Source organism: Eucalyptus grandis, chromosome 1 (assembly GCF_016545825.1).
Source record: "Eucalyptus grandis isolate ANBG69807.140 chromosome 1, ASM1654582v1, whole genome shotgun sequence".
Classification (NCBI taxonomy): Eukaryota; Viridiplantae; Streptophyta; class Magnoliopsida; order Myrtales; family Myrtaceae; genus Eucalyptus; species Eucalyptus grandis.
The window spans coordinates 5,470,555-5,537,380 of NC_052612.1; the positions used below are offsets into that span (position 1 = coordinate 5,470,555).

The 66,826-nt window shown below is 38.4% G+C and overlaps 3 protein-coding genes across 3 annotated transcripts; all 3 read right to left on the reverse strand.

Annotated features, from left to right (window-relative positions):
- Positions 1-2,942: 2,942 nt before the first annotated feature.
- On the reverse strand, positions 2,943-8,862 carry LOC104452331 (MLO-like protein 1). The gene is made up of 14 exons (XM_039302880.1): positions 8,749-8,862; positions 8,538-8,595; positions 8,170-8,399; positions 7,276-7,392; positions 7,099-7,159; positions 6,902-6,996; positions 6,631-6,705; positions 6,427-6,515; positions 6,206-6,255; positions 6,057-6,097; positions 5,775-5,984; positions 3,569-3,636; positions 3,419-3,479; positions 2,943-3,320 (listed from the first exon to the last, which is right to left on the reverse strand). The coding sequence occupies exons 1-14, from the start codon at positions 8,860-8,862 to the stop codon at positions 3,057-3,059; spliced, it is 1,533 nt and encodes a 510-aa protein (XP_039158814.1). The 3' UTR covers positions 2,943-3,056.
- A 4,646-nt stretch (positions 8,863-13,508) lies between these two features.
- On the reverse strand, positions 13,509-18,679 carry LOC104453259 (MLO-like protein 15). The gene is made up of 15 exons (XM_039316087.1): positions 18,647-18,679; positions 17,878-18,015; positions 17,688-17,745; positions 17,312-17,550; positions 15,840-15,953; positions 15,663-15,723; positions 15,467-15,561; positions 15,187-15,261; positions 14,983-15,071; positions 14,761-14,810; positions 14,620-14,660; positions 14,338-14,547; positions 14,182-14,249; positions 14,032-14,092; positions 13,509-13,931 (listed from the first exon to the last, which is right to left on the reverse strand). The coding sequence occupies exons 1-15, from the start codon at positions 18,677-18,679 to the stop codon at positions 13,647-13,649; spliced, it is 1,617 nt and encodes a 538-aa protein (XP_039172021.1). The 3' UTR covers positions 13,509-13,646.
- A 32,483-nt stretch (positions 18,680-51,162) lies between these two features.
- LOC104429838 (MLO-like protein 15) lies at positions 51,163-55,813 on the reverse strand. Its single transcript, XM_039302876.1, has 14 exons — positions 55,469-55,813; positions 55,279-55,336; positions 54,912-55,141; positions 53,477-53,602; positions 53,300-53,360; positions 53,104-53,198; positions 52,824-52,898; positions 52,620-52,708; positions 52,398-52,447; positions 52,264-52,304; positions 51,982-52,191; positions 51,826-51,893; positions 51,677-51,737; positions 51,163-51,576 (listed from the first exon to the last, which is right to left on the reverse strand). Exons 1-14 carry the CDS (start codon positions 55,589-55,591, stop codon positions 51,301-51,303), a joined length of 1,563 nt encoding a protein of 520 aa, XP_039158810.1. The 5' UTR covers positions 55,592-55,813; the 3' UTR covers positions 51,163-51,300.
- Between the last annotated feature and the right edge of the window lie 11,013 nt (positions 55,814-66,826).

Here is a 66,826-nt window from a genome sequence, read left to right on the forward strand (position 1 = left end):
TGCTAAGATGACCCAGCCTCATATGCCATAAATCAACTGAGGAATCCTCCACTGCATTTACCTCTTCTTTAATCAAGTCAGCTTGCATGGTGTAGAGAGAGCCTGTCTTCTTACCTTTTGCCACTACCATGGAACCTTTAGTCAACTTCCATTTGGCATCAAAGAATGAATTACAATAACCATCATCATCCAAGGCACCCGTAGAGATCAAGTGAAGTCGAATATCCGGGACATGTCTCACATTTTTCAAAAGCAAATTACATCCGACATCGGTTTCCAAATAAACATCTCCCAGGCCAATAACCTTGGAAACATCACTATTTCTCATCCTTATGCAACCAAAGTCGCCGCCGCGATAAGAAGCAAAGTAATCACGCCGTGAGGTGACATGAAAAGAAGCCGCAGAATCAACAACCCACGTAGAGTCTTGGCATGTAAAATTCACATATCCGTCATCACATACAAACACAATATCGCCATCAGATGCAATCGCCGTTGTAGCTTGTTTCTCTTCTTTCTTTTGATCTCCATTTCTATCATGGAATCTATCTCTCTTTGGCAACCAACACTCTTTTGCATAATGTCCCATTTTGCCGCAATTATAACACTTGACACTCCTCCTCGGTCTTGATTTCGACCTTCCTCTTGACTTGCCTCGGGTATCATTTCTTTGAAATTTTCTTGATCGACTTCTCGCCCTGTTTTCTATAACAAGAGCATCCGATGTAGAAGCATAATTCAAGCATTTTCTTCTTGTTTCTTCATTGAACAAGCTTTCTTTAACCATGCTCATAAAAAGCACACCAAAAAGAGCAGAGTTATTTAATGCCACAACCAAGGTGTCCCAACTATCAGGAAGAGTATCAAGTAATAAGCATGACTGCAATTCATCACCAAGATCAATCTCAAGATTTGTCAATTGATTTACAACATCTTGAAATTTACTCAAGTGTTCCGCCATGTTACTCCCCTCCTTGTATTTCAAATTCACAAGTCGCTTAACTAGAAAAGCTTTATTTTGTGGAGTTTTTCTCTCATAAAGATCTTGTAATTTCTTCCACAAAGTGTCCGCCCTCGTTTCTTGAGCAACATGATGAAACACACTATCATCAATCCATTGTCGGATAAACCCAACTGTTTTCCGATTCATTCTCTCCCATTCTTTATCTTCCTTATCTCATTTGGCTTCATCACCCTCAATAGGATCAAATAAGTCTTTGCAATGTAACACATCTTCCATCCGAGGCTTCCAAATGAAATAATTCGAGGCATTTAACTTAAACATGGTGGTGCTGGTTTTTTCCATTTAACACTAAAAATTCAACCGTGCTCTGATACCACTTGTTGGGAAGAACCTGGGTACAACAATTCACCACGGCCAAACGCAATCCAGGATCAATTTCTCCCCCGAAGCTAAATCAACTAAAATTTTTTTAACCCCCAGTAACAACCAGCAATATATAACCTCACAAAATGCAAATATAACGCCGAAATGATAAGTAGACAAAGCAAATAACGACACCAAAGATTTAACATGGAAAACCCGATGCGAGAAAAACCACAGACCGCCCAAAAACATCCACTAATCACCAAGAATAGTAGGATACACAAAGTATTCTTCTCTAGTCACACACTATAGTCTCAACATCAACATTACAATCATCTTCTTCTCACCACATAGGTAGACAAACAAATTTGGAGCAAGAAAACCTTAACCGCAATTGGAGAATTTGGAGACAGTTCTCGACGAACAAAAACCATCAACTCGTAGCCCTCGGTCTCACGAACAACATACTGAAATTTGAGCCGATTCCGACAATATTTGGCCTTCGAATCAAAGCCGCAAAGTTGCAGCGCTCTTCCTCTCTTCTCTTTCTCCTTTGCTGCAGTTTTCTTTTATCGTTTTTCTCTCTCCTCTCTTTGGACGCACACAGCACGACCCCAACTTCCACTTCTTTTATTCTTTTCTTTTCTTTTTTTTATTTAATGCTGGCTGGGCCCCACATGAAGGTGGACCCAGCCAAGAGTTATTGATCTTATATATAAAAACGTTTGTTCGAAAGATATTACCTACTTTTGATATTTTACGCATATGGTACTCTAGCTTTAGGATTGATGAATGGTAATATCGTGTTTTGTAAAGCGTATAGTGAGTGTTCGATTCACTTAGAAGAGATGTATTATTCATCGAACTATGGTTACTCACCTCATTACTTCCAATTTTTTTCAAAATCTTCAGCCAGCGATGAGTAGTACGAAAGCAATATAGACGAGACTTGTGAATTTTGGTAGTTTGAGGCTACATCCTTCATATAAAAAGACAGCTGTATCATCCCTTATACTTGATGGTTTTGGGGTGTGTGACGTAATGTGTTCACTTGCAATATTGGACAAGTGCTTCAGCTTTTTCTATGTTTTGTTTCCTCTTGGAATGTACCCGGTTGGGACACTCCTGTTTACCAGCGAATTTCATCGTCCAGACAAAGGGCGAGAACGGTTTAGAATTAAATCACACCAAACGATACATCACACAATTCACAGGAAGACGTTGAAAGTCGGTCTTGTTTGTGATCGAATTCGGCGGTGCAACACTTATCTCTTGATGCTGAGGGCACCCTTTCGGCACATTCCTCCTCAAACGTCATCCTTGTGTGCTTCTCCAGGTTACCTCAGTTTGCTGGAGTTACTGATGACATCCGGGCTAGTAAATATTCACATTGCAAATTTGTGATGGTTAGGTTGTTCCGCCAAGTGCAGCAACTGATGGTTTCATTAATTGAGACATTTATGGTTCGCTTGCATTTGGGTCATTGAATTCTGATGGTTGTTCTATTCATCACCTCATCCACAGGATGTGTCTATCCAATTATTTTCAAAGATTTGGGTTCTGTGGTCGACTGGCAATCGAATCTTGCTATGTTGACTGATGATGATTTGACACAGAAAAAGAAAATCTATACTCATACGTATGATGAATTATTGTACATTACGGTCTTGCTCTTCTTAATTGATTGTTTGTAAATGTCAAGTATAAAAGAACTGACTTCACGGCTTCATCAGTCTCTGCGTGTCGGAGATTGGGGACATTGGAGATGGAGATTGCTTGATTTCTTGCGCTTCCGCATCCCCCATCTCAGTACCGTTTCCGCCATTTTTGTCAGCTCAACTCCCACTGATCCCTCTATCGAACCCGTTTGAGTACTAGACCCATCGGTGGCTGTTTTTCTTAAATTCTTGTTCTTTTTTGCATGCCGGGCCCAGCCAACGAGCCCCTGGTGTATGTGTTCGTCAAATATCGCCTTCTTGAATGAAGTCCCCATCTTAAACATCAACACAAACAAATTAAAAGCACATCAGTCTCATTGTTTACCCAAATCAAATGTATAATAATGTAACAGCCGTATGATGCGACTCAAACCTGTGTTACAATTGCGTACAGAGGTAGTGTGCTGTAACTACAAAGGAACTGGACAAACACTCTGCAGAACATGAGCAAAATTTTGATGTCAGGAGTTGATGATTAGTCTTTGTACAAAGCATGGATTGAAGAGATTAGTGTAGGCCTCACCCAATGATAAGTCTTGGAATGATATAACCGACCTCACCCATTATGCAGGAGCTGAAATTATATTGGATCTTAGGGAAATCCCTTATGATGTTTTGAAGATGACAAAATAAATCAAAGGCTACTAACATGTTTGATGGTTGAGTAATAGACCATGCAGATAATAGAACATGTAGAGGATATTATCAAAGTCTGAAGACTGCCAGACTCGAGACTCAAAGTCTGAAGACTGCCAGACTCAAGACTCAAAGTCTGAAGACGAGACTCTATGCTGAAGCTGGGCGAACCGGGTACGTACTCAGATTGTAAAGTCTACGAGACTCAGATTGTAAAGTCTAAAGACCCAGGTTGTAAAGTCTCAAGACTCATATCGTAAAGTCTCAAGACTCAGACTTTACATCCAGATTCGATGAATCGTAACTCAAGCCCAATCATACAACGGCTAGTGATCTGGTTTGGATTCCACATCAAGATTGATTTGATTGAAGACAAGATCTTTCTATACGAAGAAGCTTTACTTATGGAAACCAAGATTTCGTTTGTATGGGCGATCGGAATCAATTTGGGATTTTACCTTTGTCACTCAACGGCTACCAAATCTTCTAAGATACGAGCTGTCCAATGGGTATATTGGAAGACGATTCTCCGGGATGCTGTCCAACGGTAGTTTGGAAGTGGAGGAGTATTTAAGAAGATCATGGACCGATGAGCAAGTAAGAGACGGAGCGTAGAATTTATAATTCCAAAGTCTAAGCGACTTTAGATCATATACTTGTCTCTTGAGAGCTTAAACGTTTGTAATCGTGAGAGAAATACCAAGAGAGTGACTTAGTGAGATAGTGTGATCTACTACTAAGTGTTTGCACTCGGAGTTGTAATCTCTTGTTGATTGCATAGTGGAATCCAGCCAAGAAGGCTGTTATCGTGGGAGAGTGGACGTAGGCTTGGATTAGCCGAACCACTATAATTTCTGTGTTCTTATTCTCTTCCCTAACTCCTTTATTTTTGTTCATACTAGCACTCTCAATTGGTATCAGAGCCAAGTGCTCGGTTTATAAAAGTGTTTTTACTTTTGAGCTAAAGATTCTTTATGGCTAGTATGTTGGCACCAGGTCTTATGGAAGGGGAACATAGACTCAGAAACGAGTCTCATTCAGAACAGACTCAGAATCCGATGAGGAAATCAAGGGAGAAATCGAATCCAAAAGAAAAGGAAAAGAATCGTGATCACCTCAAAAAGGCAACAAATTGAGGGGGAGCTTTGATCAATTATGGAAAAATCTTTTTTGATTGATCATGATCTTATTATGGATGGAAGGAAAGGTAATTGTGTCAGAATTTATTCTACAAAATCCGGTTAGTGCATCTCTTATTACCTTTTGTCATTAACAAATCTCATATTGATATTATCATTTTATTATGACAAAAATGGTACGTGAATTTTATGATGCATCCGTGATTTTTATTGGATATTTGCTGATATAATCGAAGTGAGCTATATTGCATATCTTTAATATTCGATAAAAGCTGATTTTTGGAAATTGTGATTCATGCAAGATATTTGTTATCATTCTCTACGTGAATCCATTATCGCTTTTTGATTATGACAAAAAGGGGGAGAAGTTATGAATATGCATATGTGCTAATTGGTTGATATTATCTATGGCATAATATTGAGCTGTGATTATTTTCTAAATATTATTAAGCTCAATTTATTTGCTATCTTCTGATATCCTTTGATTTAAAAGTATGTTTACAAATCTGCATATTCAGAGATTGTTTTGTCATCATCAAAAAGGGGGAGATTGTTAGGGAAATCCCTTATGATGTTTTGAAGATGACAAAATAAATCAAAGGCTACTAACATGTTTGATGGTTGAGTAATAGACCATGCAGATAATAGAACATGTAGAGGATATTATCAAAAAGTCAGGACTCGAGACTCAAAGTCTGAAGACTGCATTCATGCAAGATATTTGACTCAAGACTCAAAGTCGAAGACAGACTCTATGAAATCCTTATGATGTTTTGAAGATGACAAATAAATCAAAGGCTACTAACATGTTTGATGGTTGAGTAATAGACCATGAAGCTGACCGGCTCAAGACTCAAAGTCGAAGACGGTGTTTAACCGGGAATCCATTATCGCATTAGTCCTGTTTTCGGGAATTATCAATTTTAACTGACAATTAGACCGGCTTGTCCTTACCCATATGAAGAAGAAGAAAGCCAGTTCAAAGGAGTTTTGGAACTGAATGATGTGAATCAGGACGAGGACGAGCCGAGGCCGGTGGAACCAGAAATGGTCATCGGACGGCTGAACGACCAAGTCCCCTGCAATTGCTACATGCCTCTGGGCAACCTCCTGCGCCAACTGAGTTATCACATGCTCCAGTTTGGTTCCAACCGCCAGCAAAAGCTGCACAGAAGCGATAAGCCATTTAGATAAGAGAATCCTCTACATATTACCTTGGGATTTCCATTTACTTACAATCAACGGGATGAAAGATATCCAGAAGTACGCGTGCCAACCTGCACAAATTATTCCGAGACTGTTCATCACTTGAAAATAATGTCTCTAGTACAGCTTCTGCACAACCATACGTTCTAACTATGACAGACAGTGCTTAGACAACTTACCAGCAACATTGAGCAGCAAGAAGACCACGACAAATAACCAAAGGTACCAACTGTGACAATGAGACGATCATTTAGTAGATAGCCTGAAGAAGAACGAGCTAAAAACTTCCTATGTTCTATTTTCTGGCCGAAATGTGTACCAAGTTTTCTCTTGGCAAAAATAAACGCACAAGTTCATTCATGAAGTGAAAGGTATATAGCTAAAAGCAAGTCCCTTTTACCTTATACCAACAACTTTCTTGAAATCGGCCTCCAGAGCACGTATCATGTACTTGTGGAAATTGAATTTCGGATTGCCTCTACAGTGAGCCTAAAGAGATGAATGTAACAAATGTCAGTATTGAATTTTACCAGGATTGCCTCGCCATATGTAGGCATCACAGGAGCATATGGACTAAAAGTTTATGTTCAGAGGAATATTGTACCATGATGAAACCCAAACGAAGCGTTGTATAATCCGACTTGGTCACAGAACCATAGAACTGCTTGAAAAACGAATGCTGCACCAACAGGAAAATGGGTCAGGAATGAACCAAGGCCTACGAACATTGCCTGAATATGAGCCTGGACATAGCTAAATGCCATATTGAAAGTTCAATTTGCAATGTTGGATGGCTCCAGATATTAGCTTAAGAGTTTTAGTGAAGATTAAGTTACATGAACTAGGCAAATGAAGAGGAGCCCTTCAAGACTTACCACCCAGCTGAGTACAGATAAGTTCTTGCTAATGCCGAGAAAACGTCCTTTGATGAAGGTGTGATCCTGAACATGTGTGAATTTCGTTCGCAAAGCTGTGCATCAATTTTTAAATGTTTGAGACTAGAAACTCGGAATGATAGTGCAGAAGAATATGCCACGGCAAAATTTTCCACTTTTGAATTGAACGACATTACCCTCTTCGGGGTCGTACTCCTCCTTCTGAATGGCATCCTCCCACCGCTTCCATTGACGTATCTAAAAGCGCATGAGACTAGATCAAGCACTTAGACAACTGATTAATGACACATTTGAGAGACAGGAGACCAAAAAGGACAGATCACAAAAAGTCTCCTGGCATGACATAAAGTTACCTGTGCCCCTCCACATAAGATCGTCAGAGCGCAGAAAACCACATGCACGACGGCCAGCACGAAGATGAAAATGTGCAGATGATGAAGCGCCGTGAGAGACAACAACGGCACCTTCCCCTGAGAACAACAATAACCGCGTTATTCTGCCGCACAATCTTCAACTTTGCTCCATGGCTAAGGCCTCAAGATAAATTATGTTATCTCCTACCAAACGGCTCTCTCACAGGAATGGATCCACAGCATCACTTGTGAGAACGACAAAATATGCATTTCGAGGTATCTAATAACATCTGACAGCTGTTTCTGGGTAATATTTCGTGCATGAGAAATTTTAAACTTCCACGTGGTACTGATTACTCAATCGTTGACTTGGAGAAAGATAATGAAAAAGCATATATATAAGCAATGCCAATATGAAAAGGGAATAAGAAACCACTCACGCAATCTTAAAAATGGAACCTTGAACAAGAAATGAAACGAAAACGGGATTTGAATACTTGGAAAGCCAATTCATGGCTCACTTCATAAGCCATGTCTCAACAATTATAGATCGGATCTCCAAAATGAAAGATTACATAGCCTTCGGAAAAATCTACAAGACGTGTTCAGCATATGCTCACTTTACTCATGATGGAGCAGGCAACTTTCTTCTGTCGTGCCGAATCAAGGCAAGTCGTGCGTATATACACATCAATATATAATAATAAAAAACATTCTCTCTCTCTCTCTCTCTCTCTCTCTCTCTCTCTCTCAATTCAATGAACCTAGTAAAAGAAAACAAAATAAAGAAAGAACAAAGGGAAATGCACTCAACACAGGAACTAGGACATGCGTGTAGCTAGGGCGAGAGAGAGAGAGAGAGATGAAGCTTTTTGATATAGAAAGCTAAGCTACCTTGCTACCGCAGTAGTCACCGGAAGCGGCAGAAGCTTCAGCAAGAAGGCGGCGTCCTCCAGGAGGGAAGAAATTGGTCAGGAAGTGAGCGGTGGTGCTGCCGGCGGCAGCAGAGGCTTCCTTCTTGCAAGGGAGCCACTTGTTGCCAAGCTCTTCCGAAATGCATATCTTGCTTATTCTAACTTGGAACACGGTGAGCAGTAGCGATATGAAACCCAACAGCATCAGCTCTGCCATGAATGATCGTGCACACTTCAGACTTTTAGAAATGAACACATGAAATTGCGATGTCTAGTACATAACGACACATGAATTGGACCATAATAGATCGGAAATCAAACAGAAATTGTTGTGTAGTCAAGGATAACCTTCTTTGATTTTCTGTAAGGCATCGAAAAGCGGTTTCTGGTTCCTCTTCTTGAGATACTGCCATTTGCCAAACCAAAAGAGGAAGGTCACACATTTTCATGGGTCACGAAAGGATTCCGAGGAGAGACGAGCCAAGTTATCATATTAAGCATGCCACAGTTGACGCACAAATGTATCGATTAGGCAAAAAAGAAGGAGAGGAAAGGGCACCTTGCCGGCATAATGGAGAAACCGCTCGACAGCCAGAGAAATGACGACAATCACGGTGCAAACACAGGCGACCACCCACGTCGGCGTGAACTCCAAAGTCGCTCCTTCTGCCATCCTCTTCCTCTCTCTCTCTCTCTCTCTCTCTCTCTCTCTCTCTCTCTCGAGAAAGTCGATATGAATGCGCTGTATATATATACACACACGATAAAACATGGGAGGCTGACAGGGTATACGTTTGACTAAGCAAATGGGAAGGTCCCTCTCGGATTGATCGATAAACTAGCGTTTGGCTAAGTTCTCAAGCGGTGAAGGTAGCATGCATGGATAAACTAGCGTTTGACTAAGTTCACAAGCGGTGAAGGTAGCATGCATGCTTGAAATGGTAAATCTTCTGGATGTTTGTTAGGAGTAGACCCTTTAAAGAAAATGAAAACCATACAGAGACTCTATAATCTTGTATGACTATACTCTCTTCTGGTTGGAAGATATTACAAGACAAAATCAATCTTGGTACTCGGACTTCGTATCGGAACATGTGATTAACTGGGTCTAAAAAGATAGCGGTGGGTGTCCACCATAACTTTCTACGGGGAATGACTATAGTCACCCTCTTAGGCCTTCTCCAGTTTGGAAGTTTCTATGCGCTAATCCGTGCACGATTCAAATGTCTTTCTGATGACATTTCCACACAAGACTGCAACCTTGGATTCGTCCGTGGATAGATTTGAGAACTCACTTACGTCCCCCTTTCAGATAACCCTAATTCATTTGACTCGTGTGGTGATTAGAAATGAAGAAAATAGGGACGTGAATTGTGCTGGGAAAAAAAATGTTAAATAAACTCGAATTATGTGTTTGTGAAGATAAGATGGAAGTTAATGGATCTTGCAATTTAAGTCTAAAGCGAGAAAAAAAAATTACCAAAGAAATCAACGAGAAACTATAAAGATACACTCCACAAGGAGAGCCGACCACCAAGAAATTCATTGTGAATCTGGGCTCAAGCATGTGTGATCGCTCCAATGAACTCATTCAGAATATTCATGAAAAAAAAAAAAAATTAAACTCTCTTGAAAGGTGGTCAGATTAGGAAACCTGATCAAATTATAAGATATACTCTTATCAATATGAATCAAACTCAAGATATATTCTCACAATATAGATGATCTAATGATTATGGCCATCATATGGCCGGCGCGAGAATTTATCTTCTTATTTTTTTGTGGGGCCCAATTGTGTGTCCATTATTATGATATTTCTTACTTTGTGATGGTTTAAGTTTGGGCAATATGTAATGGAGCTAAAAGATGGGGTCAACGTAATCAAGGATTTGTTTATTTCAGTCAAAGATAGGTACTATTGTTTTCTTTAGGAGTTCACACATAAGTTGGGTGAAATACCAAGTCTTTCCCAGAAAAATATGCCGGAAACCTCTGCAATTTTTTCTATTTTATGCTTGGAAATTTGACTGGTTATTTGAAAGGGCTTGGTTGGACTTGTGATGCGTTCACACTGCTGCTAGACTTTCACGATGATGTACTTGTCATGTGATTTTTAAATTCGAAAATAAGCGAAACTGATCATGAAATGTAATTTCGTATTAGGCAATTACTAGAGATGGAGCAACTAAATTGTTCGGTTGACTTATAATTGAATGCGTGGATAATATTTTGAGTGAAGATTGAGTTGACCTAGGTGTGTTAACCTTTTTCTTTTTGTCAAGGAAATGGAGGACAACAGAGGGTTGCCAATCTTTTGAAGGATTAATCTATGATGCGCATAAAAGAATTGATATTAATTTATCTATACTATGGTACAAAGTAAAGAAAGTCTCATATTTTTAAGAAATCGCAATCGCCTTTTTTTTTTTCTTTCTTTAATGTTCTTACTTATAATATACCATTTCTAAAGATATTTTAGGAATCGCAATCCTAGTATGGCATCCTCGTTTGCTCGTTTCAATATTTCATGTTATTTGTTTGTGTGAATATAGAAGTCTTGCTTGGGTCTCGAGTTAGTTCATTTTACGTCATTATTAATGATAATCTAGAGCGTGATTCTGTGCTTTTGTAGTAGTAGAGCCTTGTATGTTTGAATTGTGTTAATAAGTGAACCGGCTCTAAAGACTATAATTTAGAATGTTGCTCAAAGCCATTAATATTGTCATTTGCTTTATCTAATTCCGTATTAGAAAATAATGGCATGTTATAGTCATTGGACAACTGTCACGACCGAACCTCGCTTGCGTGCATCGCCTAAGATTTGGCTTATCGATTACCAAGTCTAAACTTAGTTCAGACTCTATTAAACTCATACAAATTCGTAACTTGAGGTTCAACTTTTTTAACATATAAATAAGTTTTCAATTAGAAATCTCCACTAATATATTCTTTGATGGGTCGATTAGAAATCCAAGTAAAGTGACGGGAGATTTACTAGATTGTGAGTTCAAAACTTGATTACGCTGGATTTCTCTAACACTCTTTTCGTGCTCTCTTTTATTCCAAAAAAAAAAAGTTTTGCGGACAACTTAAATTTATTTTAATTTACTTTCTTAACATGTGAGGTGATCATACAAATACAACTTAGAATTGGAAATCGAATTGGAAAAAGACTGGAGTTCGCAAAGGAATCTGAGGACATGCGAGAAAAAAAAAATTTGAACACGGCGAAGGACCAGTCGATGCGCGGTTGAGCGCTATCTTTGCGCGATGAAGCTGCTAAGCTGAGGGACGCCACTAGAGATTCCTGCAAGTCACCTCGGTAGAGATGTCGAGATCAACGTGGTGTATTCTCGACAATGGATGAAGTCGAGGGAGATGAGCAGATGGAATGGTCATAGGGAACCAAGTGGGGACGTGATCATCTTCGAAGTGTGGATTCTCCTCTGGCAGTACATGAGTCCTTTTTGGCGTATTCTCCACTGTGGTGAACGAGTTTTCTCCTTGTACCTTCAGAACCAGCAGGAAGAACAAAAAAATTTCCTCTCTTTTTTGTGGCCGTGTATTAAAGCGGATAGCCGAGGCAGGGGCTGGGCGCTTCAAGGAAAGAGAATAAATTCGCATATTGCATAATTCAACTCTTTCATGCTCACATACATCAATGAAATATTGCCCTAAATATATGCCTTTACATACAATATTCTCTTTCATTTTTTCAATAAATATTTCATCTGAAATCTTCCAATCTATTCTGAAATATATCTCTCAAATAAATATATATATATATATATATATATATATATATATATATATTGTATGAATATATAAAAATATTTATTGAATATTGGAAGAATAATATGAATTATTTCCGAAAATATCAAATCGTCATTTCTCCTAAGTCAAATTTCGGTCATCATAGAGTAACGGACTTGGCCCAATTTGCTTTCTTTGTGGACTTAGTCAAATTTATCAAATTAAAGCTTAGAACAATTAATTCAAACTCATCCATTATTGGTCCAATGCAAATGCAATAACAAAAAATGCTCCTAAAGTTATATGATACGCAATTTAATTCTATTTTTTTATTAGAGGTTAAAAATTAATCTTTAATTTTCATCGGGTTGCCAAAATTTAGATGTCAACAACGGCAATATTGCATCACATTTGCGCAGCAGAAGCATTCGAAATAGTTTCAGCAGCCTTGGTTCGTTGGAGGACTCCTTGGCTCACCTCCAAGGACTCCTCAACTCACCTCCATCCCTGACGAAACCGTGGTTGGTTCGGTGTGTCGAGGAGCAACTGATGCTTTCTCAGGGCATCCCGAAGCGGGTGGTCCCGAGGATCCGGTGTTCATATGCTCATTCAGATATGTTTATGTGCTGAACAGCAGGTTTCGGATTCTTAATTTGGTTCATTTAGAGGCCTAGGGCGGTCCAGGGGCGTCCCTACTCCCTTTTGCATTAATACATCGTTTCGAAGCGTGAGTGGGTGTTTTGTTTCTTTTTCTCTCTCTAACAATTGAAAGAAATGGCTTTGGCGAAACATGTATTGCTAGATTGGAGAAAATTTAAGCTCCATTTGTTTTACGGAAAACAAACGATTTGGAAAACATTAAAATGACTTTTTATATCGCCAGAAATAATTAGTCAATTGAAAATGACTTATTACCTATAGAGAGCTCCAAAAGGAGAGGCAGGATATTGCACAGACAAATTTAGATGTCAACAATGTGAATTTCAAGATTTGAAGATCTAATAAGCAGTCCTGGACATATTACCTGATACCAAGCAACTTAGCACATCTCTCTGCGACGAGATATGACTACGCTTGTATGCTGTGTCCGCTAGCAAAACCAGACCAGGGCTTCAGCTTTTTCCAAGTTTCTTTTCACCTTGGAATGTTCCGGTTTGTGACACTCCTGTTTACTAGTGAATTTCATTGTTCGATCCCTTGAAAGTTAGTCATGATCGTATTCAGTGTGCAGTACTTATCTTCAATGCCGGGAGCATCTTTTTGGCACATTCCTCCAAATGTTATTCTGGTGTGCTTCTCAAATCCAGATTACCACAGCACGCTGGAGTTGCTGATGACATTCGGGGATGATATCAGTTGTGTTCTACTTGAAATAATGAGTTAGCAAGATATTCACACTGCAAATTTGTAATAGGCAGGTTGTTTTCCCAATGTGAGCAACTGATGGTTTCATTATGGTTCGCTTTTAGGTCATTGAAATCTGATGATCGTTCTATTCATCACCCCATCCGCCGGATGTCTCTTATCCAGTTATTTTTTAAGTTTCAGGTTTTGTGGTCGACCAGCAATAGAATCTCGCTATGCTGACTGATGAGGAATTGACACAGGAAAAGCATAACTGTACTCATGCAGATGATGATGTACTGTTCAGAACAGTCTTGCTCTTCTTAATCGATTGTTTCTGAACGGTATGTTAATTAAGAACTAACTCCATGTCTTCGCCAGTGTCTGCGTCTTGGAGGAGGTTGTGGAGGTTGGAGATGGAGATTGCTTGATTTCCTGCGCTTCCACACCTCCCGTCGCAGTACGATCTCCGCCATTTTTGGTCAGCTCAACTCCAACCAATCCCTGTTTTGAACCCGTTTGAACACTAGACCCATCAGTGGCGCGTTTTCTTAAATTATTGTTCTTTTTCGCCTGCTGGGCCCAGCCAGCGAGCCCCTGTTGTATGTGTTCGTCAAATATCGCCTTCTTGAACGAAGTCCCCATCTTAATTACAGCAACACAAACAAATGACAAGCACATCAGTCTCATTGTTTACCAAAATCACATGTATAATGATGCAATAGTCATATGACGGAACTCTAACCTGTGTTACAATTGCGTATAGAGGTAGTGTGCTGTAACCACAAAGGAGCTGGACAAACACTCTGCAGTACATAAGCAAAATTTTGCTGTCAGGAGTCAAAGACTAGTTTTTGTAAGATGCATGGATCGAAGAGATTAGTTCCAGCCTCACCGAATGACAAGTCTTGGGATGATAAAATGGATCTCGCGCGTCACGCAGGAATTTAATTTATATCGGATCTGCGGAACGGCAGAGCATTAGTCGAAGTCCTGTTTGTGCGTTGGGAATTTCCAATTTTAACTGACAATTAGCCCCACTTATCCTTACCAATACGAAGAGCAAGAAAGCCAGTTCAAAGGAGTTTTGGAACAGAATGATGTGAATCAGGACGAGAATGAGCCGAGGCCGGTGGAACCAGAAATGGTCATCAGAAGGCTGAACAATTAAGTCCCCTGCAATCGCTATATGCCTCTGGGCAACGTCCTGGGCCAACCGAGTTATCACATGCTCCAGTTTGGTTCCGACCACCAGCAAAAGCTGCACAGAAGCAATAAGCCATTTAAATAAGAGAACCTTCTACGTATGAGTTAGGGATTTCCGTTTCCTTACAGTCAACGGGATGAAAGATATCCAGAAGTACGCGTGCCAACCTGCACAAATTATTCCAAGACAGTTTATTAATTGGAAATAATGTCACTAGTACAGCTTCTGCTCAACTATATGCTTTAAGACAGTGCTTAGACAACTTACCGGCAACATTGACCAGCAAGAAGACCACAACAAATAGCCAAAGGTACCAACTGCGATGAGAAGACTATCATTTATTAAATAGCCTGAGGAAGAACGAGCTAAAATAGTCTCCTGTTTTTATTTTCTAGCCGAAACGTTTACAAAGTTTTCTCTTGACAAAAATGTATGCCCAAATTCTTTCTTGAAGTGAAAGGTAAATAGCTAAAAGCAATTTCCTTTTACCTTATTCCAACAACTTTCTTGAAATCGGCCTCCAGAGCGCGTATCATGTACTTGTGGAAATTGAATTTCGGATTGCCTCTACAATGAGCCTATATAGATGAATTTAATAAATCCCAGTATTGAATTCCACTAGGATCGCCCCACCATATAGAGTCATCACAAGAGCTTATGGACTAAAAAATTATGTTTAGAGGAATATCGTACCGTGATAAAACCCAAACGAAGCGTGGTATAATCCGACCTGGTCACAGAACCATAAAACTGCTTGATAAAGGAATGCTGCGCCAACAGGAAAATGGGTCAAGAATGAGCCAAGGCCCATGAAAATTGCCTGAATATGAACTAGGACATAATAGAAGACGGCCAAATGCCACATCGAAATTTCAATACACAATGCTGGACGTCTCCAGTTGTTAGCGAAGAGTTCTAGTGAAGAGTAAGTTACATGAACAAGGCAGATGAAGAGGAGCCCTTCAAGACTTACCACCCAGCTGAGAATAGATAAGTTCTTGCCAATGCCAATTAAACGTCCTCTGATGAAGGTGTGATCCTGAACATTTGTGAACTTTGATGGCAAAGCTGTGCATCAATTTTGAAATTTTTGAGACTAGAAACTCGGAATATAGTGCAGTAGAATATACCACAGCAAAATTTTCCACTTTTGAATTGAATGACATTACCCTCTTCGGGATCAAACTCCTCCTCCTGAATGGCATCCTCCCATCGCTTCCATCGGCGTATCTAAAAGCGCAGGAGATGAGATCAAGCACTTAGACAAATGATTGAAGACACATTTGAGAGATAAAAGACCAACAATGACAGATGACAGAAAGTCTCCTGGCATGACTTTAAGTTACCTGTGCTCCTCCGCATAGGATCGTTAACGCACAGAAAACCACATGCACAGCGGCCAGCACGAAGATGAAAATGTGCAGATGATGAAGCGCCGTTTGAGACAACAACGGCACCTTCTGAAACAATAATCACGGCGTTATTCCGTCACTCAATCTCTGACTTTGCTCCATGGCTTAAGGCTCAAGGTACATTTTTTTATCTCCTTCCAAACAGATGTAAATCTCACTCGAATGGAGTCACAGCATCAGAACCGAGAAAACATCTAACAGCTGTTTCTGTATAATTTTTAGTGGCACAAGAAATTTCTAATTTTCACGTCGAATGAGCTCTTTGACTTGGACAAAAATAATGGAAAGGGATATATAAACGGAAATGTTCATTATAAAAAATGCCAATATGAAAAGGGAATAAAAAGACACCCAAGCAATCTAGAAAAATGAACCTCACCTTAAAAAGAAACGAAAACAGTAACTGAGAATACTTGAAAAGCCAAAGTCATGGCTCACTGTATAAACCATGTCTATGAACAAGGAAAACACAACCATTGTAGATGGGATGTCCAAACCTTACTAGTTTCTAGAAGCTTACTAATCAAACCTTACTCATGAACTCTGCAAAAATCGGGGTTTCTAGAAGCTTGCTGATCACTGTTTTAAACGATGAGGTTGTGTTGTCTTTTGGGCTTTGTGTGGTTTTTCGACTCCTCGGCTAAAATAAGCAGAAGAGAATGAGCAGGAGAGGAGAATGAGCGGAGGCCCCCCAGAAAACATTATACAGCTTATACCGCAGGGTCGTTTTGTTGGTCACCGTGGCGTTTCAGGCGGCCATGAATCCACCTCCCTCCCTCTCCCTCTCATTTTCTCTGCTCACCTCCCTCTCCCTCTCATTTTCTCTCACGATCTCAGGCTAGGAATGGGTTTATCAGTCTCCTCCGCTTATTCTCCTCTCTCCCGTTCATTCTCCTCTCCTCCGCTTATTTTGGCCAAGGAGTCGAAAAACCACACAAACCCCAAAAGACAACTCAACCTCATCATTTAAAATAGTGATTAGCAAGCTTCTAAAAACCCCGATGTTTACAGAGTTTATGAGTAAGGTTTGATTAGTAAGCTTCTGAAAACTAGTAATCGCCACAACTGTTGAAAATCTGCAAAAAGTGGGAGCTCACTTTATTCATGATGAAGCCCGCAACTCTCTTTTTCGTGCCCAATCAAGGCAGGGTGTGCGTACATAAACCATCAACATATATTAAAAACCATCTCTCTCTCTCTGAACTCAAAGAAAAACCAAATGAAAGAGAACAAAATGATGAAAGGACAAAGGAAAATGCACACGACAAAGGAACACATTCGAAGGGATAGAATCTGGCTCTGATACCTTGTTATAAGTACAAACCAAAATTCTAAACTGGGGATATTTCAACAAGGAGAGAGAGGGAGAGAGAGATGAATATTTGGGATATTGAAAGCTTAGTTACTTTGTCACTGCAGTAGTCGGAGGAAGCTGCTGAATTTCCGTTGAGAAGGCGGCGTCCTCCAGGAGGGAAGAAATTAGTCTGGAAATGAGCAGTGGTGCTGCTGTGCTTGTCGGTGGCAATTTTGGCATTCTTCTCGCAAGGTAGCCACTTATCCGCGAGCTCTTCCGAAATGCAAATCTTGCCTATACTGTCTTGGAACACAGCGAGCAGGAGCGATATGAAACCCAACAGCATTAGCTCTGCCATGAATGATCATCCGCACATAAAATTCAACAGCTTTAGAAACATAATTATGATTTTTCAGTTTATAAGGACACGTGAATGAACCATAACATATGGTAAATGAAACAAAAATTGCTGCGTGTTTAAGGATAACCTTCTTTGATTTTCTGTAAGGCGTCAAAGAGCGGTTTCTGGTTCCTCTTCTGGAGATACTGCATTTGCCAAATCAGAGAGAGAGGAAGGTCACATATTCTCATCAGTAGAGACATGCGGAGTTATCAGACATGCCATGGTCGATGCACAAATATATCAATTCGATGGAAAAGAACGAGAAGAAAAGGCACCTTGCCGGCATAATGAAGAAACCGCTCGACAGCCAGAGAAATGACGACTATCACGGTGCAAACAACGGCGAGCACCCACGTCGGCGTGAACTCCAACGTCGGTCCCTCCCTCCTCCTGCCATCTCTCTCTCTCTCTCTCTGTTGAGAAATTTGATATGAATTCGATATTTGCGTGTCTATATGTATGTGTATGTGACTAAACACGATGTGGCATGGGAGGCTGAAAGAGTATACGCTGGACTAAGAAAGTGGGATGGTTGCTCTCAGATTGATCAATAAACTAGCGTTTGACTACGGTCACCAGTGGTGAAGGTAGGATTGCATGCTTGAAATGGTAAATGCCACTGAATGTTTTGTTAGGACGTGTTCACACCTAAATTTTGACAACACGTTTAGTCATTTATCACATTAAAAAATTAATTACATATCATATTTTTTTAACCCCTAAAAATATTTATTAATTAATTAATTACATAGCATATAGTTTTAGGTGCATTTATTTTAATTTATATTTACATTGGGTCAGTGACAGATTGATTTAATTTGGTAATTATGAGCTTTAATTTGATAAGTCGGACTAAGCCCACGAAGAGAGCAATTTGGCCCAAGCCCGCATTTAAAAAAAAATCATATTGCAATTTTTGAAAAAATCAATAGAGAATATTCATTTTTGCAAAGGAAATCGAAAAGAGGTGTGAAAAATAAAAAATGATCTTTGCGGATGTTAATTTGAAAATGAAATTAAAATCCACCTATAAAAAAAAGTTACTCGTGTAGGGTTTCTGGCCAGACATTGATACATATGGCCATTGAGAGAAAAACGTGAGTTTCACAGTTGAGAGACACAATCATATGAGAGAGACAGCTATAAAGTAAGCTTTCTACGAGAACCCCTCGTGGCATTGTCAGTCGTGCCGTCACCATTCACGAGTCACGACACCATTCTTTTTGCTGTCCGGTTCAACAAGGACGGCTTGCTGCAGTTCCTTTCATCGCATAGCTCGGACCAGTCATATTGACGTGACCTGCAAAGGTCCCACACTTGCCGTTTTGAGTTAGCAGCGTTCCTCCACTTTGGTACGTTGTTACTGATCCCAAACGTGGCCAGCATCACTTTAGCCGCGAAGTCGCTCGAAATTTCAACCAGTCTCAAGCCAACGTGAGCCGTGGCGCCTTGCTGCCGTGCCAATTTGCCATCGTTTTTTTTTTAGCAACGTCCAGCCATGGCACCGCCTCACCACGTTCGTAGCAAGCTGAGCGACGGCCGCAGCTTGATATCCCATCACATCCGAACGAGATTCCTATTGAAGCTGTTAATTCTCACTATCATGCTGGGGGACGTACCTGTCCAGATTGCACTAATCAAGACCATTGTTGCCGCTGGTCTTCTTTCTTCACAGGGCACCTGACTTTGACTAATCAAATAATTGTCCCCTGCAGCACCATGACCCACGAACAGCACCAAGAAACCTAGCCAAGCATCGCTGTGTTTTGATTCGCAGGTCCTCGGAAGCTTGTCTTCGATCACTAATCCAAGCTAAAGCCAACGTGGATCTGCGAGTCTCGCCGAGAAGCACCCCAGGTCAAACCAAATTCTTCCATGGCCCCACGTTTGGTTGTGACAATCGCGAAGGTCACGAGTTCGAGCCACCGCTGAACCTATTTCGACGCTCTAAGTCCCAACAATTCCAAGTGAGATCTCAGCCCAGCGTGTCTTCTGCAAGTCTTTCCAGCGAGTTTCCCACAACGAGTAACCTTGGTTGGGCCGCATCAAGCCGCAGCAACGTGTCTGGTTCCATACAATCAAGACCGATCCTGCAAAGTTCTATTCTTTATTTTTGCTGCAGATTTTTTTGGCACGGTTTCATCACCCATTACACGCAGAAGATGCCACTTTCTTATTTCTTTTGATGTATAGAAGTGGCCTAAGAGGGTTGCTCGGTCAAAGTCTTCAATGGAGGCATTCAGCAAGCATCTGAGTCACTAAAATCTGCGCAAGAGACGGGCACACGTCCTTTGAGTAAAGGAGGACGCATACATTGAAAGGAGGGAGGATTTTCCACACCTATTTTATAGAAATTTGGAGCATCTCCCAATTGTTGTTCTCTAGGTTTCTCGGATAAGCCTTGCTACTGATACGACAACAAAAGTTATCGTTTTGCAGATTGCTTCTCGAGGTTTACGTGCATATTGTTGAATCGAGCAATCATCAAGGAGCTGCATGCAAAGCCGCCTGGCGGGTAACCATCTCGTGAGCCTCACTAAGCACCACCACATCGGGTCGCGAGTAGCCACTTGAGGATCGGAATTCGGAAGCCGATATTCGAATTAGGTGAAAATCTTCTCTATTTTGATTTCTGAAAATTCCGTTTCTTTATTTGAAATATTTCTCGTGCATTGTTGAAATTCCCGACGCACCATCTTAACTCGCAACCGCACACGAATTTTTATTCTATTTATAAAGCTTTAGATGGAATAATTATTCACCCAGGAGTAAAATTGATATCTTGATCTTTAAGGCAATTTTATTAGCGAAATAATCAAGTTGATTAGATATCGTTTTCCAGATTCGAACGGTGGATAATATTTTTGATGATCGTGAATGATTTGATGCTTATATTTTAATTGCTTTATTTATCCAAAAATATAAATAATAATAAAAAGATTGCATTTGCATGTCATGTAGATTTGATTTGATTTCCTAGATAGAATTGCATGATAGATTAGTTAGATTCTTTTCTAATTACATTAGAGTGCATGTTTAGATGTTATCTAGGTTAGATAAAATCTTTGAGTTAAATTGCATGTCGAGATAAATTTCTAGGTTAAGAGAGGATTCAGATTGGTCTCTCTTTCCTAACTTAAAATAGATAATATCTCACTTTAGTTAGATTTTTTTTTTTTTAGCAATTTTAATTTCAAATTTCATGGAAAACACCAAAAAAATTGTCTTTGAATAAATTAATTTCATTCTCTAGGATAGGTTGCATGCTCATTAAGAAAACACAAAATATTTTATTTATGTCATATAGTTTAGGTCATATTGCCATGTCATATTATTTCATGTTAGATTAGTAGCATGCATTGCATAAAGCATAATTCCCATTAAATAAGTGAAAAAAAAAATTGGGTGTTAATTAGAAATCATATCTATGATTGTCGATGTGAATTCTGATCTAATATTACAAATGCTTTCGATGCTATGAGGTAAGTCCTGCAATTTATTCATTGCTATTCTTGAATGTTAAATTTATGGTTTGCGCATCCGCCTTATCACCTCACATGTTAGGAAGGTAAATGAAAATCAATTCAAGCTACCTGCAAAATATTTTTTTCAAAATAAAAGAAAAATGTACCGAAAGGGCATTAGAGAAATCTAGTGTAACCAAGTCCCCATATCCAAAGTTTCTGGTTCGTAGGAGTAAAGTAATTCTCCCGTTATTTTACTTAGGTGTTTAATCGACCTACCATAAACTGATTAGTGACGACTCCTAGATAAAATCTATTTGAATGTTAAGAAATTTGAACCAAGTTGCGAAAGTTGCGAATTCGTATAGGCTTGGGAGAGCCCGAGCTAAATCTAGGTTTAGTAATCCATTAATCAAACTCTAAGTGATACATTCAAAAATTTGGTCGCGACAGGACGTAGACCCCTTTAAAGAAAACCATGTAGAAACCACATAATCTCTAGTCTGGTTGGACAAGACAAAATCAATCTTGGTACTCGGACAAGTTCGGATCGGAACGTGTGATTGACTTGGTCTAACAAGATTGCAGTCGGTGTTGACCTCTTAAGACTTCTCCAGTTTGGAAGTTCCCATGTGTTTTAGACCTAATCTTGCACGATTCTACCATCTTTCTGATGACATTCCACGCGAGACTACAATTCAAGTCTAATGAAAGAAGAAGAAATTACCAAAGAAATGAATGAGGAACTATCAAGACAAGAGTGTGGTTCAATTTGAAGGTCAATACAACGTAGGGAATGCCAGTCGCCAAAAAATTCACGATGAATCTGGAGGGTATGGAGTCCACAATTGATCGATCACCCAAGTGTTTCTCATCCCTAGCTACCTCCCCAAAAAAAAAAAAACCCACAAGTGTTGTTATCACACAACTTTTTACTGTGGACTCATTCAGAAAATCATAGAAAGAAAAATCCTAACAATCTCGTGTGTTCTATGTGTCCACCAATTATAATTCCATCTCATATATATACATAAGAAAGCTAGTCAACTTTAATAACCTACTCAAACAAGCAAATATACTTGGATTTAGTTTCCTAAACTCGAGATATCTTGGTTGCTTAAATGTCCACCGCGTAAAATTCCATCTCATAGACATATATCTCTTGTTTGCTCTATGTGTCCACCACGTAGAATTCCATCTCATATTTATACATAGGAAAGCTAATCAACTTAGAAAACCAACTTAAATAAGAAAATATACTTGGATTTAGTTTCCTTCACATGCTCAAACTTGAGATATATTCCCATTATTGTGTATGATCACAAAGAAAAAGTCCCAACATTCTCTTGTTCGCTCAAACGTGTCCACCGCGTAAAATACCATCTTATATATATCCACTTAGGAAAGCTAGTTATTAAAAAACCTACTCAAGCAAGGAAATACGCTTGGTTTAGTTTCCTTCACAAACTCAAACTTTAGATATATACCATTATTGCATCTGATCACCAGAGAAAAAATCACAACACTATCTTGTTTGCTCCAACGTACCCACCGCAAATTTCATCCCTTATATATACACATCACTGTTCATTACAATAGAACAACTAGCCAAATTAGGAAACCTACTTAAACGAGGAAATATACTTGGATTTAGTTTCCTTGACAAGTCAAAACTCGAGATATATTTGCAATATTGTGGACAATATACTGAGCATGACCATCATATCACAGACACGAGAATTTATCTTTTGGAATTTACACTTAAGTTGGGTCGAAAAATGCATTTTTTAAAGACTGAAATACCAACTCTTTCCCTAAAAATATGCCAGAAATTATTTGGTGGGTCACGTTTTTCTTGAGAAAATCTCTGCATTCGGGATTTCATGTTAGTTCATCAATACATGCTAAATTAGAATTCACGTAGTCACAGCATTTAAGTTTAATTATGTTCATGTTAAACAAGAAAAATGCAAAAAGAGTAAATCAGCATCCCTTGATCATATCTAGATATCATGTCTATGTGGAAAAATGCAAATGGAGTAAATTGGCATCCTTAATCATATCTAAAAATCATGTCTAAGTCATGCATAAATCAAATTCAAGCGGTTGCTTGGTCTTCAATTAATATTTTGGAAAATATTCATTGGAAACTTTGCTTAGCACATCAAGGTTTTTCCATCTCCACGAGTAATTTAATTATTTCTTAAATTATTGAGTATTAATTTCTTGTTTGTAGGCCCACGTGGTCATCTCTTACATGTTAGTGGTTAAGCTTAAAATTAACTCAAATTGCTTGCAAAATATTTTTGAATAAAGAGAAAATGTATCGAAATGATGTTATATTTACCCTACGTAACCAAGTCCTCGTATGCATAAATATCTAGTTTACAAATTGCTTGAGTTTCTAATTGACCCATAATAGATTAGTGACAACTCCAACTTGAATTGATTTGCACGGTTAGATGATTAAATTAAATCCACCCAAAGTTGCAATCGGTATGTTCTTGAGAAAGTCCATGCTTAAGTGTCACGCCCCGATCCTCCGAGCACGTGCCCATCCCTCATTGGTTGATTAAACTACAACATCCTAGGACGTGTCACCGACCCATTCTTTTTAATGCGCATGTAGAAACATATAAATAATCCCCAGATAATAAAACATCAGAATAGGAAAGTAGGGCCAATTTTTCAGACCAAAACAAACCTTTTATAAACAACCAAGTTCATTTACAAGACCATACTATTTACAAAAAGGTCGACTCATTCCAAAAGGAACCGTCCTATGACCTACTAGTCAAACCCATTCACCGATTTTGGTCTATCCACCTTTTCAGACTCCAGGGCTTCTATTCCTTCATCAATACCATCTAAGGACCTAAAAATGATTATACAATAACCAGTGAGACAATGTCTCAGCAAGTTCAACCCCCTAAGATCCCATTAGGAAGCAAATAAGCCTTAAAGGCTGCCTAAGCACAACACAAATCAAAGGACTTACCTTAGCCTCAGTTCCATCCTGCAAATTAGTATCATTTACAAATGCCTCAAATCACATTAATCAATCAATTCATAACATCATATCAAATCATTGATCAATCGATCTAGTCGATTACATATCACCACGGTCCTTTCTTGGTCGACTCATCTCATACTATCTATTAAGTCCAATCATATCAGGACTGCTCTCTGCTAAGCTGATAAATAGATAGTATAGCTCGCTTCTGAGATGGTCGGGTATACTATTATCTGCTAAGCTGCCATATCGCCCGACAGTTGATATAGTATACTGACGATGCTTAATCTAAGCTGATAAATAATATATTGCTCTCTGCTAAGCTGACATATTGCCCATGGGCTGATATAATATACTAACATTGCAATAAGGTATGATACTCTCGCTAAGCCGACATATCGCCCGTAGACTGATATAGTATACCGGTATACTGCTCTCTACTAAGCTGACATATCGCCCGTAAGCTGATATAGTATACTAACGTTACAATAAGGTATAATGCTCTCTGCCAAGCTGACATATCACCCGTAGGCTAATATAGTATACCGGTATCTTGCTTCGTTGTTGACATATTGTCCGTAAGCCAATATAGATTTAATATTTTTATAATTCTTGATAAAATAGCCGTGTCTGGGTACATAGTCGACCTTAGCCAATATACTATAATTTTATTTCAACAAATCCCACCATTTTCTGTAGTCCACCAAAATATTTTTGGTGCTATCAACCAATGCCCGGTTATTTTTCCATTAATTATCAAAATTAATTAATTTAGAAAAATAATCCTAAAATCACCATTAATTCAATTCAGCACAAATTAACGCTCAAATAAATAAACAGACTGCACCACAATAATCAGCATAAAATTTCGGTCATCAGCTATCCCAGCCAAATTCCAAAAAATAATTAATTAATTAATTAATTACAAAAATTATTAAATAAACGCAATAAATCCAATTTAGGCCCGTAATGCCTAATTGGACACCAAAACGGGTAATAGAACCTATTTCCTTGCTAATTGCTACAACTAATCGCCTAACATGCATCGGTAAATCTCTAATTTAATTACTCTAATCTAATCTATCCACCTAGTCACACTTAATTACATCTAATCAACCCCTAAGCATCATTAACCTACTAAGCGAGGATTAGTGAATTAAACTCACCTAATTAGATAATCCATTTGGATCAAAATGACGAGGACACGACGACGGCCGATAAACCCCAAAGCGGCGGTGCCAACGGGGGCATGGACCGGGCCTGAAATTGACCCAACAAATCTCAACCCAAACCGAGATTTGTTGCTAAATTGGGCTGGGCTTGATCTAGGCTTGAGGCTGCGGTTTGGGCTCGGCTCGCGAGCTTGGGCTCCAAGACTGGGCTGTTGAAATGTAATTGAAAATGGGCTTGAAACTTGGGCTAGACTGCATAGAACAATTGTGGACTGGATTGCTGAAATTCACGAGCTTGGACTGCTGAATTCTTAGGCCGAAGTTGGGCTGAACTTCACGTGGATTGCTAGTGCGAGGAAAAGACGAAGATGTTGGGTTGCAGTTGGTCGATTGTGGGCTTTGTTGGATTGAACTAAGCGGAGAGGGAGAGAAGCAACTTTGGGCGATGCTGGCAGCAGAGAAACGAAGCAGAGAAAGAGGAAGCAGGCTGGTGTGGTTGGCAGCTGCTTCAGTGGTGGTGGCGTGAGTCTTTGGTGGAATGGAGCTACACGAGGGGATGGCCGGCGGGTCAAAGATGGGGAAATTCTTTGGAGTTGTTGACTCAAGTAAGCAACGCCACGTGAAGGTGGCATGAAACGATAGCCGAGAGAGAGAAGATGGGATCGATGGTGGAACAGCAAGCTTTGGTCAACACCGGGAGCAGCTTGAAGTTAGTTGATTGGAGGGAACAAGAGTTGGTGGTGATAAGGCATGCTGGCAAGCGGCAGAGGCTGAAGAAGAGACGGTCATGGGCGAAGGGTTTCAATTGACTCGGTAGGAGGAAATCGAAGGAAAAATGAAAGAAACAAAAGAAGCCAATGAAAGAGAGAAAAAAGGAAGAACCAAAGAAGGGTCGGGGAAATGGAATGCACGAAGATGGAGAGGGCTGAGGCGTACACGGCAAGCTCAAGAAGAAGGGGCAAAAGTCAAGATAAAATATCAATTTCTTCATGACTTAACTCACAAAAATCCACAAGATTATCCACTTGGTCTCTCAATACTTTCTAGCTTGAAATTTCCATGAATTAGCCAAATTTGATGCCCAAAAATTGCTGCCCCAAGCCTAGTTCCAAATTCTTCAATTTAAGCTTCAATTTCCACCCAAATTCTTCAATTTGATATCCAATTTTGCTGATTTTCCGCAACGTCCGAAACAATTTTCTGTAAAAATTTTCGGAGGATGAGTCGACGTTCCTAAAATGACTCGTGACATGACAAGACTTTCAATTTCTAAAATCGAATTCAATTTCGCTGTTGATTTCAATCGACGTGCTTTTAGTATGACCTAACGTACCGAGTAGCTTTTAGGAACTTTTAATGCAATTAACCTGTAGTCGATTTTCTTTGAGCCACATGTACCTTTTCGACACATTGGCGGCTCTCGGTTGTCATAAAAATCTCAAGGTTTCAAATACGGACACAAGGCGCCAAAATGACAGAAAAATCAGTCTAGTGCCGATCAACGAGAATTTTGCAAATTAGTGAAATCACCCACGTTTAGCCACACATTTTAATCAAACCGACTTATCTCTGATCTTTGATTAATTTTTAACTATGCCGTAATGACCCTTGCAAACTAGCACGGTCGAGCAGTCGATTTCTAGTTAAATTCTCAAGTCTATTGCATTTGAAATCCCTTAATGGCTTTACCTGATAGGCCAGTTATCTCGTGAGTGGCCATCTTAGAGAAAAGCACTATAGTCGCGTCGATGAAAACCTTAACTTATCCGATCGAAATCAGAACCTGAGTTTTTAGGATGTCACACTAAGTGTAAGCTTAATAATCCATTAACTTTCCCTAACGATTCACCTCTAGGAGAGCCGCAATAGGAAAAAATAAAAAGAAGAATGAAAAAAAAAAAAACTCCAATGCCCCAACGATGGCTTGATAAAAAGCATGTCAAATGCATGTGCTCATCGCTTGGTGAGGATTTAGCAGCTAGTACCTTTATTTGAGATTCAGTTAGTCATTTCAGGCCCGAGATTATATCCATTTTAAGTTTTCTTTTGAGAAAATAATTGTGCTTCATCATGCTTTTATTTAAGCATTTTTTAACTTTGGATGACTCCACTCTTATATTCTTTTTTTTTTTTTAAGAAAATTTTCCACGACAAAAATCCCTTTTTGAATAGGAAAAGCATTCATACTACTACATCCAACATTTTTTTTCTTGACAAATGAAATGGATTTTGGCATCTTTTCAATCTATAAATGGGAAAGCAAAACTTACTTTTCCTAATGCAAAAGTCTTCACTTTTTAATTTCTTTAATTTTCATTATTGAAGAAAAGTCATCTTCTATTGTTCATGATAGTGGATCCTACAATGAGTCCAATGCTTTTCATGCTCAAGCTATAAATAAAATCATAAGGGAATTGTTTTTGGGCCCCCCAAAGGAAAAAAGTAAATTCATATGTGAATCACATTATAAGTTTTGTTAGGAGTAAGCATGATCCGGGTTGAGCCGGTCCACCCCCTAACCTTATAACCAACCCGCACAGTGTTGGTTCTCAATTTTTGGAACAGAGGACCGACCCTATTGAGCTTGGGACCGAGGACTAGACCGACCCAATGGGTTCAGGGGTTCGGTCCAGTTCCAAGGTCTACCCAGGACCAATCAATATTTTTTTATTTCATTTTTTGTACTCCTTAAAAAAATGATTAAGGACTAGATTGACCCAATGAGTTTGGTCCAGTTTCCAAGTCAACCCAGAATCAACCAATAATTTTTTATTTCATTTTTTGTACTCCTTCAAATGATAACCAAGGACTGTACCGACCCAATGGGTTCGATAATGAGCGAGGTCAACTAAGAAAAGCAAGCGATGAGAGTCAAGTAGGATGAGCGTCAAACAGAATGAGCATCGAATGTCAAGTGGGAAGCAACAAGCCAAACAAGTATTGAGCGGTAAGCGGCACGAATGACCCAAAGCGAGTGAGGCGAGTGTCGAGTGGCAAGTGAAGAAGTTGTTTCTTTCGATTTTAGCAAATTAAAGACTAGGAGGACAAATAAGATAGAAGAGAACGAATACTAGAGAAGGATGCCATAAGGAGTTGTTTATGTCTTTTTGGACGCCGTGAGAACTCCTCACAAAAACATTTTTCTCCTTCGTAAATTATGACTATTGACACGATAAAAGTTATTAAAGAATAATATAAAATTACTTGAACTCCTCACTAAATAGATATTTAATATTGTTGACGCTATTTAATTTAAGGTTTTCTCTATACATAAAATTTATAAATAATATATTAGATACATATGGTCAGGTTGGTCCGGGTTGGACCGACCCGGAACTCTCAAGATCGAAGACTGACCCGCACAATGCTAGTCTAGGAATTCTAGGATCAAGGACCGACCCAGTCTCCCTAAGAACCAGATCAGGACCGACAAGGTTAGGCTGGTCCAAGGTTGACCCTGGACTGATGCTCACCCCTAAGTTCTGTGCTTCCACAATGAAAGAGATTTGCATCCCATACACATGAATTCAAGTAAACAAAAAAGGTGATTTCGCTTTTAAAATAGTCTAATCAATTCGTTAATGCTCTAATCATGCTGTGAAAAGTTGTGCATTATGATCATGATTGATGAATAGTCTTCCCCACATTGAAAGAATGATTAATGGGGGTCATCGTGTGTGCAAATCTGATAGAGTAATTATCCAAGATTTCTTTTTTCCCGATGATTGAACTTCATCCATAGGACAATTTGACCATTATTGGTTATGTTGATGAATAGGGAATATTTAATAATTGTGCATAAATGAAATAGAATGTAATATCTCTTCTTTTCACATTTTGTTAGATCCTATATAAGATAAGTTGCCTATACTTGGTGCAAGGAATGGATTCTGAATGAATCACTCTTATCTAGGATCATTTATAATGTGAGTGTACGAGTTTTCAAGTGCATATCAAAAAGTTACCATGGCTACCACTAGTTAATCAAAAGGAAACATGTTGGCAAAAAGCTACCGGAACCATTTAACCATAGCTAGTTTCCTTTTTCTTTTTCAAAATTTTTGTCGCTTGGATGGCAACCCAAATTTGCCAGGCAGATCAATGCCCACAGAGGTAACTTTTTCTTATACTTCTCATTCGCAACTTTTTCACCGTGCTGGGAAACAGATTCCCAAAAATGATCCGATATTCAATCAAACACTGAAAAACGAATGCGGAAAACAAGCCTAGAAAACATATTATACCGATCATAAGGCATATTACAGAATCGAACATACTTTGTCTTTCATAGATTAAACACCGTTGACGCAGTTTGATGAGGAATTTTGATACTATTCTTCAAAACCAATGTATTGTTTTTGGGGAGAAACTGAGAAAGTGTAGAAAACCAAGAGAACATGTTTTCTCTTATTTTCATATTACATAGCAACTACTCAAATTTTCTCTTTTATTCAAAAATCCTTTTTTTTTCTTTTTTTTTTTTACAATAACTGCACTCTTCTTCTATGGGCCCTTCACTTATGGGCCGGTTTTTGGTCCAACATGGGCGGACGGGCTTAAATAAGCCCATCAAAAATAAAGAACCCATTATCTCCCACTCGCACATGGTGGACCGAACATAATTCTCTTTACCTCTTTGTAACATTCATATCGGTGAATAATCCATACGACCCGCATACTTTAAGAGCTCGTTGTCATACATCTATTAAGAATATATAGCAGTTCATAATGGGCATCACATTTTTTAGTAGATTTAGTATGCAGTACCTAAGATCAATCAATCACATTTATTTCTCTATTAATCTCTTTTTAACAATTATAAATATATATATATATATATTGTATTCACAATTATGATTATCCTAAGAACAATCATAATTGGTTGACTAGTGAATACAAAACTAGAATGTGATTCTCTAAATTCGATCTTCCTCTTTCCTTGAAACTCTCAATTTCAATTCAACTTAATTTTCTAAAAATGTCCCATTAGATCGAATCAATTCATAATCATTGGCAACATTCTAAGATAGCAAACACTAAATAGAAATCTTGAGAATAAGTAAGAGTCATGATGGCACTTAATTGAGAAAATATTTTCCTTAAAAGTCTCACACAGCATAAAAGTTGAGATCAAAACTTGTGCCGCTCTTATTGGTCGTCTTATGCATACGTAGTATAAAATACGTATTACAGTATTAACTCATTCCCATGGAACATATGTACTCTTTCACGAAATTCATCAGAACTCACATCTGGCATCATAAACAAATAAAGTAAAATATGTGGGTTATTTTACTTTCGGACATAGTAAATATTATGTTCTCATATTAACACTCAGTTAAAGCGACATATATATTTTAAGATTGAGCTCTCGACTATCACCTAAATAATAAGCTTAAAAATCATCACATCTCTATTTATCACATAGTAAATAGAGGCGATTACCCGTGTGAGTGTGCTAATCTTTTATCTGTCCGACATACTTTCTCAATTTTATATAATGCACTAAGCATTAAGATGCATAAATATCAAACAAAGACTCAAATGCATTGATAATGAAAACAAAAATTCATTAAATGTAAACACTTCAAGGAAATTACAATATTCAGTACATCAGCCTCTACGCAATCCTAGAGATTTCACATCGTCACAAAACACATCTCTAGATATTTGCTTCGTCATAGGATCTACTACCATTCTATGCAGTTCATCTCTTTCATACAATCATATCTTTAACAAAATTATATTTGGTATATATCTGTTTAGTCTTGCTAAAATATTTTGGATCTTTGGTGTACACCATTGCTGCTTGGCTATCACAGTTAACCAACAATGAGTCTGCAGCATTCTCAATAACACCTAAATAATCCAAAAATCTCTTAAGCCAAACACCTTCTTGTATTGCTGCTAATAATGCCATGAACTCAACTTCTATCGTGGACAAGACTATACACGTTTGTTTCTTACTGCTTCAAGATATGGCGCCGTTATTCAGTAAGAAAACAAATCTAGAGGTAGATTTCATTTTATCTAAATCTCCTCCCCAATCAGCATCTGAATAACTTTCAAGTCATAGATCATTTCCTTGATAACTCAGCGTATAATCAGCATTTCTCTTCATATACCTCAGTATTCTTTTAACAATTTTCCAATATATTTGAACTGGATTGGATTATAATCTACTTAACATTCCAACTGCAAAACATATGTCAGGTCTTGTACACATCATAGCGTACATTAAGCTTCCAACAACACTAGCATAAAGAACATATTGCATTTGTTCCTTCTCTTGTGGAGTCTTTGGACACATTGTATGTCTCAATCCTTCACTTTTTGCAATAAGAGTATTTATGGATTTACAATTTTGTATACGAAATCGTTCAAGAACCTTATTTATGTATGTTTCTTGCGAAAGAGATAATGATCTCTTTGAACGATCTCTTCAAATCTTAACCCCAAGAATGTATACAGCATCACCCATGTCTTTCATCTCAAAATTGGAAGATAACCAACTCTTGACAATATTAACAAACTCCATATTGCTTCCGGCAATCAGTATATCATCAACATATAATGATATGATCACAAAATGATCTTTGAATCTTTTGATAAATACACAATAATCATCATCAATCATTGTAAAATTATATGCTATTATAGCATTATGAAAACGTATATACCATTATCTTGACGATTGCTTAAAGCTATATATCAATCTCAAAAGTCGACATATCTTTTGTTTTTGGCCTTTCATAATGAAACCAACAAGTTATTCCATATATATTTCTTCATCTAATTCTCCATTGAGAAAAGTAGTCTTTACACCTATTTGATATAACTCAAGATCCATACTAGTTACTATTGCCAGAATTATGTGAATCAAGGTAAATCTCACTACAAAAGAAAATGTTTCCTCATAATCAATTCCTTTCTGTTGATTATACCATTTCGCCGCAAGACAAGCTTTATGTCTTTCTATTGAACTATCAGTTTTACGCTTTATTTTGAGAACCCACTTGTTCCCAATGGATTTTCGTCCTTTTGAAAGATCAACCAGTTCCCAAACATGATTTGACTTCATTGACTCTATCTCATCTTCCATCGCATGCATCCATTTTTCCTTACTATGGCAATTTAGAGCCTCAATTACATTTCTTGGCTCATCTTCGTCTTGTAGAACAACCATAAAAGTTTCATCTTCAATGTCAAAATGTCGATGGAGAATATTTTTGCAACTTATTTGCCGTTTGGGAGATTATACATTTTCCACATTATTCCCCCATTATGCTCCCACTCAAATTTGATAATGACGATATCTTCTCATCGTATAGTTGTAATTGAGAGTGAGTTGAAATAAATTCATCACTTCTCATATTACTCCCACTTGGACGAACTCCACTAAGTTCATTATCTTAATCCAAGGTTTCAAATAGGGAGTAATTCTCACTTATTTCACCCTTCTTAGAAAATTCATTATCTAATAATGTAACATTCCGTGATACGAATTCAGTTATACTCCCACTTTCCTGCTCACTTATAAACACGTACTCTTTCGAGTGTTCTGAGTATCTTATGAAAATTCTCTTCTTACCTCTAGGACTTAATTTCCCAAACTTGTGAGATGGCTCATGAGTATAGGCAGCACAATCCCACGGTTTAAGAAAACTTAAGTCTGATTTTCTACCTGTCCATAACTCATATATAATTTGGAAGACACACGGTTAAGTACATAGGCAACAATTAATAAAGTATCACTCCAAAAGGTGATAGGTAAGTTAGCATGCGCCATCATGGACCTAACCATTTTCAGTAGGGTTCTGTTTTTTCTTTCCGCAACACCATTTTATTGAGGAGTGTAAGGAATAGACAATTGTCTTTCTATTATCTTTTCATCACATAAATTTCTGAACTCATCAGATAAATATTATCAACCTCGATCGGATCTCAATACTTTTATTTTCTTATCTAATTAATTTTCTACCAAACTCATAAACTTTTTTGTGACATTCTAAAAATTCAATTATGTTTTCAATTAAATGAATCGGGCATTTCATCGACGCGCCTATAGTGTTATTTTCTGATCCGATCACTCATGAGATAACTAGACTATTTGGAAAAAGCCATTAAAGGATTTTAATGTGGTAAACTTGAGAATTCAACCAAAAATCGACTACTCGACCGTGCTAATCTGCAAGAGTCATTATGGCACAATCGAAAATCTATTAGAGACTGGAAATAGGTCGATTCAATTGAGATAGGTGATTAGAGTGTGGATGATTCCACCAGATTGCAAAATTCTCGTCAATCGGCACTAAACCAATTTTGTCACACCCTGATCCTCAAGCGCGTGTCTATCCCTCGGTGGTCAATAAAAATTTTGCGACTTCCCAGAACAAGTCGCCGACCCTTTCATTTTATTGCACATACGAAAGCGAATTACTAATTCCCGATAGACACATTCATGGGATAGGAAAGCAGGACAACAAATTCCAAAGTAACACATTATTAAAACCACAGTTGGTTTACAAATAGAGGCCAATTCTATGGTCTAAGTACAAGAGGTCTATCTTCCAAAAGAACTTTGAGCAACCCATGCTCCTGACCCTTCTGCCTCAAATTTCGAGTTCTTCACACTAAGGACCTGAAAAGTTAAGCCCACGACGATGTGAGATATAAATCTCAGCGAGTTCACGCTTTAAACCCCAATTAAGAGGGTAATACGCCTAGAAGCGTCCTAACCACACAACCACACAATTTGAACAAAAGACTTACCTCGCCTCAATTCCTTCCTACATGTTAGCACAATTCATATGTCACATAAGTGCAGTAATAACACCCGAGCATTTGGAATATCTTAGTCAATTAATTGAATCAACATCATTAATCCATCATTCAATCAAACAATCTACAAAAGTCTCGATTATAAGGCTAAATCATTATCACTCGTCACATTCCGTGTCACACAATTTCATCCCATAATCAAGCGTGATAAATCATATCGGGGGTTCCATCTACACTCGATATTTACTCTCAACATTCCAACTCAAAATCAGACTCAAAGCTCTAGAGATGACCCTACACGAAGTCTTGTTATCATGCAGTACTTAGTCCTTGACCACAAATAACATTAGTATAAAGCACTAGAGGTAACGCACATGAAATCTCGCCATCATGTAGCACTTAGCCCTTCACTATAGAAAGCAATAGTATAAGGCACTAGAGGTAACTCACACAAAGTCTTGCTATCGTGTAGTATTTAGTTCTTTATTGCACTAGGCAATAGTATAAAGCACTAGAGATTACTCATACGAAGTTTCATTCTCATGTTGTACTTAGCCCTTCACTATGCATGACAATACTATAAGGCACTAGAGGTAATTCCCATGTGACTCAGGTCGCCATGTAACATTTAGCCCTTAACTACAATAAGCAATGGTATCAGGCACTAGAGGTGACTCATATGAAGTCTCATACTCGTCTAGTACTTAGTCTTTTACCTACTCACGACCCATCAGGTTTACTTGCAGAGCGCCAAGCTATCGCGACCAAATTTTCGGGTGCACCACCTAAAGTTTGGCTAATGGATTATTAAGCCTAAACTTAGCTCGAGCTCTCCCAAGCCTATACCAATTCACGACTTATATTCAAATTCTTAACATGCAATTGATTTTTAGTCATGAGTCGCCACTAATCTATTTTTTAGTGAGTTGATTAGAAATCCAAGTAAAGTAACTGGAGATTTACTTTACTCCTACGAATCGATATTATGAATCCGGGGACTTAGTTACGCTAGATTTCTCTAATGTCATTTCGATACCTTTCTTTTTTATTTTAAAAAAAATGTTTTGCAGGCAGCTTGAATTAATTTTAAATTTATTTCCCTAATATGTGATATGACCATACGAGTGCACAAACCACCAATTTAACACCCAAGAAAGCAAATAAAAATATGTGAAACTTACCTCACAGCAACGAAAGCATCTGCATTATTAAATCAGAATTCACATCAATAATCATAGATATGATTTCTAATTAACACGAAATTTCTTCTTTTTTTCTTTTGTTTTCACTTAACTAATGAGAATATAATCCATATACAATGCAATGCTTCTAATCTAATGTGAAATGATATGACATTGCAATATAACCTAAATTATATGACATGAATCATTTTTAAAGAAATGCAATAATTAAATATGCGATCTAAATTAACCAAAATGACATAATCTTAATGACGGGCAATTTCTAATTAAATGCACCTAACAACAATCACTAAATAATGTGCATTTTATAAACCTAATTCTATATGACATATGCATAATTTCTTATTTTCTTAATAAGCATTCAATCTAACCTAATATGCAATAACGTGCAAATAATGCCTTAATTCTAATTCTTTTTCTTTTTCTTTTATGAAATTCGAAATTAAAATTGCCACGTAATTAAACATGCAACTTAAATTTAAAAAAAAAAAAAACTAAACGCATTTTTTATTTTTAAAAAATTCGAAATATAATCTATATTCTAAATATGCAAGATAACAAGAAATATTATAAAACAAACCTAATCATAGTTCAAATATTTTTTTTTTTATTTTTTTTTTACGAAAATAAAATTGATTCAACCAACACGACAAGAAATCGACAAGATAAGATTGATATCTATAAACCGGCGAACCATATTTTGCGCATGAGATCAAATTGGCCAATTTTAAACTAAATCGCAAATCAAATCTCGAGCAGGAGATGATCGAATTAGTGATTTTCCAAGCGATTGTAAGTCGATTTCGGACACGAAAATCAGACTGTCAATCCCTAATTTGATAAGCTATTTTCATGTCAGAATTTCAATCATATATTAATGAATAATTCTACTAAAAACAAAACTATAAAAGAAATAACAATAAAAAAAACTACCTAATGTATTTTTTCTTTTCTTTTTCCTTTTTTCCTTTCGAGCAAGGCTTGTGATCGGGTCACCAAGGGCGGCGGGTCTCGGTCGTACGGAGGTCCGGCGAGGTCCAGTGAAGAGTGGACCAGCAGCGTAACAGGGGAGACCAGCGTCGTGGGGGCTGCAAGGCCGTCACTCAGGGAAGCTCGACGCGGCACGGTGCGGGCCGATGTTCCGTTCGGTACTGGTGTCGGGCACTGGCAAGAGCGAGCTGTTGCAGGGATGGTGTCCGGTTGCAAAGATGCGGTCGCTGAGGGGCGAAAGGGAGCTCGAGCGCGTGCAGGGGCAATGACGGAGGCGAATCGATGGTGGCTTCGCGAACAGGGGCGCTGCAGGGGCGTGGGCTCGGCGTCCGGTGGGGCGAGGCGGTGGCAAGGACAGAGCACCGGTGTGCAGGCGTCGATCCGGTGGGGGCTATGTTGCGGCCGGGGGCTGAACAGCAACAGCGCAGGCTCGAATCAGCGGCGAAGGTGGGGCATCGGACGGTCGTATGGTGGCTCAACGTCCAGAATCTAGAGCGGTGGAAACAGCTCGAGTGGAGCAGCGAGCAGTGACGGATTCGCGGAGAAAAATCGAGCAGATCACAGCTGGCAGCGAGGCGGCGTCCGACAAGCAGGGGTGTCAGGTCGCGATGCGGGCTCCTATGGGTCAATCGGAGACGCGGCAAGATGGGCGAGTAGAGATGTCGACGAGGCAGAGGTAGCAGGTGGAGACGTCCTCGGGCGCTGGGCTGGCAGAGGCGGCGATGCGGTTGGCAACAAGCGGTCGCGAGCGGAACGGCGTGCAGCTGACGGAAGGAGTCCGCGAGGAAGATGAACAGCAAGCTCTCTGTTTTCTCTTCTACTTTTTCTTCTATTCTCTCTCCTCTCTGCAGCACATGTCTCCCTCACTCTGCTACTTTCCTTCTGCTGCTGTCCTCTCCCAGCAGAAATTCCGCCGACCCCTTCCCCTTAAAAAAAGCCAAAAGAAATTTTCCTTCTTTCATTTTCAACTCCACCCAAATCGAAGCCCCCTTTGACGTGATATAAAAAATAAATAAATAAAAAACCTCAATATGGCCGTGTATTTCTATTATGTGACCCCCTAAAATCCTACATGTTTTATCTTATTTATAGGCCACGAATTAGGGTTTTAATTTTTTCAAATTGATATCCACGAAAAAAAAATTTCCAAACGTAATTTGTTTTTCCAAATGCACTATTTGCTTTTTCGAATGCAATATTTATTTTGGAATTGAAATCTCATAAAAATAAATCTGTAAAATCTCGCCGATGATACACGCTTGGGCTAATTTACTTCCTCCGTGAGCTTAACCCAACTCATCAAATTAAAGTTCTAAACCATCAATTCGAACATATTTGTCAACAACCCACCATAAATGCAAATTAAGAATAAATGTACCTAAAATTATATATTATGCAATTAATTTTTTTAAGGGTTAAAATCAATCCCTGATTTTTCAATACGATAAACGACTAAATAGGTCACCAAAATTTAGGTGTCAACACTATATAACTCGGTAATGAAGCCAAAAATCCCTCCGATTTGGCCTATCCAAATTTCCGTTATTTTGCGAATCGTCCGAAACGATTTTCTGCAAAATCCCGAAATCGTCAAAAAAAATTTGGAGGATGAGTCAACGTTCCTAAAATAAATCGTGACACGACAGAATTTTCAATTTTGCAATTAATTTCAATTTGACTTGATTTTAGCGCGTCCTAATCTACCGAGTAGCTTTTAGGAATTTTTAATACAATTGACCTATAGTCAATTATTTTCGAGCCACAATGTACGTCTTCAACACATTTGCGACTCTCGGTTATCGTGAAAATCTCGAGATTTCAAATACGAACACAGAGTATGAAGTGATAGAAAAATCAATCTAATATCATTCAATAGAAATTTTGCAATTAGGTGGACCTATTGGATGTTATGAACACCAAGTACTAAGAACTTCAAAGAATTTTGTTATCAAATCCATTAGAAACCTTTTTAAAGGATTTGGGAAATCAAGAACGACAGTCTGATTCTGTCACCCAGCAACTTGATCCTCCTACTCCAAATGATCTGATTCTATTCCCAACACAACAAGCTGTTACAAACACTTATGATACTAAGTCAAACTCCATATCCCTTTCATCATCTTCATCCTTTTCAGACCTTACCATTGATGCCTTTCCTATTGCACCGGTAACTTCACCAATATTCATGACTGACCAAGATATGGAATCAGACCCTTCTTAACCAGAACTTGTTCAAACAAGCAATCCTGGATAGAATGTGTCCACAGCGCCAAAATAGTTCTTCACCCTTAATGATATTACTTATCACAAATGGTCAGAAAAACTTGAAGAATTTCATACTTGGTTGAATATTCAGGCTATTACCAACCATGATATGAATGATGTTCTTTTCAATTTTGTCACAAGGTTTACAGGCAGCCTCAAACTTTGATGGAAATCAATGTCAGAACAAGACCAAATTCATTTCTTGTGTTCACTTGACTTTAGTCATGCCATCACCCTTCTATATCACTTCTTTGTTGGAAAACCTTCTAATCTCCAAGAATTCGAAATGAGAGAATTTTTTGAAAGAAAATGCTACTCCCTCTAGAAAAAATACCTTGATAAGCATTATCGAGAAATGCTTAAACTCTTTTATGGTATAAAAGCCAATACAAATCTGAAGCATGTCTTTTTGACTTCCATCCCTAAAAAGTTATCCCAAATGGCTGAGAGAGCCTTTCTCAACAGGCAAAGAAGAATACAGGATATTCCATTGGGAGAAATTCAACAAGAAATCCATTTGTGCCTTGAAGAATTGTGCTTGAAACACCATATGGTTCGAACCTACATCACATATGACAGAGAACTTGAGACAGCATGCTCTCGCCAAAAACTGAAGATCAAATGCTCCAAGCGAGACTGTAATGGTACTTGTGGAAAAGCTTCACGAAAGAAAAAGCATTTTAAGAAGTTTTAGATAAAGGAATCCAGACATGGCCCCAAGAACTTCAAAAGAAAGAAGAAATGGCGATACCTACGAAAAAGAAAAAATCGCACAGGCCATAAGAAATCAAATCGATGCTTCACCTACAATCAGAAATGACATTTTGCCAAAAACTGTCCTCAAGCTAGAAAATGTTAGAATCATCTAATCCATCATATTGAGAACGAGACTGGTATTTCTCTTGAAAATGGTGATATTGAATCATTATTCTCTACTAATGAAGAACCAACTGAACAAACCCTTTGTATCATCCCTTGTTACCAAATTTCCAGTGAAATTGAATCAGATTTAGATTCTGAGGACATTTTTCACATATCTCTCACATCTCCAGAACAAGGTCCTAACATATTTGCAAACCAAATTCATTGTCCTCATTTTCCTATAAGAATCCTCACTTCAAAGTTTGTCAAACCAATCATTGTTATTGCTCTCATAGATACTAGAGCAAGTTGTTCAATTCTGGATACAAAAGTTCTCCCCAAAGAATATTGGACTCCTCATGTCCGATATTTCAATTATGTATCCGGAGATACTTTTTCCACAAATGCAAGAACTACTCCCATACCTGTCTAGTTCTTCCCCTAGTGTTCCATAACCACAAAAATCTTTGGATCTAGTCTTCCCAACAAAGACTTAATCATTGGTTAGGACATCATGACTCAGATTTCTCAGCTTCGTATCATTCCTGGAAAATGTCTTAAGTATAAAGATCAATTCTCTGAATTCATTAATATCCAGAGGCTCTTTTTCATTCAAATGAGTCTATTAAATCCAATCATGTAAAAATTGTTGGAATCCTGTTCAGAATCCCATTCTGAATTTGCTAAAAAATGTTCTCATCCTTTATGGAAAAATTCAGAGTTTTTTGTTCGCCTTCCTTTCAAAAAGAATGAAGATATCAATCTAACAAAAGCGAGTCACATGGGGATGAATCCAGAACACTTGTGTTTAGCTCAAAAGGAATGCTCAGAACTTTTGCAACAAGGCCTTATTGAAATCTCCAATTTTCAGTGGGCTTGTGAAGCATTCTATGTCAATAAGCGTGCTGAGTAGAACAGAGGGAAAATGAGACTGGTAATCAATTACCAACCCCTTATCCTTTTTCTCCAAGATGATAAATTCCCTTTACCATCTAAAAACTCCTTCTTTGTTGGATTCTCTAAGGCCCACATTTACTCCAAATTCGACCTCAAAGCTAGATTCTGGCAATTGGACATTCATCCTGAAGACAGACCCAAAACAAGGTTATGTATCCCAAACCAACACTTCCAGTGGAAAGTTCTTCCTTTTAGCCTAAAAGTGGCACCATCCATTTTCCAAAAGGCCATGTGTCGAATTTTCCAACCAATTCTCTCGAGTGCTGCAATATACATCGATGACATTCTGCTTTACAATTCTGATGAGCAATCACATTGCCAACTTCTTGAACAGTTCGCAGAAATAGTAAAGAAGCATGGCATTATGCTTTTTCAAAGAAAGATGAGTATTGCCCAGATAGAAATTAAATTTCTTGGCATGCACCTCAACAAAGGTACATATTATCCAGGACCGCATATTGCTCAAGAACTGCTAAAGTTTCCTAAACAAAATTTCACGACAAAGCAAGTTTAGCAATTTCTTGAGATAATATCTTAGAGATTTTGTCCCAAACATTGCAAAACTTCTAATTCCCTTGCAATCGATGCTGAAGAAAAACTCCCCAGCTTGGGGAAAATCCCAAACTAAAGCAATAGATGAGCTTAAGGAAATCATGTAGAATCTCCCACCATTGCAAATACCATCAACAGGAAAAAGAATCCTTCAAACTAACACCGGTAATGAATATTGGGCAGCCATCCGCTTGAAGAAATTAATGGTAAGAGACACCTCTGTGCTTATAAAAGTGGAAAGTTTTCTCAAGCTGAAATGCATTATCATTCCACTTTTAAAGAAATCCTAGCGATGAAAAATGAAATAAAAAAGTTTGAATTCCATCTCATCGGCCATCACTTCCTAATAGAATTCCATATCTTTCCCTCGATGACCAAGTTTAAACATAAGCAGATTCCAAACTCTCAATTGCTTAGATAGGCTGAATGGTTTTCAAATTACTCCTTTGAAACCAAACATATTGCCGAGAAGAAGAATGTACTTGTTGATTTCTTGTCAAGACCCAAAGCACCAGCCGAAATCAACATGTACATCATGAGACATGCTTTTCATATGCGTCAGCATGGTGAAAAGTATAAAATTGAGAAAGTCAAAGATTGGCCAAGTTGGAAATATCCTCAGGAAATCATTGAACAAATCCAGAATAACAGTCTCACTGAAAATCTGGATCAACTCATGTGGCAATGTCACACAGAACTGTTCAGACTCAATGGAGGTTCGATTCTTTATTCTTTTGGATTAAATGCAGATTATCCGTTCATTCACCCTTTAATTTGGAAGGAAGATGATTTCCCTGATCAACTCATATGGTTATTATGGTACTTAACCAATAAGTACTTAATAGCTATTGAAGTCCCAACCAGAAAATTCAATGCCAATCTCACCAGAATATTTTCACTCAGTAGAGGAAAGATCGAAAACGAAAGTGACAGGAATCTCTTAAGCTTTCTCAATTGGTTCTATCCTCCTACTTACTGGAAATATCTCTTAGAAAAAGAATTGAGAACCATGCAACCAAACCCTGAAGTCCACACCATCTTATTTTTCAAACGTTCATGGTATTTTCTAACAAATAATGGCAACATTATCAATGCTCCACAGATTATAGGAACCACATCTTATAAACCTCGGTTAGACAACAGAAATGCTTGGATTCACAAATCTTATCCAGGACCTGTTGGATGTTGTGAACACCAGTACTGAGAACTTCAAAGAATTTTGTGTCAGGAGAATAAGACTATTCCTGAAGATGCATGGAATTATAATATACCCACTGCATGGGATCATTATGACCTAACATCAGAAGCCAAAGAAGCACTCAAAGAATTCGGACAAGCTACATCATCTCAGGAGCATGAAATGACAAACTCAAAAGACATTGTCTAATCTTCTCAAGACCCCTATGCTAAATGGGGAGGTCATCTTTCTCAAGACCCCTATGATCAAGGACCTTTGTCCTTATCCCAAAGCATGAACACATTCTTCTATGCACAGCCATCCAATTAGCCCCAGTCAAGCAGTCCTGCCGACACTACAGGAGATGACAATACAAACTAGGCCCAAGAAGAAGTATCCCACTAGGCACATGAGGAAGCCTCCACATCCACATCACACCAATCGAACCAGATTCTCTCACCAGAAGACCTTGAAACACTTGAACAAAAGTATGATGAGCATTGCCTAGCAACAGTACACAGCTCGGATGACTCCAACTATGACTACAATGCTTATGATGGACGAGATCGCTAAAGAAACCAATGTCCGTACAAAATCATTGTAGCAAGTCTTGTTCACTTTTATTATAGCACTAGGCTAGGGAAAGTACTGTTCACAGTCATTGTTCATAGCGTGCGAATAATTCCCTCTCGGAAGTTTTTAGTGCCTTTGTTTTGTTTCAAGACCCATGAGCCTGGTCCTTGTATGTTTGTGACCTCTTATTGTCTATATAAGGCAAGGAGGGTGTGATGTGTTAGACAGAGTCCCCGAAGTAAAGTGGGTGTTTTGTGAAAAACTCTACATGGCTTTCTAAACTCCTCTTCTTCTCCAGCCAGGTAGGATCCTCTGAGAAATGCAGCTCGGGTAAGTTAGAAATATTTCCATCCTGGCATCTCTGAGTGTCTCTAGGCTCTGAACTAAAGGGCATAGTGGTTTTCTGCTACATTTGTTTCCTTTTGTCTGAAGGGGTGATCTATAATGGCGGCAAAGATTGACGTCTGAGGTGGTGGAGGCAAATACATTGTTCTTACAGTGGTCAGAAATGGATTGAAAGGATCAAACCTTCTTTCTTCAAGGAGTCGGATCTATCTTTTAAGTTTTTCTATCTTCGGCTTTGGGCTCTCAAGATGATGATACCCCAGATGTTGTCCCGATTCTAAGGCATGAAGTCTCTTTTGGAATTCAGAAAGCATCTTCTTGGTGGTTTCATCATACTTTCAAAGATCTTGTTGCACATTTCCAATCTTGGAATCAATTGCTTTAAAAGCATTGTCTTGTGCCAAAAGAGTCTCTGATTGCCAATTTAAGACTGCTTTAATGGCAGGAGTTCTTCTCTGTCTCCCATGTTCATCCACATCAGTGGGGCAGTTATCTTAGGAGTATAACGGTATTTGTCTTGTGGATCAATGAATTCTTCTGAAGTGGGAAACGAGAGTTTAGAACTTTTTTGGACAAGAGGAGGAAAATCCGTTTCATGGAACATGGTTATAGAAGAAGTGGGCGGTGTATCTGCTGGAGCTTCAAGTGGGTAGGAGTGCTTCTTGGCCCACTTTAAGATTGGCTTATAAAATAGGGAGAGAGCTTGTTTTTTCTGATGAGATGGTGAGGGTGATTTTGGTGGATCTGGTGAAGCTTAGGGTGGAGTAATGAATTCTGGTGGTGGAGGTGGTGCATAAGAAATCATGAACTAGTATTTATCACACTCACCAAGAGTATCAACGGAGGGGTCTCCGTTCAAGTACCTTTGGTACATGGTATCCTTTGACTTTTTCCATCGAGGTGGAGGTTTTGCAAAAGAATCTACCTCATCAGGGGAATTTGTACAATAAGAACATTGACAAAAATGATCCAAAAAACGATGACCAAATTGATCTTTATAGTAATGGATGTTCATCACTGTTGAAGTGTCGGACAAGCTTTTTTGGATCTAGCTCAGAAATTGACTCAGGAACACATGGTTCGATCATGAAAAGGGTTTGGAAGATGGATTTTCTTCATTTTCTTTTCCAAATTTGATGGAAACAATTCCATCTTTTTTTTCCGAACGACCTCAGAGTCTGAAGACTGGAAAGGCTTGTTATTCTGGTGCAACTTCTCATAGTTGGTGATCCAAGTCCCTGAGAGGAGCTTAGCTAACGTGTCCTTCAGGATCTGTCTAGAAACATGGATGCAGGACTCTTGATCATTCTACATGGAGATGAACAAAGCATCTTCGTTACCATTGTTGAAATTTAGATCAAGAGCATGGTTTTGCATGCGATAGACCATTTGGTAATGTAATGTTGCAGCAACAGAGTCAGCAGTTTGAGGAGATCCAGTAAGCTGGACTTGGACTTTTAAGAAAGAGAGTAGCTGGGGGTCTGAAAAAGCAATGTTGAAATTTGGATACAATATCACAAAGACTTTCCAGCATTCAAAATAGTTTGGACAGTACCAATGCAAGCATGTTGGTATTGTAAGAACCTGGTATCCAACAATGCAATTCTTGCCACAACTGGTAAACCTTTACGACCATGAAAAGTAAGAGCTAAACGACCAGCCCCATAATAAACATGAGAATATCCTTATTGAGCCCATTGTCTAGGAAACTCTGGAAGGATCTGGAGAGTAACAAAATATTCCTTCTCAATAATAGGAATAGGATGTTGATCCAACTTTGAGGACTGTACGTACTCTTTTACTCCTTTCGGAGTTTGTCGGATGAGTTGGCGAATAGAGCGGATGGGTGAAAATGATGAGTTAGGTTTAGCAAAAGCATAATAAGGGTTCATAAGTGGGAGTTGGGTTTCAGAGATCTTGGTTTCATTACTAAGGAGACTTCATAGAGATAATCTATCTTGGAAGCATTAGAAACACGAGAGTTTGAAGGGGTCGAGGATGAGGGAGAGGGAGCAAGAGAAACTAGTGCTTCAAGAATTTCTAGTTCTATAGACATGATGTGGAGAGATCTTCTCAACACTGGATTCACCTTCTAAGTGCATGGAATAGATAATATTACAACAAGATCATGGCTCTGATACTATGAATGGGCCTAGACTTAAAACCAGGAAATGAATAGTCAATTTCCTGCAGGTATGCCTTCCCACAGTGGGTGAACACCTCGTTCAAGCCCACAAGGACAGCCTTTTAGCAGAAAACCACACTAATCACATACATTTATCGAATCAACATATCTCCAGTCTCTGATCAATTTTGACAGTGCTGTAATGACCATTGTAGATTAACACAGTCAAGTCGTCGATTCTTGGTCGAATTCTCGAATATATTGCTTTAAGATTTCTTAACGACTTCACCTAATAAGCTAGTTAACTTATGAGTGGCCAACTCAAAGAAAAAGGCTATAGGCACGTCGATGAAAAGCTCATATCATCTCATTGAAATCAAACTCGAAAATTAGGATGTCATAGATTTTTTTGTCGTTTTGGCGCCTTGTATCTGTATTTGAGACCCTGAGATTTTCACAACAACTGAGAGTCGCTCATGTGTCGAAGATATACATTGTGGTTCGAAAATAATCAACCAAGGATTAATTGCACTAAAAATTCCCGAAAGTCACCCGGTAGGTTAGGTCATGCTAAAATCACATTAGATCGAAATTAACCGTGAATTTGAACTTGATTTCAAAAATTGAAAGTTCTTTCATGTCACGATTTATTTTAAAAACATCTACTCATCCTTCGAAGAATTTTCGGCGATTTTGAGATTTTTACGGAAAATCGATTCGGACATTTCGGAAAAAAAAAATGGAAAATTTGGATGGGCCAAATTGAAAGGATTTTTGGTCTCATTACTGAGCTATTTGGTGACATAAAATTGTAGAAATCATGTGGGCTTCTTCCTCAGAAAACCGGACATCAAATCGGGAAATTGACGAAGAAACGGAAGTTAAATTGGATGAAATTCGTATGTTAGAGGGGCCATCATATTTTGGTCTTCATTTGGACTTCAATTGGGGCAAGTGGGTGTTGAAATTGGCCTTGGATGACCAATTGAGATTGTTAGTTAAAGATAGGGATGATTAAACTCTCTTATGGTCAAAGATTGTTTGACCATCTTCTCTCTCTCCCCCCCAAGACTCACTCGTCTCTCTCTTTCTTACGTCTCTCACTCACGCATGTCACTTTCTTTCCCTCTCCTTTTCCCTTTCTCCCTTGGTCTCTCTCTCCTCCCTTGGATTCTCGAGCACACCTCCACCGTTTTCTCTGTCCTTCGCACGCCAAACCTCGATTTCCTTTCTGTCTTTTTTATCTTTCATTGGTGTTCTTCGAAACTCAGCCCCACGCCCTCTCTCTACCGTCTGCCCCTCCACTACCGCCTGCTCCCTCCATCAAGGCAACCTCCACCAGTCGTTGTCCCCTCCTTCGTGTCCCTCTTGCAACAAACCGGGTCAACTTCTCCCCAGTAGAAGCCTCCTCGTTGACCCCAGCAGCGAAGCCGAAGCCTGCCGCGTGTCCCCCACCGAAGCATCCCTCCATTTCTCTCTCTGCTGCAGCTACCATCCACGCCCACGCATCCCCACGAGTCAAATTTCTTAGCCGATTCCATTTGTTGACCGTTGCCTCGTTCGCGAGAAGCGCCACCGTCAGCCCATCCCCGCACAAAGCTTGGCCAATTTCAGCTCAACCGTGAGCCTTGCGAGCCATCTTTCAGGCCCGATTCGTGCCCCATTGGCGTCGCCGTTTTGAAATTTATCGCTTGCCGTCATGCCATTGTCGCCGTGAACTCACCGGCTTGCAAATCTAATGAGTTAACTCACTAAACCTTACTTAGTAGGTTAATTATGCTTATGGGGTAATTAGTTTAAGTTAATTAAGATTTAGGTGGTTAGTTAGATTAGATTAGTGATTTAATTATCCAATTTTGCATGTTAGGTTGTTAGATTAGATTAATTAGAGACTAGACAGGTTGTATTAATAATCTAGATTGGTTCTGAAATTTTCCGAGCCCATCTCGATATTTAATTAGGCAATTCCGGCCTAGGTTAGCAATTTTGGCATTTAAATTGAATTATTTAATTAATATTGATAAATATTTTCCGAAAATTAGACCGGATAGCCGAATCGAAATTTTGTGCCGATTACAATGGCGTTTTCAGTTTATGCAATTGAATGTTAATTTGTGCAAATTGAGTGCTGATTGGATTTTTGGGTAATTTATTCCAAAATTGTGAATTTCGATATTTATTTAGAAAATCTCGGTTGTTAGGTTTTAACACCAAAAATAGTTTTATATACTATATAAAATAGTGGGATTTTAAATTGGAGGTTATGGATTTTTCAGGTTCGATTTGACTGTATACCCACACACAACTATTTTCACCGGGTGTTTTAATATGAAGAAAATAGGCCATGATCACTATTTTAATGGAGACATTTGAGTACAATGCACAGTGTCCTAAGCTGAGATTGATTGGTCGTGTGTTGGTTAAAGAGAACCCATCTCGAGCTTTTAAGCTGATCATTACCCTATATGAGATACCCATTCATTGGGACTCGGGTTGCGATAGATTCTCGACCTATGCCCCTTCGAGGAAGCCATCTATTAAGATATAGACATCATTGTGCTCAATGACACTGAGACGATGCATGGCTATGCCAATAGACACCGAACTTATGAGTAGGTGGTACTCTTAAAGGGCAAATTTAACAATTGGAACGCATGATTGATTGAGCTGATGTGCCTGATTATGAGACAAAACTGTGCGGCATGGTATAGGACATGTTATAACGGTTTGGTCTTATAATCGAGACCCTTATGATTGATTGAGTTGATAAGACATTTCAATTATTGTGTGCATTAATTATATGTATTTGGGATATGAACTACGCTGACGTGCAGAAAGGAACTGAGGTGGGGTAAGTCCCCCATTCTCATTGTGTGGTTTGTAGCTAGAGCGCCCCGAGGCGTATTTCCTTCCTAATAAGGGTTTAGAGGGTGGACTTACTAAAACATTGTATCACTGGTTATTGTATAAACATTTTCAAGTCCTTAGTTGGTGGTCGTGAAAGATCGAAGCCCGGAGTCTGTGGAGGTGAAGTCTGAAGGATCGGCGTATATGTCCTACTAGCATGTTGTAGGACAGCTTCTTTGAGAGTTGACTTTTTTGTAAGCTTTTACCTAGACTCTTTTTGTATCTAAACCCAGTTGTTTATAAAAGTGTGCTTTTGAGAAATGTTACCATGTTTTCCTATCCCATGATGTTTGTTGTCAAGGGTTACTATTTCGCTTCCGCATGTGCATTAAAAATGAAATGGGTTGGCGACGCGTTCTAGGAACGTCGCATTTGTATCGACCATAAAGGAATGTGTGCATGCTCGAGGGTCGGGGCGTAACATTTTGAAACAACTTAATACTTTAGATCTATGAGAAATCAAATAGGCATGTCTAAATCAAATATAATCATCCATAAATGTGATGAAATAAATATCTCAATGCCTTCCTTTCACATTCATTGAACCATAGATGTCAGAATGTATTAAATGCAAAAGAAATTCAACTCTTTTACTTTTTCCAAATAGTTTTCTTGTTGTTTTCCTTACTAGGCAATGCTCACATATGGGTAAATCGACTTTTTCAATATTGCCCAGCAAGCCCTCTTTAGCTAGCCTATTCATATGTTGTTGGCCAATATGACTAAGTCTAGCATGCCACATATTCACATCATTATCATATGAATTAAAAGATGTGAAAAGGGAATAATAAATATTGACATTACCATAGTCAACATTCAATACAATAAAACCATCTAGAAAATAACCACAACCATAGTAGTTTATATTCAAATACAAATCTACACCATTATTATGGAAGTTCAAACTAAAACCAAGCTTTACCAACACTAAAACAGACACTAAATTTCGATGAATCTCCAGAGCATATAATATACCACGCATGTTTAATTGACAGGTGTCAATCTCTTTTACTTCGATTCTAAAGTTATTTCCTATATAGATCTACTTAGTTCCAATCGGTACTCGTCGAAATTCCACGAATGATTCTCTATCCTTCGTTATATAGTCTGTTGCTCCCGAATCTACAGTCCACAAAGGATTAGATTCAGTTAAGAATACAAAACTTGACACATAATCAAAGTTCTTAAGAGTACAAGGGGTGTATACCTTCTTTGACTCACGACAGTCGCGAGCATAATGATCCTTCTAGTCACAATCATAACATTTCATCCTTGAAATTCTCTTCACTCGAGGACATTTTTCTATCTTATGTTGGTTAACTCTTAGTTTCTTGCTAGTAGGACTTGATGCCTGCATTTCCACATTTTGAACGAATCAATGCGCTTACGCTTAGAGCTTGAAGCCCCTTTTGACCTAGGACCAGCACAACAAATATTTGTTTCTTGCTCAAATGCCTTTAGGCGGTCCTCAAAACCAGCAGGAAGAATAGAAAATTTTTCTCTCTTTTTGTGTCCATGTATTAAATCATGTGGATAGCCGAGGCAGGGGCTAGGCACTTTAAGGAAAGAGAATAAATTCACATATTGCATATTTCAACTCTTTCATGCTCACATACATTGATGATATATTGCCCCAAACATATGCCTCTACGTGCAATATTCTCTTTCATTTTTTCAATATTTCATCCGAAACATTCCAATCTACTCTGAAATATATCGCTTATATATATATAGAATTTTACGAATCCTTTCCAAAAATATCAAATCTCCATTCCTCCTAAGTTAATTTTCAATCTTCAGAGAATAACGGGCTTGGGTCAATTTGCTTTCTTTGTGGACTTAGTCAAATTTATCAAATTAAAGATTAGAACCATCAATTCAAACTCATCTGTCACCAGTCCAATGCAAATGCAATAATAAAAAATGCTCTTAAAGTTATATACTACGCAATTTAATTCCTTTCTTTTTATTAGAGATTAAAAATTAATCCCTAATTTTCATCGGGTCGCCAAAATTTAGGTGTCAACAATGGCAATACTACATTGCATCTGTGCAGCAGAAGCATTCAAAATAATTTCGGCGGCCTTAGTTCCTTAGAGGACTCCTTGGCTCACCTCCATCCATGACGAAACCGCGGTTGGTTCAGTGTGTCGAGGAGCAGCTGATGCTTTCTCAGGGCATCCCGAAGCGGGTGGTCCCGAGGATCCAATGTTCATATGCTCATTCGGATATGTTTATGTGCTGAACAGCAGGTTTCGGATTCTTAATTTGGTTCATTTAGAGGCCTAGGGCGGTCCAGGGGCGTCCCTACTCCCTTTTGCATTAATTCATTGTTTCGAAGCGCGAGTGGGTGTTTTGTTTCTTTTTCTCTCTCTAACAATTGAAAGAAATGGCTTTGGCGAAAACATGTATTGCTAGATTGGAGAAAATTTAAGCTCCATTTGTTTCACGGAAAACAAACGATTTGGAAAACATTAAAATGACTTTTTATATCGCCAGAAATAATTAGTCAATTGAAAATGACTTATTACCTATAGAGAGCTCCAAAAGGAGAGGCAGGATATTGCACAGACAAATTTAGATGTCAACAATGTGAATTTCAAGATTTGAAGATCTACTAAGCAGTCCTGGACATATTACCTGATACCAAGCAACTTAGCACATCTCTCTGCGACAAGATATGACAACGCTTGTATGCTGTGTCCGCTAGCAATACCAGACCAGGGCTTCAGCTTTTTCCAAGTTTCTTTTCTCCTTGGAATGTTCCGGTTTGTGACACTCGTGTTTACTAGTGAATTTCATCGTTCGATCCCTTGAAAGTTAGTCATGATCGTATTCGATGTGCAGTACTTAATGCCAAGAGCATCTTTTCAGCACATTCCTCCAAATGTCATTCTGGTGTGCTTCTCAAATCCAGATTACCACAGCACGCTCGAGTTGCTGATGACATTCGGGGATGATATCAATTGTGTTCTGCTTGAAATAATGAGTTAGTAAGATATTCACACTGCAAATTTGTAATGGGCAGGTTGTTTTCCCAATGTGAGCAACTGATGGTTTCATTATGGTTCGCTTTTAGGTCATTGAAATCTGATGATCACTCTATTCATCACCCCATCCGCCGGATGTCTCTTATCCAGTTATTTTTGAAGTTTCAGGTTTTGTGGTCGACCAGCAATAGAATCTCGCTATGCTGACTGATGAGGAATTGACACAGGAAAAGCATAACTGTACTCATACAGATGATGATGTACTGTTCAGAACAGTCTTGCTCTTCTTAATCGATTGTTTGTGAACGGTATGTTAATTAAGAACTAACTCCATGTCTTCGCCAGTGTCTGCATCTTGGAGGAGGTTGGAGATGAAGATTGCTTGATTTCCTGCGCTTCCACATCTCCCGTCGCAGTAAGATCTCCGCCATTTTTGGTCAGCTCAACTCCAACCAATCCCTGTTTTGAACCCGTTTGAACACTAGACCCATCAGTGGCTGGTTTTCTTAAATTATTGTTCTTTTTCGCCTGCTGGGCCCAGCCAACGAGCCCCTGTTGTATGTGTTCGTCAAATATTGCCTTCTTGAACGAAGTCCCCATCTTAATTACAGCAACAAAAACAAATGACAAGCACATCAGTCTCATTGTTTACCAAAATCACATGTATAATGATGTAACAGTCACATGACGGAACTCTAACCTGTGTTACAATTGCGTATAGAGGTAGTGTGCTGTAACTACAAAGGAGCTGGACAAACACTCTGCAGAACATAAGCAAAATTTTGCTGTCAGGAGTCAAACACCAGTTGTTGTAAGATGCGTGGATCAAAGAGATTATTCCAGCCTCACCCAATGACAAGTCTTGGGACGATAAAATCGACCTCGTGCATTAGGCAGGACTTGAATTTATATCGGATCTGCGGAACGGCAGAGCATTAGTCAAAGTCCTGTTTGTGCGTTGGGAATTTCCAATTTTAACTGACAATTAGCCCCACTTATCCTTACCCATATGAAGAGCAAGAAAGCCAGTTCAAAGGAGTTTTGGAACAGAATGATGTGAATCAGGATGAGAATGAGCCGAGGCCGGTGGAACCAGAAATGGTCATCAGAAGGCTTAACAACTAAGTCCCCTGCAACCGCTATATGCCTCTGGGCAACGTCCTGGGCCAACCGAGTTATCACATGCTCCAGTTTGGTTCCGACCGCCAGCAAAAGCTGCACAGAAGCAATAAGCCATTTAAATAAGAGAACCTTCTGCGTATGAGTTAGGGATTTCCGTTTCCTTACAGTCAACGGGATGAAAGATATCCAGAAGTACGCGTGCCAACCTGCACAAATTATTCCAAGACGGTTCTATTAATTGGAAATAATGTCACTAGTACAGCTTCTGCTCAACTATATGCTCTAACTAAACAACTTACCGGCAACATTGAGCAGCAAGAAGACCACAACGAATAGCCAAAGATACCAACTGCGACGAGGAGACGATCATTTAGTAAATACCCTGAGGAAGAAAGAGCTAAAATATTCTCCTGTTTTTATTTTCTAGCCAAAACGTTTACAAAGTTTTCTTTTGGCAAAAATGCACGCCCAAATTCTTTCTTGAAGTAAAAGGTAAATAGCAAAAAGCAATTTCCTTTTACCTTATTCCCACAACTTTCTTGAAATCGGCCTCCAGAGCGCGTATCATGTACTTGTGGAAATTGAATTTCGGATTGCCTCTACAGTGAGCCTATATAAATGAATGTAATAAATGCCAGTATTAAATTCTACTAGGATCACCTCGTCATAAATAGTCATCACAGGAGCTTATGGACTAAAAATTTATGTTCAGAGGAATATCGTACCATGATAAAACCAAACCGAAGCGTGGTATAATCCGACCTGGTCACACAACCATAAAACTGCTTGATAAAGGAATGCTGCACGAACAGGAAAATTGGTCAAGAATGAGCCGAGGCCCATGAAAATTGCCTGAATATGAACTTGGACATAATAGAAGACAGCGAAATGCCACATCGAAATATCAATACACAATGCTGGATGTCTCCAGTTGTTAGCCAAGACTTCTAGTGAAAAGTAAGTTACATGAACAAGGCAGATGAAGAGGAGCCCTTCAAGACTTACCACCCAGCTGAGTATAGATAAGTTCTTGCCAATGCCAAGAAAACGTCCTCTGATGAAGGTGTGCTCCTGAACATTTGTGAACTTTGTTCGCAAAGCTGCGCATCAATTTTGAAATGTTTGAGACTAGAAACTCGGAATATAGTGCAGAAGAATATACCACAGCAAAACTTTCCACTTTTGAATTGAATGACATTACCCTCTTCGGAGTCAAACTCCTCCTTCTGAATGGCATCCTCCCATCGCTTCCATAGGCGTATCTAAAAGCGCAGGAGATGAGATCAAGCACTTAGACAAATGATTGAAGACACATTTGAGAGATAAGAGACCAACAATGACAGATCACAGAAAGTCTCCTGGCAGGACTTAAAGTTACCTGTGCTCCCCCGCATAGGATCGTTAACGCGCAGAAAACCACGTGCACAGCGGCCAGCACGAAGATGAAAATGTGCAGATGATGAAGCGCCGTGAGAGACAACAACGGCACCTTCCCCACCTTCCCCTGAAACAATAATCACGGCGTTATTCCGTCACTCAATCTGACTTTACCCCATGGCTGAAGCCTCAAGGTACATTTTGTTATCTCCTTCCAAACAGATGTAAATCTCACTCGAATGGAGTCACAGCATCAGAACCGAGAAAACATCTAACAGCTGTTTCTGTATAATTTTTAGTGGCACAATAAATTTCTAATTTTCACGTCGAATGAGCTCTTTGACTTGGACAAAAATAATGAAAAGGATATATAAACGGAAATGTTCATTATAAAAAATGCCAAAGTGAAAGGGGAATAAAAAGACACCCAAGCAATCTAGAAAAATGAACCTCACCTTAAAAAGAAACGAAAACAGTAACTGAGAATACTTGAAAAGCCAAAGTCATGGCTCACTGTCTAAACCATGTCTATGAACAAGGAAAACACAACCATTGTAGATGGGATGTCCAAACCTTACTAGTTTCTAGAAGCTTACTAATCAAACCTTACTCATGAACTCTGCAAAAATGGGGGTTTCTAGAAGCTTGCTGATCACTGTTTTAAACGATGAGGTTGTGTTGTCTTTTGAGGTTTGTGTGGTTTTTCGACTCCTCGGCCAAAATAAGCGGAGGAGAATGAGCGGGAGAGGAGAATGAGCGGAGGCCCCCAGAAAACTTTATACAGCTTATACCGCAGGGTCGTTTTGTTGGCCAAGGTGGCGTTTCAGGCGGCCATGAATCCACCTCCCTCCCTCTCCCTCTCATTTTCTCTCACGATCTCAGGCTAGGAATGGATTTATCAGTCTCCTCTCTCCCGCTCATTCCCCTCTCCTCTGCTTATTTTGGCCAAGGAGTCGAAAACCACACAAACCCCAAAAGACAACACAACCTCATCATTTAAAATAGTGATTGGCAAGCCTCTAAAAACCCCGATGTTTACAGAGTTTATGAGTAAGGTTTGATTAGTAAGCTTCTGAAAACTAGTAATCGCCACAACTGTTGAAAATCTGCAAAAAGTGGGAGCTCACTTTACTCATGGTGAAGCTCGCAACTTTCTCTTTTTCGTGCCCAATCAAGGCAGGGGGTGCGTACATACACCATCAACATATATTAAAAACCATCTCTCTCTCCGAAGTCAAAGAAAAACCAAATGAAAGAGAACAAAATGATGAAAGGACAAAGGAAAATGCACACCACAAAGGAACGCATTCGAAGGGATAGAATTTGGCTCTGATACCTTGTTATAAGTACAAACCAAAATTCTAAACTGGGGATATTTCAACAAGGGGAGAGAGGGAGAGAGAGATGAATATCTGGGATATTGAAAGCTTAGTTACCTTGCCACTGCCGTAGTCAGAGGAAGCCGCTGAATCTTCGGTGAGATGGCGGCGTCCTCCAGGAGGGAAGAAATTAGTCAGGAAATGAGCAGTGGTGCTGCTGTGCTTGTGGGCGGCTCTCTTCTTGCAAGGTAGCCACTTATCCGCGAGCTCTTCCGAAATGCAAATCTTGCCTATACTGTCTTGGAACACAGCGAGCAGGAGCGATATGAAACCCAACAGCATTAGCTCTGCCATGAATGATCATCCGCACATAAAATTCAACAGCTTTAGAAACATAATTATGATTTTTCAGTTTATAAGGACACGTGAATGAACCATAACATATGGTAAATGAAACAAAAATTGCTGCGTGTTTAAGGATAACCTTCTTTGATTTTCTGTAAGGCGTCAAAGAGCGGTTTCTGGTTCCTCTTCTTGAGATACTGCATTTGCCAAATCAGAGAGAGAAGAAGGTCACACATTCTCATCAGTAGAGACATGCGGAGTTATCAGACACGCCATAGTCGATGCACAAATATATCAATTCGGCGGAAAAGAACGAGAAGAAAAGGCACCTTGCCGGCATAATGGAGAAACCGCTCAACAGCCAGAGAAATGACGACTATCACGGTGCAAACAACGGCGAGCACCCACGTTGGCGTGAACTCCAACGTCGGTTCGTTCGCTCCTCCTGCCATCCTCTCTCTCTCTCTCTCTCTCTCTGTTGAGAAATTTGATATGAATGTGATATGTGCGTGTCTATATGTATTGTGTATGTGACTAAACACGATGTGGCATGGGAGGCTGAAAGAGTATACGCTGGACTAAGAAAATGGGATGGTTGCTCTCAGATTGATCAATAAACTAGCGTTTGACTACGGTCACCAGTGGTGAAGGTAGGATTGCATGCTTGAAATGGTAAATGCCTCTGAATATTTTGTTAGAACGTGTTGACACCTAAATATTGGCGACCCGTTTAGTTATTTATTACATTAAAAAATTAGGAATTAATTTTAACCCTAAAAAAATATTAATTAATTAATTAACTGCATAGCATATAGTTTTAGGTGCATTTATTTTAATTTGCATTTACATTGAGTCGGTATAATTTGGTGGTTCTGAGTTTTAAGTTGACAAGTCGGACTAAGCCCACGAATAGAGCAATTTGACCCAAGCCTGTATTAAAAAAAAATCCTATTGCAATTTTTGAAAAAATCAATATAGAATATTCATTTTTGCAAAAGAAATCTAGAAGAGGTGTGGAAAATAAAAAGTGATATTCGCAGATGTTGATTTGAAAAGGAAATTAAAACCTTAATCTTTGGCCGATAAAAAAAAAGTTACTCGTGTAGGGTTTATGGCCCGACATTGATACATACAGCCATTGAGAGAAAAACGAGAAAAACGTCAGTGGCCCTGCTTCCCAATCGAGAGACACGATCATATGAGAGAGAGCGCTCTAAAGTAAGCTTTCTACGAGAACCCCCGTGACACTGTCACCAAAGTCGTGCCGTCACCATTCACGAGGCCGTTCTTTTTGCTGTCCGGTTCAACAAGGATGGCTTGCTGCAGTTCCTTTCATCGCATAGCTCGGACCAGCCATATTGACGTGACCTACAAAGGTCCCACACTTGCCGATTTGAGTTAGCAGCGTTCCTCCACTTTTCCTCTTTGGTTCAATAATTGCACTAGTAGACCCATGTGGTCTTTCGGCCAACCATTTGCAGCAAATCTAACGTCGTTACTGATCCCAAATCATCGTGGCCAGCATCACTTTAGCCGCGAAGTCGCTCGAAATTTCAACCAGTCTCAAGCCAACGTGAGCCGTGGCGCCTTGCTGCCGTGCCAATTTGCCATCGCTTTTTTTTTTTCAGCAACGTCCAGCCATGGCACCGCCTCACCACGCTTCCTAGTGTCTTCGTAGCAATCCGAGCGACGGCCGCAGCTTGATATCCCATCACATCCGAACGGGATTCCTATTGAAGCTGTTAATTCTCACTATCATGCTAGGCAACGTACCTGTCCAGATTGCACTAATCTAGACCATTGTTGCCGCCGGTCTTCTTTCTTCACAAGGCACCTGACTTTGACTAATCAAATAATTGTCCCCTGCAGCACCATGACCCACGAACAGCACCAAGAAACGTAGCCAAGCATCGCTGTGTTTTGATTCGCAAGTCCTCAGAAGCTTGTCTTCGATCACTAATCCAAGCTAAAGCCAACGTGGATCTGCGAGTCTCGCCGAGAAGCACCCCGGGTCAAACCAAATTCTTCCATGGCCCCACGTTTGGTTGTGACAATCGCAAAGGTCACGAGTTCGAGCCACCACTGAACCTATTTCGACGCTCTAAGTCCCAATAATTCCAAGCGAGATCTCAGCCCAGCGTGTCTTCTGCAAGTCTTTCCAGCAAGTTTCCCACGACAAGTAACCTTGGTTGGGCCGCATCAAGCCGCAGCAACGTGTATGGTTCCATACAATCGAGACCGATCCTGCAAAGTTCTATTCTTTATTTTTGCGGCAGATTTTTTTGGCACGGTTTCATCACCCATTACACGCAGAAGATGCCACTTTCTTATTTCTTTTGATGTATAGAAGTGGCCTAAGAGGGTTGCTCGGTCAAAGTCTTCAATGGAGGCATTCAGCAAGCATCTGAGTCACTAAAATCTGCGCAAGAGACGGGCACACGTCCTTTGAGTAAAGGAGGACGCATACATTGAAAGGAGGGAGGATTTCCCACACCTATTTTATAGAAATTTGAAGCATCTCCCAATTGTTGTTCTCTAGGTTTCTCGGATAAGCCTTGCTACTGATACGACAACAAAAGTTATCGTTTTGCAGATTGCTTCTCGAGGTTTACGCGCATATTGTTGAATCCAGCAATCATCAAGGAGCTGCATGCAAAGCCGCCTGGCGGGTAACCATCTCGTGAGCCTCGCCGAGAACCACCACATCGGGTTGTGAGTAGCCGTTTGAGGATCGGAATTTGGAAGCCAATATTCGAATTATGTGAAAATCTTATCTATTTTGATTTCTGAAAATTCTGTTTCTTTATTTGAAATATTTCTCATGCATTGTTGAAATTCCAGACAAACCAATCTTAACTCGCAACTGCACATGAATTTTTATTCTATCTATAAAGCTTTAGATGGAATAATTATTCCCGACGCGAGAGCAAAATTGATATCTTGATTTTTAAGGCTTAAGATCAATTTATTGATTTTATTAGCGAAATAATTAAGTTTATTAGATATCGTTTCCAGATTCGAACGGTGGATAATATTTTTTATGATCGTGAATGATTTGATGCTTATCTTTTAATTGCTTTATTTATCCAAAAATACAAATAAATAAAAAAGATTGCATTTGCATGTCATGTAGATTTGATTTGATTTCCTAGATAGAATTGCATGATAGATTAGTTAGATTCTTTTATAATTACATTAGATGTTATCTAGGTTAGATAAAATCTTTGAGTTAAATTGCATGTCGAGATAAATTTCTAAGGGTTGGTCTCTTTCCTAACTTAAAATAGATAATATCTCACTTTAGTTAGATTTTTTTTTAATATATTTTAGCACTTTTAATTTCGAATTTCATGGAAAACACCCAAAAAAAAAAAATTGTCTTTCAATAAATTAATTTCATTCTCTATGATAGGTTGCATGCTCATTAAGAAAACACAAAATTTTATTTATGTCATATAGTTTAGGTCATATTGCCATGTCATATTATTTCGTGTTAGATTAGTAGCACGCATTACATAAAGCATGATTCCCATTAAATAAATGAAAAAAAAAATTGCGTGTTAATTAGAAATCATATCTATGAGTGTCTATGTAAATTCTGATCTAATATTGCAGATAATTTCGATGTTATGAGGTGAGTCCTGCAATTTATTCATTGTTATTCTTGGATGTTAAATTAGTGGTTTGCGCACCCGCCTTATCACCTCATATGTTAGGGAGGTAAATTAAAATCAATTTAAGCTGCCTGCAAAATATTTTTTTTCAAAATAAAAGAAAAAGGTACTAAAAGGGCATTAGAGAAGTTTAGTATAACCAAGTCCCCATATCTAAAGTCTTTGGTTCGTAGAAGTAAAGTAATTCCCCATTATTTTACTTGGTGTCTAATCAACCTACCATAAACTGATTAGTGACAACTCCTAGATAAAATTTATTTGCATGTTAAGAAATTTGAACCAAGTTGCGAATTGGTATGGGATTGGGAGAGCCCAAGCTAAATCTAGGCTTAGTAATCCATTAGCCAAACTCTAAATGGTACATTCAAAAATTTGGTCGACCCCTTTAAAGAAAACCATGTAGAAACCACATAATCTCGTCTGGTTGGACAAGACAAAATCAATCTTGGTACTCGGACAAGTTCGGATCGGAATGTGTGATTGACTTGGTCTAACAAGATTGCAGTCGGTGTTGACCTCTTAAGACTTCTCCAGTTTGGAAGTTCCCATGTGTTTTAGACCTAATCTTGCACGATTCTACCATCTTTCTGATGACATTCCACGCGAGACTACGATTCAAGTCTAATGAAAGAAGAAGAAATTACCAAAGAAATGAATGAGGAACTATCAAGACAAAGAGTGTGGTTCGATTTGAAGGTCAATACAACGCAGGGAATGCTAGTCGCCAAAAAATTCGTGATGAATCTGAAGGGTATGGAGTCCACAATTGATCAATCACACAAGTGTTTCTCATCCCTAGCTACCTCCCAAAAAAATAAAACCCACAAGTGTTGTTATCACACAACTTTTTACTGTGGACTCATTCAGAAAATCATAGAAAGAAAAATCCTAACAATCTCGTGTGTTATATGTGTCCACCAATTATAATTCCATCTCATATATATACATAAGAAAGCTAGTCAACTTTAATAACCTACTCAAACAAGCAAATATACTTGGATTTAGTTTCCTAACCTCGAGATATATTTTCACTATTGGGGATGATCACAGAGAAAAAATTCCAGCACTCTCTTGGTTGCTTAAATGTCCACCGCGTAAAATTCCATCTCATAGACATATATCTTTGCTCTATGTGTCCACCGCGTAGAATTCCATCTCATATTTATACATAGGAAAGCTAGTCAACTTAGAAAACCAACTCAAATAAGAAAATATACTCGGATTTAGTTTCCTTCACATGCTCGAACTTGAGATATATTCCCATTATTGTGTATGATCACAAAGAAAAAGTCCCAACATTCTCTTGTTCGCTCAAACGTGTCCACCACGTAAAATACCATCTTATATATATCCACTTAGGAAAGCTAGTCATTAAAAAACCTACTCAAACAAGGAAATACGCATGGTTTAGTTTCCTTCACGAGCTCAAACTTTAGATATATATCATTATTGCATCTGATCACCAGAGAAAAAATCACAACACTATCTTGTCCAACGTACCCACCGCGTAAAATTTCATCCCTTATATATACATATCACTGGTCATTACAATAGAACAACTAGCCAAATTAGGAAACCTACTTAAACGAGGAAATATACTTGGATTTAGTTTCCTTGACAAATCCAACCTCGAGATATATTTGCAATATTGTGGACAATATACTGAGCATGACCATCATATCACAAATTTATCTTTTGAGAATTTATCTGTTGGGTCAAAAATGCATTTTTTTAAAGACTGAAATACCAACTCTTTCCCTAAAAATATGCCTGAAATTATTTGGTGGGTCACGTTTTTCTTGAGAAAATCTCTGCATTTTTTTTTTATTTTTTTTTCATTTCTAAAAATTTGACTCGATATGAGAACGGATTTGGTTGGATTTGTGATCGGTTCACACTGCTGCTAGACTTTCATGATGATGTACTTGTCATGTGATTTTCAAATTCGAAAATGAGCGAAAGTGATCATGAATTGTAATTCCGTATTAGATAATTGCTAGAAATGAAGCAACGAAAATATTGGGTTAAATTATAATTGAATGCATGGATTATATTTTGAGTAAAGATTTAGTTGACCTAGGTGTGTTGACCTCTATTGTTGTATGCCCTTAGCATAAAATCAAGTAATGAAATCTCCACGCATCTTGCTTGGCTTATTTATCATAATATTTTCACACCTAAACACAGAGTTAAATTTATATGGAACCCAAAATACACAAAATCTTTCAAAAGAATGAAATTTCAGCACTAAGAAACTTTAAGATTTTTCATAACTTTTTGATACTTTAATAATATTTTTTTATGATAAAATTCAAGTAGAAGTAAAAGTTAGCCTGTTTAGAACGATTTTCACCGATTGTTTATCTGGACTTCGTAAAGTCAAAAATAATCTTTTAATTCCCGTCAAAATTTAAAATACCACCCGAAATTTTAAAACATGATGTGTAAATATACACATGTCAATATAAGACTATTTTTGAGTCATCGAGTATTTTACTTGAAAAAAAAAAATTTGAAAGTGCTTTCACCATAAAATATGAGAAAAGCCAAAAGTTAAAAGTTAAAAAGCACTCAAAACAATTTACGTGGCATTTATGCTTTGATTTCTATATAGAACAAAACCAATGTAATCTTATAAAATTTTATAAATTGATATGCAAAATCATGTAAAATTTTATCATAACTTTTCAAAATTCCAAAGTACTTTTTTTTTTTTTTACTTTCAACTTTCAGAGAAAAAGTCATAAAATGAAAATTATAAAAAGCTGGAAAAATCTCCAAAGATAGGCCTTCCTTTTGTATCGTGTCCAGGCTTTAAGTCAACAAACCAGTGTCTTTTCTTTCAGAGGGGTGGAAAACCGAACTAGGGAGTCGGGACAGTGGCAACTTCAGGGGTAAGAATCAGGACAGTGACGTGCGTAACTATTCCTAGATTTTCATGAGAACCACTGTAGACGACAAAATAAATCAATAACGATTATCGTTGGATAATTAATATGTGAAAAATAATAATTAAAAAATCAATTTTAAACACGAATTTTACTCGTTTGACTTTTAAAGGTATAAGATTATTTTCACACTAACGTTGAACCTAGCAATACATATAAAGAGCTGCGCAAATTTTGTTTTCCTTAAAAATATAGCAATGAATCATTTTTGGGTATCACAATTTAACCTATTTTTGAACATCCCTTTCATCAATTGTCGCATCAGTCTTGCGAAGTGGCTTTTCCAACTTGGCTAAATTTACTAAATGGAGAAGTCAGACAATACGAGATTTCGAGGAAGTCCCTCTTTATGCCTCGCTGCGGATAGGGACACGCCAGGCAGAACCCACCTCAGTTAAGCCTTTGTAAGCATCGAGTCAATCGATCCTTCCATTTTTTTAATTGCATGATCTCGTTGACGCAAGAAATTTTATTTCCTAAACGTTTAATTTTATTAATTGAGTCCTAAATATTTTTACAGATTATCAATTGAATTCTAAATATCTTCACTGTTTGTCAATTAGGTCAATTCAATCAATGAAATCGCTAAGATGAATGCCAATTGTCTTACATGACATTAGTGCTAAACTAGACAATTTTTATAATTTCTAATTTTTTTTATTTTTTATTGTCCTTTTTTCTCTTTCAATCCCGATGAGGATCAGTCGGCATCCTCATCGGACTTGGTAAAACAAAAGGAAAAGGAATATAGAAAAAAAAAGAGAAATAAAATATAACTAATTTTTATACAAAATTGTCTACATTAATGCCGACCGTCCTACATGACTACTAGCGTCCACGTTAGAGATTTTCCAATTAAACTGGCCAAATTAAATCATTTGGTAGAACGTGAGAAATTTAGGACTTAATAGGCATGATAGAAAGGTTTAAAACTAAATTGACAAAAATGTAATAAATTTAAGACTTTTTGAACAAATTTTCTCATCTCAACAAAATTTAAACTACTTTTTAACAAGAGCTCTTTCTCTCAGTTTGAAGTCCCCAAAGTTTAGTTTTCACGTTTCTTTCTCTAGCAAGGCAATGCATTCAAATTGAACTCAAACATTAGTTTGAGAAAATGGCATTCGTTGGTTTTGGCTCGAAATTAATTATGATTAATTTGAAATTGACATGAGTTCAACGTTTCTCGGGACACTCAAAAGTGTTTGCCGAGCAACTTCAAGATGGACACGGATGATCAGGGGATGCAAGAAGAAGGCCCACCTAGTGTAGACATGTCCGACCACTAGGTGGGCACCAAGCAAATAAGGGCCTGTTTGTTTGTGTTCTTTTTTTATTTCCCGGAACACAATTTCTGTTCTTTTGTTCCAAAAAACAAAAAAAGAACATAAAAGTGTTTGTTTGGCTCTCTTTTTTGGAACAAAAAATCTATTTTTATTTTTATTTTTGTTCCCTTAAACAAATTTGAAACAGAAATAAGAAATAATAAAAACATGTTTCTTGTTCTCAAGAACACTTACGAGAAACAATTTTTCACTCTCCTATTTTTCCTTCTCTTTCTTTTATTCTTCTTTTTTTCTTTGGCCGGTCGCCGACCTTAGCCATGGCTAGCGATGCTGGCGACCGGTCGGTAACCTCACCGGAGCATCGCCGGCCCGAGCTTGGCCGAGATCCGGCGAGGCCAAGCTCGCCTAGCCACTAGCGAGGCTCGGCTTCATAGGGCCACCACTAGGTCGACGTCACCCGGTGATGGCCCGGCGAGGCCAAGCCTCACCGGTGGCTAGGCGAGCTCGGCCTCGTTGGGGGCCAACGAGCCTTGCCATGGTTGGGCGAGGCCGCCAGCCCTCGTCGGCCCGGTTGCCGGCCATGGCCGAGGCCCGACCGGCCAAAAGGAAGAAAGAAAAAAAAAAAGGAAAAAAAATAAAAATATTAAAAATTAAAAGAAACAAAAAAATTACACAAGTTTACCCAAACATGTTTATGTTCTTTTTCTCTTCTAAGAACAGAAATTTTGTGCAGTTACCAAACACATTCTTCTAATCAAAAATTGTTCCTCGGAACAAAAATAATTTTTCTATTTTTGTTCCTATGAACAATTTTTGAACAGAAATGTTACCAAACGTTACTTAAGTAGTCGGGGTTCCACCCATTGTCGAGTGGCCAGCTAAGACCGGCTGGGCACTCAACAGATCTCAAAGGCTCAAATGCAACATAGTGTCCGTTGGTCCGAGCGCATTCCGCCTAGACACCCAACCCAACAATGCGGTCTCGAATCCAAACATGTTTTAAACCTATTTTGAAGTCCTTATAAACCACAACTTATGACAACCCTAGAAAGTTTTTAAGAGTCATCATTCAAAAGAGTTTAGAATGTAATAAATAAATAAAATAAAATAAATCTCCTTGCTTGTGATTGTTCCTCGTGAATTGGATTTCTAAGATCAGGAAACACTTGATAGTTGAGCCTTCAAGTGATTGTAATCTTCTATTGTGGAACCATCTCGATCTAATGTGGTTAAATTTCAGTTCTACAATTTATTTCATGCTTGAATCGTTCATTTGTTCACGCTTTCACGTTAATTGTAACAGTTTATTATCGATCAATTACTACGAAAATTTTATCTGTATGCAATTATCATTATGGATTTTATTAAATTTGAGTTGTAGAAATTTACTGGCGTGAATGATTTTAATCTGTGGTGCATTAAGATGTGTGTAATGTTAGAGCCATAGTGTATGGATTTAGCATTGGAGGGAGATGATAAATTTTGTCAAACTATGAAGGCAAAAGAAAAAGTTGATATTTTGAAAAAGCCTAGGTTTGTGATACTGCTGAATCTGGTAAATAATGCTAGAGAGGAGTGGATCACGAATTCTTGATTCACATATCACATTACATCATATAGGGATTGGTTTTCAGATTACTAGTCTATCGAGGATGTCGATTTATTTCAAAGTCTGGGGCTTTGAAAGTTATCATCCACATGTCTGAAAGAGGTATGAACATTTTGAGTGAGCAGGTCTTCTGTATAGGCTTGAAATTTGGAAGATGGACTTTTGCAAACATTGCATGTTCGACAAGCAGCACAAACTACTGCTCAGCACAAGAATTCACAGGACCAAGGTACAATAGATTACATTCATTCAAACTCATGGGGTCCTTCTCAAGTGCAACCAAAAGGAGGTGCCCCAGTATATACTAACCTCCATTGATGAGGTTGAGTGAACTTGCCGCTTTTTGATAATAATAAATAAATAAATGAATAGGCCAATTATTTGTGTTGACACGAAGAAATATGAATTTCTAGACTTATGTTTTCAAATTAACAAAATTCGGCACATGACAATTAACAAGAATGGATGAGAATATTATTTTAGATATGAAAAATCTCTGCCATGGAAATGGAATTTATAATTACTGACAAAAACATATGATCCCATAAGAAGAAAGCAATCTATTTGCAAAGATCCTTTTAGCTTAAATATTGGAGGAGACTTGACTTGCACTTGCATCAATGGAAGAACACGGAACGCAAGCCCCATGATGAATCACCTTATTCCTACTTCGTCCCATCATATTATTAAAGTTGTTCAGACATAAATTTTTCAACCAAAAAGATGATCTCGGTGGGGAGCTCAAGAGCAGGGTAAATCAGAATTAATTTAATTTTTTACTGTGATAATGATTGGATTCTTTGTTTTGAATAATCTTCACACTAAATCCAGCATGATGTGAATTCAGAAGTATAGTATTACTTTCCTGAGCCAAAAAGGAAGTTAGAAATTCTTAATTTGTCTGCTTTCTTTGGAATAATGAAAGAAGTTTCGTCTGTTGCTCTTAGCATGGTGGTGCTTTATCACTTTTAACTTTTAAAGTGAAAGCTGCCCAAGAGCAGAAATTCCGAGTCCCACGGATATGATATAAAGTTCTTTGGATAGTGATAACACGAAAGTAGGAGTGTAATATGAGATGAATGGCTTGTGCATTTGTGATAATGATTTGCTTTTGAAATTGTTCATGTTTCGTGCCAACCCCAAATGATAGATTTACGTACGACAATGGAATAGGATTGATCTTAAGGCAACTAGAGAAAGGATTAACTTCTACCACCATGCCGCTAATTAAGTGTCCATATTTTTTCACACTTATTTTTGGAGAAAAAATCACAAAAAATCTTAAATTATATTCCATGTGAGATATTTACTCTCAATCTTTTTTTTTTATATTGAAACCCAAAACTATACTTACTTTGACACATTTACCCTAAATTTTTTTCTTGTGATATAAGAAACCCAAAACGTTTACCCTCCTCCATTTTTCAATCAAAATAACGTTGTTTTCCTTCAACAATGTTTGCTTTTTGGTATCACCGTATACAAATTTTTTACGGTCCACATTGACGGAATTTTGATGAAATATCACACCGATACAAGTTTGGATTTTTTTGTGTCACAAAAAAAAAAAAGTTTAAATGTATCGCCATTAGCATAGTTTGGAGTTTTTTAGTGGCTTTTGTCCTTTTCATGTTAAGAGAGTTTTCCAATATTCTTTTTTTTTTCATGTCTAGAAAATAGGATTTTTTTTTCCCTGACAATAAATTTTAATAGGTAACAAGACGATTCCAAAACATCAAATATCACTTTTCTTGTACAACCCAACTGATTGATTCCTGCAACAAAAACATCAGAACGCGGATGAGAAGGCAATTTCCAGGTCATAGATAAGGAATCTCCTCGAGTTCTTGAGCCCTTTATCAATGTTATATATAAACTTTATTCCGTCAAGTCCTTAGAGAAGTGAAGTATAAACTGTTATGCAAATAATCCAAACCTGCAATTCTTCCAAAATCTTCTTTAATAATGCCAATCTGAAGAGGCAAAAGTGGTAATAATGGATATGTCATTTATATACTTGGTGCTACATCTGTAGCAATTTGCAGTCTCTTACTCCATGTCAAGACATTTGGCATTGCCTGTGTTATAGATCAGCATATCTTCGCATCATACACGAGAAAGGAACATATATTCGTGAAATTATTTTGGAGGAAATTAAAACATGCAAGAA

Excerpts from the sequence above, each read along its gene's own strand:
- LOC104452331 (XM_039302880.1), bottom strand. The coding sequence starts at position 8,862 with ATGGCAGAAGGAGCGACTTTGGAGTTCACGCCGACGTGGGTGGTCGCC. Across the intron at positions 8,400-8,537 it reads CTTACAGAAAATCAAAGAAG|AGCTGATGCTGTTGGGTTTC; the intron begins GTTATCCTTGAC and ends CATTCATGGCAG. Across the intron at positions 6,706-6,901 it reads TATCTGTACTCAGCTGGGTG|CATTCGTTTTTCAAGCAGTT; the intron begins GTAAGTCTTGAA and ends CTGTTGGTGCAG.
- LOC104453259 (XM_039316087.1), bottom strand. The coding sequence starts at position 18,679 with ATGTATCAATGTCTGGCCAGAAACCCTACACGA. Across the intron at positions 15,724-15,839 it reads TCCTATGCGGAGGAGCACAG|ATACGCCGATGGAAGCGATG; the intron begins GTAACTTAAAGT and ends CTGCGCTTTTAG. Across the intron at positions 15,072-15,186 it reads TTCGTTTGGGTTTTATCACG|GCTCATTGTAGAGGCAATCC; the intron begins GTACGATATTCC and ends TCATCTATATAG.
- LOC104429838 (XM_039302876.1), bottom strand. The coding sequence starts at position 55,591 with ATGGCAGGAGGAGCGAACGAACCGACGTTGGAGTTCACGCCAACGTGG. Across the intron at positions 52,448-52,619 it reads AAGAAAGTTGTGGGAATAAG|TTGGTATCTTTGGCTATTCG; the intron begins GTAAAAGGAAAT and ends TCCTCGTCGCAG. Across the intron at positions 52,305-52,397 it reads CTTGCTGCTCAATGTTGCCG|GTTGGCACGCGTACTTCTGG; the intron begins GTAAGTTGTTTA and ends TAATTTGTGCAG.